General features: G+C 36.2%; 4 protein-coding genes across 6 annotated transcripts in view; all 4 read left to right on the top strand.

Annotated features, from left to right (window-relative positions):
* Positions 1-15,617, top strand: part of LOC148912964 (neurocalcin homolog) — a 15,884-nt gene extending 267 nt beyond the window's left edge. The window contains exons 1-2 of one of the 3 annotated variants that reach the window (XM_031715702.2): positions 9,770-9,912; positions 14,587-15,617. In XM_031715702.2, the coding sequence (XP_031571562.2) occupies positions 14,603-15,184 (582 nt within the window). In that variant the 5' untranslated portion in view covers positions 9,770-9,912; positions 14,587-14,602 and the 3' untranslated portion in view covers positions 15,185-15,617. Of the gene's footprint in view, positions 1-9,769; positions 9,913-10,340; positions 10,482-14,586 lie in introns of those variants that run through there. The other 2 variants (XM_031715701.2, XM_031715699.2) reach the window with 2 other exon arrangements.
* Positions 1-19,893, top strand: part of LOC116305731 (neurocalcin homolog) — a 20,144-nt gene extending 251 nt beyond the window's left edge. The window contains 2 exon segments of the mRNA XM_031715700.2: positions 18,209-18,596; positions 18,598-19,893. Coding sequence (XP_031571560.1) covers positions 18,222-18,596; positions 18,598-18,804 — 582 coding nt within the window. The 5' untranslated portion in view covers positions 18,209-18,221 and the 3' untranslated portion in view covers positions 18,805-19,893.
* Positions 19,894-23,863: 3,970 nt separating this feature from the next.
* On the top strand, positions 23,864-31,963 carry LOC116305742 (mRNA export factor). Its single transcript, XM_031715725.2, has 10 exons — positions 23,864-24,192; positions 25,066-25,158; positions 25,996-26,082; positions 26,335-26,574; positions 26,945-26,971; positions 28,404-28,516; positions 28,797-28,869; positions 29,745-29,849; positions 30,389-30,481; positions 31,112-31,963. The coding sequence occupies exons 1-10, from the start codon at positions 23,977-23,979 to the stop codon at positions 31,196-31,198; spliced, it is 1,134 nt and encodes a 377-aa protein (XP_031571585.2). The 5' UTR covers positions 23,864-23,976; the 3' UTR covers positions 31,199-31,963.
* Positions 31,964-35,272: 3,309 nt separating this feature from the next.
* LOC116305730 (rho-associated protein kinase 2) lies at positions 35,273-61,983 on the top strand. The gene is made up of 47 exons (XM_089026354.1): positions 35,273-35,570; positions 35,654-35,735; positions 35,828-35,928; positions 36,230-36,289; positions 37,546-37,623; positions 38,855-38,912; positions 39,423-39,540; positions 40,023-40,107; positions 40,226-40,282; positions 40,638-40,725; positions 41,427-41,468; positions 41,834-41,930; positions 42,510-42,601; positions 42,792-42,895; positions 44,166-44,221; positions 44,727-44,763; positions 44,835-45,032; positions 45,920-45,958; positions 46,293-46,381; positions 47,045-47,093; positions 47,829-47,909; positions 48,040-48,081; positions 48,423-48,620; positions 49,325-49,393; positions 49,478-49,574; positions 50,053-50,159; positions 50,715-50,786; positions 50,893-50,986; positions 51,114-51,268; positions 51,803-51,922; positions 52,082-52,143; positions 52,693-52,762; positions 53,082-53,185; positions 53,990-54,270; positions 54,768-54,997; positions 55,153-55,215; positions 55,627-55,665; positions 56,174-56,276; positions 56,552-56,625; positions 56,844-56,935; positions 57,574-57,652; positions 57,914-57,985; positions 58,219-58,351; positions 59,167-59,232; positions 59,644-59,773; positions 60,646-60,790; positions 61,587-61,983. The coding sequence occupies exons 1-46, from the start codon at positions 35,487-35,489 to the stop codon at positions 60,776-60,778; spliced, it is 4,380 nt and encodes a 1,459-aa protein (XP_088882480.1). The 5' UTR covers positions 35,273-35,486; the 3' UTR covers positions 60,779-60,790; positions 61,587-61,983.
* Positions 61,984-72,089: the final 10,106 nt, after the last annotated feature.

Below are 72,089 nucleotides of genomic sequence, written 5' to 3'. Positions count from 1 at the left end.
CTGCCTCCAATTTTTCTCATTTTTGTGCCTCAGCTCTGTTCAAATTGCGCCCCTCATTGTACCAAAGGTAATGTCCGTAAGCAGTTCTGAACGGAAACATATCAATTATGTGAAGCAACTCTTTTTGGCTCGCTCTTTGAATGTTTAGCTAAGATGAATCGATAGGGTTTTGAATAAGTTGGAGAGGTATTGCCTTCTTGTAAAGCCAGCTTGAAAGGCCGTAAAACAACGCTTAAACTATTTACCAGATTTTACAGCAGTTCTTAGGGCTGTAACCATGTTCAACAAATGGCACCACACGAAGAAATACGAGAAAAATCTATCGTGTTCGTCCGTCAAATCGTCTTATCCGTATTAATTTTGCTAAGGTTTCTATATGAACGCGAGCCTGTTGTTCGCTTGACTCAGCTATTCGTTGGCTGTTCACGTCGCAAAAGCCTAATAAACGTTACTCCTAGAAGGTGGCAATTAATTCTCCTTTTCATATACAAATACACAAGGTCGAGACCGAGTCACTCGTCGAATTTTCTGGTTTTAATGAAACAGAAGTGAAGGAGATTACAAAAGGCTAGCTAGCTAACCCCATGACTTAGTTGAACGTCGAACGCTTGTAATAAACTGCCACAGTTGTTGGCTTTGCTTTCCCTCACTGATAGCCTATCTAGAATTTTATGACTCACCGTCGCCTTTATTCGCTTATTCTACAATTAAACAGCTCAGCAAAGTCAACTATTTCCGAAATTCAATTCAGAGATTCGTATTTTAACAGCGTAACCTCAAACTTGTGTCCTTGAAGTGTGCACAAAGCGACTATTGCAAATTCATTGTTGTTGTACACAGTGCTAGTGGCGATTGAATTGAAATTATATAAAATTGGAGTTGTTTGGCTGGATGTGTTTGCTTGAGATTCGTTATTGGGTTTTGTTGAATTCCCTCGTTGACGTTTAGGCTACTCAGGATAGTTCAAATGAACAGTTAAACATTGTATCGAAGGTCTTTTTTGGCTTGGTTTTAATGCTATAGAAGCAGTGGCTTCTTACACATTTTTGAGCTTAGCTAATACACATCTTATTTTTGATGTGTGCCGTATCTAAATATTGACTTCTTGCGGCATAAATAATCTGTAGATTGTATTCATTTGCCGAACAAAGAGAGCTTTTCGCCTTACGAGAAATCTAAGCCAATTTTTTCATAAATTTACGATTTCGTTTTAGATAGACTACATATTAGTAAATCCTTGAAATTTTGCATTCACGCTTCCAATTTCCGTTTTGAAATGTTTATTATGCTAACAAAGTAATGTTGTAGTAATATTTATAGATTAGAAAACTAATGTCAGGCATGCAAAGATGTTCTTTGAAAGTTTGCAGGTAGTAGATCTATTCAGAAGTAAATTAATTTGAAAATTTGTTTTTTTTTTGGATGGTATTCTTTGATGATTTTATATACAAGGTGTCTTTATCGACTCAAACGATTGTACTGTAATCGGTATTGTGTATAAGATATAATCAGTCTCATGGCTGGTGATGTTGTTTAATATTTTTGGAGGAAATAATAAGTTTAGTTGGCTAAATCATAGCATTTTATGCTAACTGACATTTAACCTTTTTGGCTAGGTAGGCTTGGCAACCATAGTTATTGCTAAATTTCAGGTTACTTTACTTCACTGAAATTGTTCTATGCTCAAATCATATTTTGGGATATCCTCTCTACATAAAAGCTTATTCTTGATCTCAGCTGTTTTACCAAAACCATCTTAAGTATTAATATAAAGTGAATTATTTAAGTAAAATTCTAGTGTTCCTAAGTTTAGCTTAGTAAGGGTAGCCATGTGAGGCCAAGAGACAGATAATTTGTTCATTTTTTATTTCTTTTTATGACTTCCAAGTACAACATGATAAGTACTATCCTCATATGTAAATATTGCTTAGATGACTTACATGAAGAGGAGTTCATCAATTCCAGAATATGAAACCAGAGAAAGTAACTATGACTACCTCTGTCTACATAAATATTTCAGTGATTTACAGGCAAATAATCCCTAGTCTGTGTAACTGGTGGACCTTCCTCGTGGGGTCAGGCAAGATTGGGGTGGAGAAAGAGGAACAGGCATCAGAACCCAAACAGCAAAGCCACCTCCCCTCCCCTAATCCACCCAACAAATCAATAATTCACACAAGAACACTGTAATAACACTCATTTACTTACAAATTCATACAAAACCAATTCAAGAGAGAGAAGTTTTTAAAAGCCATATATTTCTTATAATAAAATGAAAGGTTCTTATATTGATTCAAGGATGTTAGAAGTAATAGATACAGTATTCAAGGAAGTGGAAAAAGACCTGGATTTCTTGTGCATATGATTATTTCATCAACCCACTTGTTTTTGGATTAAAAGATTTAGAATGTCAAGTGTCATCAAAAAGAAGAGATTTCATGACATTTTAAAATGATATCTTTTATTTTTGTACTTATATTGATATTTAATATTTTTTATAAGCAAAAGAATGAATTCTATGTACTACACATGTAAATAATTAGTTTATTTATAGAGGAAGTGTAGTTGTTTTGTCAGCTGCCAGATTGGACTTTTTCAATATGGATTTTACTTTATAATCATAAATTCCATTCTTGAAGTATTTTGTTATTTTGTTTTACTCCCCTTGCTAGCATCTTGTTTTAAACATGGAAGAGATTAGTAAGACTGTTGTAATATCATTTTACGTCAGTTGTAATATACCTTGCCATACCTCTTAAGCCACTTTTTGACTCAAGGACTGTACTCATATTTTTTTATATATAATGCTTTTTGATTGGCTGAAAGAAGCTATTTCTAAGCTGCCATATGGTTTGTTTTTTACTTAATATGTAAATTTTTATTTATTGTTGAGCTCTTGCTTGTGAATTTAATTCAAAAAAGCTATGGAAATCCTTTCCACTTCCTTTTATAATTCCTAAGCTATTTCAATTATTGCATAAGGAAATGAATACTCATCTTAACAAGCGTAGGTGAATTTAGTCACGAAATATTTGTACTTTATTAGTGGTTTCTAGATGTGAATATATCATAAAAACTAGTCTCTACATGTTGGGCATATTTTACAATTTAAGGACCAAAAAATAATTAGTTTTGGCAACCAACCAGTTATCTATTCAACCACAGACCTTTAACTGATTAAGATATTACCTGTCTCTCTGAAATCTGATATTCAAATACAGAGAATGGAATTTTTATTCCTTTTGAGTTACTAATTTCTGTACACTGAATTCCATAAAGGTTAAGCATAGATTTATCTGCAATATTTTATACTGTTAATGTCACAAAGGATTTGTTCCTAATGAAGTGTTTATCCTAAAGTTGCAGGTGTAGCATATTGTAATCCCTTTATTATTGGCTTTTGGTTCTTTCTTTTTTTATGTTTCACAGTAGTGTGATAACATGTTACTTGAATAAAGTTTATTTGTTTTTGTAACTTTTTTCAACATTTCTTGTTGCTTTGTAGAATGCAAATATATCAAAAAGCTTGAGGGTTTATTATGTTGTGATTTAAAATGCTGCTACTGTACATATGTTGCCAATGAATAAGTAATCACTTCAAAAGTATTTTGCATATCTTTTAAGAAACCTTTGACATCCAATTATTACCCTAAAGTCATTATCCAACCTTTGAAATTTTATTTATTTTTATTGCCTTGAAAAAAAATTATGAATTTCTTGATAAGGGAATTGTTTCTCAAAAATTGTGATTTTGAGAGGATTTTGATATCAAAAAAAAGCTAAGATTCAAAATATGTAAACAACCACAATGCTAGATACTTATTAATTACTTGGTTACCAATTCATTTGATGAGCCCTCGCCTTCATTTAAGCACGTATTATCACATATATGCTGGATAATATCTCGTCCCAGTCTTGGTTTATCAACAACACATCTATCTTGGCTAATACCTTGGAGCTTAAGGCATTTTAACGATAATTATAAGTGAGTATAAGATCTGTTTTGATAGACATTTGTGCTATCAAGTATAATATCACTTTAGAAACTATATAAATCTAGTGTAATACTAATATCCTTCTCTAATAGTACTTATTGAACCATACAAAGGTAAATAAAGAAAATGTTGTTTTTGACATTGTATAGTCTATGACCTAAAGTTAACCAACTTGTGATGCACGTACAATTTGTTCAATTAAAAAAGTTTTAAATTTTGTTGACTATCATCATTTGTTTACTTTGTATCATTATTTAAGACTGTATTTCAGCTTTTGTCAACTATTAAATTTCATTGCAAGTCATGTTTTATGCTTTGAAAAAGCTTTTTGTGGTTAAACATTAATTTGTTTAGACCAGAAATTATGCAAACAGCATGTCAAAGGATAATCCTTCGCCTGATTAGCTTTCACTTGTTTTGCAAATTGAGTTCAAGTTTCCAATAATTGTCCTGAATGATTTTTTTCTGGGTCTCAAGTTCATGTACTGTTTATATATGTTTTTGTCTTCACCAGGCTTTCCTTGTTTTTACGAGAATAAGTTCTTTGAAATTTTAAGTTCAAAAAGTTTAGTTCTCTAATTGTTACTCCTCTCACATTCATGCAATTCAATGTTATAGTTATGTATACTGGTAGACAAATTAGAAAAGTTCTCTGCCCTTTGTGTGGTATATGTTTATTTTATAGGGTAAAATTGCTTTTTATCTCAAACTAAAAACTATGATCCATAGATTAATCATCCATAGATAAGTAAACACTTGTATAACACCTAAGACATCAAACAAAGTAAAAACAGTTTTCATTGATAATAATTTTATGCAAAGACAACAGTCTATAGCACTCGACAGTTAAATCAAGTGTAGAATTTTGTTCATGATCTTCATGATAGCATCTATATTTTTTGACAATTTTTTTGCTAGTTTTTTTATCTATTATAATGAAATGAAGGATTTTTTTCTTTAGTTTCTTGAATTAAAGACCACTAATAAAAAATTAGAGAATTTGTAATATATGTATGGAACATTATTATAGAATCAGTATTAATTGGCTGCAATTAGATCTCTGTAATGGGATGCTGAATTACACCAGAAGCTACAGAAGCACTTTGAGCACTCAGACTCTTGATTCTCTCTACCTCTAGCAATTTACAGCTTGTTTACATCATGGTAAAGAGTCAAGTACATGCATTTTAACTTGCTTTAATACAAATCCCAAATATGTTTACCAAGTTTTAAGGCACTTTGATACTCTTGTGTATAAATTATTGTTTATGCAATTTTTTCTTGAATTAAACAAAATAATAAAATAATAATAATAATAACAGGCACTGTGGAGGTGGGGGATAGGGAGGCAGGGAGTCCATGTTTTTAGCCAAAAATGATTTTCTGTTATGAGTTAACCTAGAGCTTTGACATGACTTTAATGCAATAAATATGTTGCAATTGCACCTCAAAACAGCAGCACTGAAAATCACTATTCCAAAAGCCTCAGTTTCAAGATTTTCAGGGGGTTTGGGCATCCCCTTGGACGCCATAGATTAGCCCCCACTTCACACTATGCTCTGTGGTCCCTGAATAGAGGGATTTTGATATGAAATATGGCATGCAAAAAAATTGAAATGTCTTCCCATTGTCTACCAGCAATTCATCCAATCGTCACAACATGTAGTTATGATCATTTTAAGATATGGTACATCTACAGTATGGAATCAAATTTGCCGTATCGTTTCTCTGCTCTTAGGTACACTGTGGAAAGGCTATTTAATGATTAGACATTCTTTGGTCAATCTTGCAATGATGTGTTTATGCCACAATGTTTTTAGTTGTCAATAGTATCCTAATTAATGTACTCTAATAACCCACAAACACCTGAGTGGGATTTTGGCATTATAGTGACACATGAAATGATTATGAAGACAAGATTTAGGAATTCCAAATAAGTGTATAAATGAGAGACAAAAACATGCAATGTCATTTCAATATGGTTATTCCTCTGTTTTAAGATAAAAAAGTAGTACTTTGTTTATGATATGAAAAGTAGGAAACTTGTACTATTATAAACGTCAATGTGTCTGCTAGACACTGACTATATCTTGATTACATTTTTGGTCATTCCATAGCATATTATACTATATAGACAGACAGGGGTTCTTCTATCTCTTGGTGGTGTAAATTGCCTTGTCTTGGTAGACGCATAGATAAGACTGTTTAGTTATTAAACATTCTGGATATTTTGCTAATAACAATCTAGTAGTCCTAAGGAGAGAATGTATAGAATGCCCTGCATTATTTTATAGAAGAATCAAACAGTTTGAAATCAGAAATTCATTGTCCCCAATATTATGAGTTAGTAAATTCCCCTAGGCCTGAGATCAGTCAGTACTAAATGGCCAAGAAAGTATTGAATAGCACTCTTAATCAGATTCAGAATTCAATGTTGATATAAAAATATACTGAATAGCATATGGATTCCATATCCCTAGGCCTGAGATCAGTCAGTACTAAATGGCCAAGAAAGTATTGAATAGCACTCCTAATCAGATTCAGAATTCAATGTTGATATAAAAATATACTGAATAGCATATGGATTCCATATCCCTAGGCCTGAGATCAGTCAGTACTAAATGGCCAAGAAAGTATTGAATAGCACTCCTAATCAGATTCAGAATTCAATGTTGATATAAAAATATACTGAATAGCATATGGATTCCATATCCCTAGGCCTGAGATCAGTCAGTACTAAATGGCCAAGAAAGTATTGAATAGCACATTTAATCAGATTCAGAATTCATTGTTGATATAAAAATATACTGAATAGCATATGGATTCCATATCCCTACGCTTGAGGACAATATACAAAGTTCAAGATTGTTAATTGATTGATAATAATGCTGTATAGTATGAATATAAATTTATACCCAGTAAGGACAGTGTGGGGATTAAGTCCTTAAATATAAAAAGAGATAAACAATATTGAAATATGTTATTAGATCTGGTTGCGAGTATCAGAGTATCTGCTAGTTTTAGTTACGAGGGCGGAGGCATGGTGGCGTTTTAGAATTTTAGACTTTGATGTACAAAATTAGATTTGCTCTTGTACATTATCAACCAAGGGTGTCTACATAAACTCTACTCCACATTTAATGCTAAATTCTTAATCATTCTAAATCTTATTAAGAGATAAAAGGCGTTTTTTGAAATGATCACAAATGATTAAGAAGTAGATAACTTAATATCAATAAGATCATAAACAAGTAAAGTAATTAGCAATCTAGTCTGTCTAGTCTGATTGATTGGAATAAAAATTGTATGAATCTATAATACCAATAGGATAATGGTTAAAGTGCAGCAAGCAAATGAAAAAAGAGATAGTTACGATAGTGATAGGGCTAAGAGGAGCTATCAGAAAAGGTATTATTATGATGAGATAAGTAGCTAAAAACTAGTGTGAGTTGCGTTGGTGTTTCTAATGAAACAGTAATGACAAAAGGGTAAATTATACACCGTGAAAAGATAAAGTAAGGACTAGCATCCAAAACGTCAGTTTTTTCATCTTTTCACGATGTATAATTTACCCCTTTATCATCATTAACATTATTATGATGTTATTAATAATGCCGAAAGTGATTGGAGTAGTGATGCTAATGATAATAAGAGTAATAAGAAATGTTGATGATGATGCATCACTATTCACTTCTATAGACCCCTTGCATTTGACGTCAAAGCAGCTCAATTTGAAAGACAAAACAAAAGAATTCCAGTCTCATGAGAATTGAAAACCTATTGAGCTGCATTCCGACATGCTGCAAGGGGTTTATTGCACACCCACTATGGTTGTGTGGTTGTGAGTAGAGTTGTTCATTGGTTTACTCCTGTATTTTTCTCCAGGGTTTTCTGGTTTAATTTTTTTCCCGTTCTTTCATTCTTTGTTGGGTTTTCTCTCTCTTTCTCTCTCTTTTCTTCTCTATCTTCCTTTCTTCATTCCTTAATGAGTTGAACATATATTTCAAGAAAACGAGACATAATATTATGCCTTGTAACTTTAATTGTTATTAATCTTGTTATAGATCGTTTATAAATAGATAGCCATTAAGATAATGCCATACAAAATTCCTTATTTTTTCTGGTCTTTTTCTTGTAATTGGTAAAATTTTCTAGAAAATTATGGTCATCTTGTGAACCAAATTCAGTTAAAATATCTATTTTTTTCTTATGTTCTTAAGAATATATAGACTTAGGTCTGTTTTGGAATGAATTGATCCAGATTTTAAGGTTCAACCCAGCTTCCTTTTTCATTTCATCATCATCGTCGTCGTCGTCATCATCATTAATACTATGATCTACATCCACTGCTGCAGTAGGTTAAGTGCTCGGGATCATTTCTAACATGAGCAGGAAGTATTTTATCTTGCATTTCCTTTTGTAAATGTACTTTAGACAGTCTTCTGTTCATATTTTTTGCAGTGGTCTCGGGTTTAGGGTACCTTATTGGTACAAAAAACAACTTCTTTTAAACCAATTACCTGCTTTGTTTGTAATAAAATAAATAGTCATCGAGGTTTAGTGGATTTTATAAAGTAGCTCTTAAAGTAGAATTACAGAGAATAACATTTCAGTGGACTTTAGGAACGTCATAATTACGAGGGCAAGAAAACACCAGAGCATTCCATCTCGAAAAAGACGCCTCATATCCGGATGATAAAATTTACTCGAGATTATTTCAAAGCAGATTTTGAAAGACAGCAGATGGTTGCACCCACTGCAATGTTATTAAAGGACGTTCAAACTCATTAACAATTGATCGAGTCAACGACCTTCTTATTCTATAGTTTCCTATTTTTAAAACGTCAAAATTGCCAAAGACTACGCATACGCCAAACACAGGAGATGTGTCGGTACCTCTTTTTTGGAATATTTTTCAATCACCTCCAAAATAGCCTTGTTAAACATTAGACTTGTATATATATTTTTTCAATCTTTCTTCTCAAAAAAGATTCTGTCGTATATTAATTAATTGATTCCACGGTTTCTGAAAGTAATTAAGAGAATTGACATCCCAGCAAACCAATAGAAGAATTTCTGTTGAAATTGATTATTGAGAATTTTTGTAAAACGATCAAGGTTAATTTCCGTCTGTGACAGGTGCCTTAGAAGTGAATTTCCCTAGTATTTGATTATCATTATCGAAAAATCATATGACATGCCCTGATGCCCCTTTATACGAAACAGCAGATTTTGTGCAAATGAAAAATATTGAATAATTCTGAAAAAATAACAATAACAAAGAACAAATCAACCCAATTAGTCGAAATACAAAACAATAACAAGAACAGTGGGAAAAAATAACATGTCAGTGTCATGGAAACCATTTCAATGTCATGGAAACCATTTCAGTGTGGCGTTAATCCCACGGAAAGCCATGCTTCAGCTTCTTGGAACATCCACCCATGAGAGGATGCTGATGATTTCTGTATGCTATAAATTAAATGATTATGTACTTTTATAAAAAGACTATATATAAATAGAAATATAATATAGGTATACTGCAACTATAGTACCTAGCATGCCAGGGCATCTATTCCTGTATCTGTAAGGACCATGTTTTTCTAATTCGTAATTCAGGCATTTCAGCTGAGTAGTTCATTTGATGCATTTTGAGTTGTGCTTTCGTGATGCCTCATTGGGCTAGAGATTCTCCCCGGCGTTTTGGTTGTCGCCCTATTAGGTGTAGTCTCCCACGTAGTGCCTGCCTGCCTGTTGTGTGTAGCTATCTTATATATACAAACACAGCCTTTCTCTCAACACCTGTTAACATCAATTGCCCTTCTGTAAAAAACAGCAATGTCTTTATGATCAAAAAATATCCAGATTCATTTCGTTCTGCCTCCGTTGGAGCTGAAAGGCCTCCAGCTTAATACAGGTGAGTTTGAATTGAGAACTAGCCACTATTCCTTCCTCCATTTGTGTCAAAAACAGAGGTTTTTCGGCTTGTTTGTTTATTATTGGTTTTAATTCAAAATTTCAATGGAGTTTACTTGGTGTTTTCGTATGGCAGCTAAAAGCTTTTCTTGTAAACAAATATTGCAAAGATGTCAATCGTTGAGCAGGTAAATTACATCAAATTGGCTACGATTTTTTTACATCTACTTGACTATCGAATTCTACGTCTTATGTGAGACGATCTCTAAAGACGTCCTCCAGACTTGCCTCTTCGTATTTTTAAAGGTTCAAAAAGAAATTCATTCAAAATTCATGCGCATTCGAAACTGAAGGGTAAACAATAGCGTTTTCCGATTGGTTGGCGAGTTCTTATCCCATAGCTCTACCTCACTCATGATCGTTTCGTATTTCGTTTGTGATAAAAGCCACCGCCACACGTGTTGTTGACGGAAATCAAGAAATGAAAACTCCTATTCTACATAATAATTGATTATTGAGGTCGCCGCGAAAAATCCTTCCACGCCGACGAAATTCGTTTACAGAAATAAGGTAAAAGAGTACTTTATTTTCGTTTGATTCTATTCTCTTCTTTTCATGTTTTGTTTTCGTGTGGGATTTCATCTTTAGTTCAAGACGCTAAAGAAAACCTCACCGATGACAGCCGTTGGAAATCCTGAAATTAACGGGGAATTTCCGATTCAACTTCGATTCCTCTCCTTTCAAAGTGATTACACTAACAACATCGATTCCTAACAGGTTTTATTTTTTCCAACTATTTCATGATATTTTCTCCTTTTTTCGGCCATCAGAGGCCAGCTGATCGTTTGTCTTAAATTTGTTAATCTAATTCTTCATGTAACACAACAATTGGAGTTTATTATTGCATTAATCTATTCAACATGTCTTTACACCCCAACTTAATATTCATTCAGCCTTTGAATAAATATTCTTAGCTCCTCTAGATTTATTATCCCAAACACTTAGGGTTTTTTATTCTCATAGTAAGATTAATGAATGTAGCTCCACTCAACCCTATTAGCTGCTTTGATCTTAAAGTCTGATAACATGACAGATTCTAAATGTAAAATGCAAAAATCTATATGGATTTTATTGGATAGTTTGTGAAGCCGGTTGTTCTATGAATGTTTTCAAATCCTTTTCATCTAAAAAACACATTAACTAAAAAAATCCATATTTCTTCATTGCCATTTCTTAATTTCAATTATATTCTTTTTTTCCTTTCTTCTTCGTTCTATTCCTGTGATATTTCCATTATGTAAAGCCGGTCAGTTTTCTGCGTCTCCCTACATCGCCAGAGGTCAAATAGTTGTTATCTCTGTCAGTCTGTGGTGTTGCCATGTCGTCATTTTCTCTTCTCCTTAAGTACATTTCCATATCCATTTCTTCTCTCTCGCTCTTCTCGACAGCTGTGCGTTCTAGCATCGTGGTTTCAAGCAAATCTTTTCTCTAGGTTACTAATTATAGTATTTGATTAAAAACTGCTATGATATAAGAAGCTAAGTCTTTCGCACCTTTTGACTGGTAATTCCGTAACATTGTCTTCATTTCATAAACCAGAAAAGGTTACGAGACATGAAAACGCAACAACGGTCATCCCAAATAAGCTGATACGTTCCCAAAGAGAGCCAATTTTTTTTTTGTTTTCAATTTTGTGCAAGAAAATTATTTTTGCTGGTTAAGGTTGAATGGTCGCTTATAGCTATGTCTACTTATATTAGTTTGTGACTTCTTAGAATACCCTTTGATCTCGGCCCAGTTTCCTGGTCGTGTATCGTCTTTGTTCCGTCTTCCAACTCATTTTTCATTTTTCAACATTAAAAGTATAAATTATGCTTGATGAAATCATAGTTTCCACCTAGTCTGGTTGGATTCTGGGATATTTTGCTTTTTAAAATATTTCTCTTCTTCATTCTTGACCTTCCTGATTGAAGAAAATCTTTCACTTCGAACATCGATTCTTGGATCCAGATTTCTTTTGTTCGTTCATGGCTCATTTCCGTATTTGAAAGTTGATTGATTTTTTGCACAAAACCCTGACAAGACAAGACAAGACCTGGCCATGTTATCCATTTGAATCAGCCATAATCACACCACAACCGTACTTATTAGCACGTAAAGCATCCAAGACTACGTCATCACGCCTATGGCCATGAGCACATAGCCACCAACCAAAGACGTTGAATAAATGGTTCATATCAGACATACTAAGGTGAGCGAGTTGCTTGTGTAGTTCATGCTGACGTCCTTGCTTTTCGTTTGTGTCAGTCATGCAGTGTTCTTTTGAGTTGAATTCAATGCTAATCACGACTGGTCCCCAGTCCTGCTCACTGTAGTATCTGTTATGTTTCATAGTTTGAAGGCACAGAACCTGCTTGACCGGTTTGGATGAGAGATGTCCCGGATGTTGAGATTTAGTGAGGGAATGTAACATGCATGTTCGTCTGGTGTAATCGTAGCGCAATCGTAATATTCATGATATTCATAAACGTTATGCATTTGACTTACTTATTATTAACTCGTCTTTTCGTGTTTGAAGTATTGATTTTGACTTTATCTTTGTATAGTTTTGTTCATACATTAGTGACAATGTTTTCAACGTAACCACTTTGTAATTATTCATTATGTATTTGTCATTTCATATTATCAATAAATTTTGAAAAACCACCGCAAGACCCTGTCATTGCTTGTTTTTGGTTTGTTTTTCTTCTTTGACTCTAGATTTTGATCACAACTCAGAAATAAATTCCTGGAACATGGAAAAGCCTTTCTAAAAATACCTCCGATTCGCGATGAAAGTCTCTCGATTTTCTTAAAAAGATCGATACAAAATCAACGCCCTTACGAATAAAAGGGCAGTTCTCGGCGAAAACATATTGAATGAATGAAACATAACTTTTAATTTTTAATTCATGTTTTCGTGTTGTTGGACTCCAAGAAAGATTAGTCAATGTGCATAATTGTTTCCTTGTGAGTTGATCATATTTTTAAATCGGGTTTCACTTAGTTGTTTTCCTGCTGTTTTGATAAAAACACGATATGAGTGCAACATGCCCATGGATTTTAATGCCTTGTTTTTACTCCCATGAAAGCAAACCTAACATTTCTGGTTTATATATCAAGTCTGGATAACATTTTCACGGAGATGTTCACGATTCCTAACTGAAAAGTTTGATGCTTACCAGATCCTCATAATTCCCTCAGTATTACTTCAGTCTCCCTATAGTTTCCAAAACAAACTTCTAAAATCCAATTTGATCCTTGGGCTTTCACCTAGTTGGAGCCTAGCTCTGTTGTGATTGTCTCACGCTGTGATTCAACCGCTAAAACTTAATATATTTTTTCAGTTGTTTTTATCTTATTTTTGTTGCTTTTTTCCCGCCGCTTTTCTGAGCATACGGAAACATTTCTTTAGGTTTCGCGCCATTTTAATATCAGGACTTTTGGTGGGAAATATATATGTCAATTTGTTGATTTACTGCTACTAACTTGCTAACCTGTTAATTAATTTTGTCATTTGTTTATTCATTTAATGTTCGGGCCTTTTGTTTCTACTGCTGAATATATTCAAAACCTTGCCTATTGTAGCTCATGTTTATCTCATTTATCGATGTTATTTTTACCAACCCGACAAGTATCATCCTCATGCATGGACAAGTATTTGCTTCACGTAATTTGAAAACATGGAGGCCATGTTGACGCTATTTTTGCGTCCCGTTATCAAAAGCTTTGCATTTAGTGTCATCATGGTCGTATATCGTTTCTTCTTTCCCACACAAACGTCAAAAACCAAGAACTGTTCAAATTATTCATCAAGGAATTGTATAATTTCTCATGTTCTATAACTACCCATCTACTTTGATGCTTCTCCCCTATAGATTGGTCACCGTTGCATTTAGAAATCGCCGCTATCCTCACTATCTCTTTATTGGTCGATATTTATTGATAACTTGTGGTCAGTCGTGCGTAATGAGCACGAATATTAATATTTGGTTTTCACTGAAAAACTCCGCTTGTTGATATGGAATCTTATGTGAACAAGCTTTGTAGTTAATCTTCCATCGTCAAATCAGGTCAAGTACTCCATACTTTGAAAACTATTTGTCTATTGGTGGCTAGATTGACAGTACTTTTGAAATTCTAAAATTGCCATCTTTCGATTATAAGCACTTTTGTAACCGCATGCGGTGGAAATGCCTCCAATTGTGTCTTAACGGATTTTAAAATGAACTTTTAATTGTGTACGTTATCGTGACTGTATATCATGCTAAACGAATAATGCTTTCGTGTGTCTGGATTGGCTGTTTAGTGTATGTCTGCGTTCTTGAAGCTGATAATCTCGTAGGAGTGGGAAATCCACGGTACCCGACCTTTAAATGGCTTCCGATCAGACAGCCACTGTGATTGGATGGTTTACATGTCAGAGGATTTTTCGATGTTCATTGGTTAATGGAGGAAGCCATTTGAAGGTCGTGGTGGCGTTATGTTTTTTTAACCGCTCGAAACCTGCTTTTCAATCTCGTGACGCACGCACACACAAAAATTCTTGTGTATTTTCCTTATTTTAATCAGTGTCAACAGTCGCTTTCGCCGTTTTGCCAGTGGTCTTACGTTAAGTACCTTTTTGTCTTTGTAGGTAAACTGTCTTAGCAATGGGTAAACAAAATAGCAAACTTAAACCCGAAGAATTGGCTGACCTTAGAAACGCTACTCAGTTTAATGAGCAGGAACTACAGGAATGGTACAAGGGATTCCTTAAAGACTGCCCATCAGGAAACCTGTCAGTAGAAGAATTTAAGAAGATCTATGGCAATTTTTTCCCTTACGGAGATGCGTCGAAGTTTGCCGAGCACGTCTTCCGCACCTTCGACACAAATGGCGACGGCACGATAGATTTCCGAGAGTTCATCTGTGCTCTTTCAGTCACATCTCGTGGTAAATTAGAGCAGAAGCTGAAGTGGGCATTTAATATGTACGACCTGGACGGCAATGGATACATCTCACGACAAGAGATGCTGGAGATCGTCAAAGCTATCTACAAAATGGTAGGATCTGTCATGAAGATGCCTGAAGATGAGAGTACACCAGAAAAACGAACCGACAAGATCTTCCGACAGATGGATAAAAATGTTGACGGTAAACTCTCGCTGGCCGAGTTCATCGAAGGAGCCAAGAGCGACCCTTCCATCGTCCGACTTCTCCAGTGCGATCAGTCTGCAGGAGCAGCCCAATAGATATAATATTCTTAATTTGCTGTAACAAGATGGCTACCACGTATTAGTTAACTTAGCAAACTTAGAGACAGATATATGTTATGAAGCATCTCGTCGTGTTTAACACTGACCGTATTCTCGAGTATTTACACTTAAGCCCAACTTATGCCTGCCTACCTTACAAGTTCAGAGTCCTTTGTATCTCGACAAATCATTGCTTCATTTGAGAAACAGTAGCGTAGAGTTTCTTTTTACAACCAAAAATAACCAAAATAAAAACCATTTTTTTCTCTTTTTAACACGAGATTATTTGCATTGTTTTGTAAGAAGTTTTATTGCATGGATGGATTATTACCATATGTGTCGTTTTCTGGACGTTCAATCTTTTGCTTACAGCTATTTGAAATCTTATTGTCTTTATATTAGGAAATAAATGTCGATATAAGTTATTTTATTGGTGCGTGCTGTGTTTGATTGGAAGGGAAACGTGTTGCCTTTGATGACATTAACCTGGTTGCAGTACTAAGAGAGGGCACTGATTGGTTCAACCAGGTTGCCTTCCTATAGGGTGGAAGGCACTGATTGGGCTAACCAGGTTGCACTACTGGGAGAGAGGGCACTGATTGGTCTAACCAGGTTGCATTGCTAGGATAGAGGGCACTGATTGGTTCAACCAGGTTGCCTTCCTATAGGGTGGAAGGCACTGATTGGGCTAACCAGGTTGCACTACTGGGAGAGAGGGCACTGATTGGTCTAACCAGGTTGCATTGCTAGGATAGAGGGCACTGATTGGTCTAACCAGGTTGCATTGCTAGGATAGAGGGCACTGATTGGTCTAACCAGGTTGCATTGCTAGGAAAGAGGGCACTGATTGTTCTAACCAGGTTGCATTGCTAGGATAGAGGGCACTGATTGGTCTAACCAGGTTGCATTGCTAGGATAGAGGGCACTGATTGGTCTAACCAGGTTGCATTGCTAGGATAGAGGGCACTGATTGGTCTAACCAGGTTGCATTGCTAGGATAGAGGGCACTGATTGATCTAACCAGGTTGCATTGCTAGGATAGAGGGCACTGATTGGTCCAACCAGGTTGCATTGTTAGGATAAAGGGGACGGATTCATATGATTATGAAATATTGAATTCGAATCTTTTGCACAAAGAATTGAAGAAAAAGATAAGAAATGAGACTTAAAATAATTCAGCATTGTCTAAAACCATAAATTGTCGTTTTTCGATGTTATTATTGAGTTTATCTGCCGCTAGGTGGTTTGACAGTGCTCGGCTCTGGCTAAATGGTCTAAATACCTCTCCAGGTCATTGCCAACAGTTTAACAATCAGATTATATTGCAAAAATCTTGTACTTTGTCAATCAACGCCATCTTGAAACCGCTAATCACGTGACATGCCAACTTTTTGTCAGTTAATATGCATTTGTCATGTGCATGAATTCGTAAAGTCATTTGTTTTCATTCTCTCAAGAGATGATATTAGGCTTTTTAACCATTACTACTGACATTAACGTTGACCATTCTTAATCTAAGGTTCATCCTGTTTTTTTCTTGTTCTAAAATTGTGTCTGGTAGCGTGACTTAGACCGCACACTGAGCTTTTGACGCGTCTTGCGGCAAGCGATATCACTTCTATAAATAACGAGGAGCTCATTTGAAGATTACAATGTCATACAGGTGTGTTTCAAATTGGTTTGGTTTAGATCTTGGTTTAAATCTGGAATCTTTGGAAGCCAGATGTGTCATGAGTACGAGTGGTTTTACGGGAGGTCCGTATATCAATGATCACTTGTTTGTGCATACTTGATGGAGGTAGTTCGAAACATTAAGAATAATATAACTTATAATACGCAGAGAAGTTACCACAAACCTCACACTGAAATAGTGTGCGCGCACGAATTAAATTTTATAGTTTTGGAAATATTTTTTCGATTTTGAATTTTCTTTATATATAAGCTTTGAATCTTGAAGTTCAAGGGCACTCGAAAATTAGGTCAGACAAGCACTCCGCATAGCGTTTTATTATTAGTGATTTTGTGTCGTTCGTCAATGATTTAATAACGTGGGGTCGGTCGTTTTATCTTACTTTATTGCACAATATTCTACTGACGATAGCAGAGTTAGTTTTATCAATTGAGCATGCAATAGTTGTTTTACTCCGGTATCTCTTCAGATTTGAAACATTCTATGTAAAACAAGTTGCGCGCACGATTATCCGTTGATTCGACGATGGTGCGCGTAACTTGCTTCGCTGAGGAACTTAGAGGTAGAGTTAGTGCGCAGTGTTGTTGTATTTAATGATAGCATTATTGCTACGAACGAGTTTTTTTTGGGGGGGGGGGGGGGTATAATTTCCAGTGTTTATACAGGTGGACTCTTTAAACGTGTAAAACAAGTTGCGCGCACTCTGTGCTATGAGAATATATAACTGGTTTGAATTTTTCAGTTTAATCAATAGTCTTTATTCGGTCGTTTAACACTTATCTATTTTAGTCGTCATTTTCAGTGAAATAAAGATGAAGAGCTTAATTCAATAGTGTGAAGCTACCTCGCGGTCAGAAGTATGGAAAAACTTATTCAATTGGATACCACTTCAACTAGGTCAATGCTAGTAATTTTGAGAATGTTTAACACCACCACCTAGCAGTCCTTATCGCATAGAACAAATATACGTGCTCCAATTTAAGTCAGCACTCAAAGTGACAGACTAGGACGTAGAGAACGGGTGCCAGCTAGAGGCAGCAATATTTCAAATTGTGCGTAATTCTCATTTTCATGGCCATGCCTTGGTGACGCGACAAAACTCTTCGTCCGATATTTTTCGGTTTATCAATTCAAAAGTGGTTTAAACTTGTGCACTTGGATAACATTTTCCTTATATCGGCACATCCTTAACCTCTTTTAAAGAATATGGATTTTTTTCGTAGTCACTACGAAAAGTAAGGCGTGTGCTGCAGAATTAACGAAAGCTGCCGCAAATTAATTGCTCATATATAATTTCATGTTTTTTTTTCTCATTTTTTATCGTCTTTCAGGAAAATACTATAAATGGGTAAACAGAACAGCAAACTTAAACCTGAAGTCCTTCAGGATCTGCGAGCCAATACTGAGTTTAATGAGCAAGAACTTCAGGAATGGTATAAAGGATTCCTTAAAGACTGCCCGTCCGGACACCTTACTGTAGAAGAATTTAAGAAGATCTATGGCAATTTTTTCCCTTACGGAGATGCGTCGAAGTTTGCCGAGCACGTCTTCCGCACCTTCGACAAGAACGGCGACGGCACGATCGATTTCCGAGAATTCATCTGCGCTCTTTCAGTCACATCTCGTGGTAAATTAGAGCAGAAGCTGAAGTGGGCATTTAATATGTACGACCTGGACGGCAATGGATACATCTCACGACAAGAGATGCTGGAGATCGTTCAAAGCTATCTACAAAATGGTAGGATCTGTCATGAAGATGCCTGAAGATGAGAGTACACCAGAAAAACGAACCGACAAGATCTTCCGACAGATGGATAAAAACTTGGATGGTAAATTGTCAATGGACGAGTTCATCGAAGGAGCCAAGAGCGACCCCTCTATTGTACGATTACTGCAATGCGACCCATCCAGCGGTTCGGCTTCTTAGCTTTCATGGCTTCATTTTTCTTGACAATTTATTTTTTATGATAGGGAAACGCTCAGTGGTTCTGTCAGTATTGTTACATACTATGGATTCATTGCTTGTTATTCTAGTTAGGTCAGCTCTAACCATTACCATGTTAGTATATTCTTGAGGTACTTACGTATAGTTAATTTGTTGTTATTGCCCCTGTCATTTTGATTCCATATAATATTATTGCGAGTCTTTCAGTTGTTAGGAGAGTGATTAGAATTATCTACTTCGAGCAAGTTGATCTTGCTCCAATCGCGCTGCATTATTCTGCTCCTCAGTTTTTAGTAATACTGAATTGTTGCATATTATAAAATAGTTCTAGAACATGTATAGGAATATAGGTTTTTGAATGGTCCGCGGTCTATAGAGTGTATCTTTTACTTGAAGAGTTGTACTTCCACTTACTCGAGTCGAGTCAGCCTGACTTGTTATACTGACATCATCACGATGCTTAGGTCTTGAATCAGTTATAATTCGCCTTGATTTAGACTTTTTTCCGGATTCTCTTATACTAATAGTAGTGTTTCCCCCTCGTAAAGATCACTGGCGAATGCAGCACTCGCACGCATGTGCGCACGCTTCTCGAATTGAAATTCTGTTGGAGCCGAAGCCATTGGCTCTAGTTCCAAGCTTTTCCACGCCCTGTATACAGGAAGAATCGCCAGTACGCACACACGCTGGTCACACCTGAAAAGTATCGAACACTTAGAGACAATCATGCAACGTATTTCTGCTTTGGTTTGGACAAGAATGAATTTGGGACCCAAATGAGTGTAAAATTTCTTACTTCCTAGTCCCACATGGATTATATCTTCAAAGAAGCTTAAATATAGTCCAGCATACGTGGGAGGGCGAGTCCTTCCATGTTCAACTTCTCGCGTGTGTTGATGGATTCTATCGAATAACTAATTCTGTGCGTATGATGATCGAACATAGGGCAGGTTCAATATGTTCTGTACAAAATCAGTAAAATACTTCATCTGTCATCTAGAGTTAGATTATTAATTCAGCTGTTAGTGAAATATTTAACACAATTGTCCAATAAAAGTACGAATAGACCCATTCTTGCCTCCAAGTGTCGTTCATTACTCGAGCACAAAAACAGTCCTATTTAGTCGCGCATCAGAGTATTACTAAGGGGCATATGCAAGGTCCGGGATGTAGAACGCCAGGGTTCATCGTACAACGCCAAGTTTTTTGTCCCGCTTTCTTCTGAGGTTTAAAGATTTTGTTTTTCGCAATGAATGAATATTTATTATATATAAGCACACCCTTTCTTTGGACTTGCATACCTCACCCATATACCTATGGCAAGGGTGCAAATATTTACCTCACAATATTGCTTCATCATGAGTTTGTTGGAAAGGCTGACGATTCTATACACATGCCTTACCCCGTTATGGTAACCTGCTAACTAACTAACTTCCTGATAACTATAACCAACCGTCGCTCAAATAAACAAACCTCGCATTACCACGCAATGCCGTGCTAGTTCAAATGAGTAAACTATTTGTGACAGCTTTCATTTGGTCTTTCTAACAGTGGAATGAAAGTATAGCTCACCCATTATTGGATTTTTTTGCCTTTGCTTCTGCAAATTGTAGGTTGGTTATTGCATCGATCATTCACCTTTATTTTCTTTATTCATTTTGGTTCTGCAAGTCCTTGGAATGCTATATCACTTCTCAAGAGGGCTGTATGTTATTTCAGACGTAGTTCATTTCCATTCCCTGTGTACCCAGTGCTGCAAGTCCCCTGGCAACAGCCCTGAATTGATCTCTTAAAGTTCACCTGCTATGGAAAAATTATTTTAGGATTTTTACTTTTTGATTTATTAAAGTAGGACCATACTTCCAGACATCGAGTGCTGAACCGTCGTTTGGCAGCGCGAAGCATTTACGGCTACGCCGGAGATTTCGGCCCCGACACCGCTATTCGAAGATTTACAGACTGATCAGGAAGCTCGGCCGCAGCCTAAGGGAGAGGTTAGTCGGCCCCTAGACCTTAGATGATTAACCCCTTGCTATGACCAGCAAACTCAACATTTTGATTGTGACGCTGATGGTTTTGAACGCATACTCATTCCTTTCCATGTGGGATGCGTTTAGTAAAACTAAACGGAACGTCATCATAGTAAATTTGTTCTGATTGATTTCATCTGACTTTTTCATATGCATGAATTCACTCGGGAACTATTTATTGTGAAACGAGCGGATATCAATTTGTATGAAAATTCGTTTAGAAATGTTATTCAACTGGTCTTCATGATGTTTAAGACTCAGGGGCAGACTCGTACCCAGTTGCTTCTCTTATCTTATTGATCTCACGTTGTGGTTGATGGGAAGGATTTAGTGAGTTCCCGGTGCATCAAGCCGAAAGCCACCGCGCGCAAAAAAAACGCGAAACAAATGACGATTGGGCACGAGTCTGACTCATGGGTGTAACCAAGGGGTGCATTGGTTCATGTGTACCGCCCCCCTCCACCCACCTCCCGCACAAAAGTTGAAGGTCCGCTGACTCATTCATATTTTTTGAACCCTCTTTCCATCTGCATATGGTAGCATTTTTAACTATCGCTCACCCATTATTTGATTATTGTTTTGGTTCTGCAAATCATTGGAATACTCCTTCTCAAGACGGCTGTTAGTTTCGACATAGTTCCATTTCCATTCCCCGTGTACTCACCCTGCAAGATCCCTGGTTACGCCCCTGACAAAAGCCCTTCAAGAGAAAAAATCCGGTAATACGTTCATGTTCTATATACACTGAACTGCCAATTCGGACTATGTATTTTCTTGCAATTGTGTAATTTGACATCATTCGCTGTCATTAGATATCATTCACCGTCATTCATCGCCATTCAACATCATTGACCATAATTCAACGTCAGTCACCGTCATTAGACATCATTCACCATCACTGCCCGTCATTGCCCATCATTAGACGTCATTGACCGTCATTAGACATCATTCACCATCATTGACCATCATTAGACATCATTGACCATCATTAGACATCATTGACCATCATTAGACATCATTGACCATCATCATGTCTACTGATGGTCAATGATGGTGAATGATGTCTAATGATGGTCAGTGATGGTGAATGATGTCTAATGATGGTCAATGATGGTGAATGATGCCTAATAATGGTCAGTAATGGTGAATGATGTCTAATGATGGTGAATGATGTCTAATGATGGTGAATGATGTCTAATGATGGTGAATGATGTCTAATGATGGTCAATGATATCTAATGATGGTCAATGATGTCTAATGATGGTCAATGATGTCTAATGATGGTCAATGATGTCTAATGATGGTGAATGATGGTGAATGATGGTCAATGATGGTCAATGATGGTCAATGATGGTCAATGACGGTGAATGATGGTGAATGATGTCTAATGATGGTGAATGATATCTAATGATGGTCAATGATGGTCAATGATGTCTAATGATGGTCAATGATATCTAATGATGGTCAATGATGGTCAATGATGTCTAATGATGGTCAATGATGGTGAATGATGTCTAATGACGGTCAATGACGTCTAATGATGTTCAATGACGGGCAGTGATGGTGAATGATGTCTAATGACGGTGACTGACGTTGAATTATGGTCAATGATGTATAATGATGGTCAATCATGGCCAATGATGGCCAACGACGTTCAACGATGTTGAATCACAGGCTAACCACTCTAATAAATGAAGGAAATACTAAATGGTGTCTTGTCTTTGTCTTTTTATGCGCGCGCTATCGATTTTTTGTCATCTCACCTACCCCCCTTGGTAACAACTTTGTTTTTCTACTATACAATATACTAACAAGGTAGGCAACTTCACGGGCTTCCTGTGGAAAATTCAAACTTTGACGAGAGAAAGCCACGAATTTATCTAGATATTTTGACTTCGAAAACAAAAAAAGTATACAGAACGTCGTACTTACATCTAATCTTCAATAATTTAAAGGATTTTTGATAATAAATTTTCTATAAGGAGGGTTTTTTGGGCTTTTTTAGCGAAAACTTATGTGCCGTCAGTTATGCTTGCATCCGAGCGGGCCTGAACACTAGAAAAGGGATCCAAAACAAGTCCTCTCCCTCCCTCTCCAAGTGTTTTTGGTTCGTTACCACATGCTTCCCAACCCCACATCCCGTGAGTCTTGCATTTTACTTCCGGTTGTTTTTTAAACCAATCAAGAAGCGTCGCCTATTTTTGGCTTCGCGAAACTTTTTGTAAAACTTTTTTATCGTAGAGTTGTCAGATCTATCTTGAAAAACGTCTTATAGAAAAAAATAGAAATAAGATATATTGTATCAGGGTGAAAAAGGACAGAAAAAAACATTTTAAACTATTTTTCATTCACCTAAAGTGCAATGAAGTAAGTATTCTTTTATTTTTTTCTTGTAGTAAACTTACGTAGTACACGGCTCCACAAACTTGGTGTGAACAAAGTTTATTAAAAAATACATATTTATCAAACCAATGATAACCAATTTATAACTAATAATATTTTCCTACTTGCATTAAAAATGCGTATTTTCTCTGCATGAATCTTCTTAGGAAGGCATGGCAGTTTTTTGGCTTTGAAGACGTCGCAAGCCATTCCAGTGGAACACACTAGGTTAACGTTTTTGCCGTTACACTTTCAAATAAATTAATCATCTCAGTTGTAAGAAAAGATTTATCAGTGCCCGCTTTGCCTTGTATAAGAAAATTATGCCCTGCTAGTGCTTGGTCTAAGCAATACTTTTGCTCTAGCGTCAACCTAAACGGCAGAGAAAATACACGTTTTTAATAAACTTTGTTCACACCAAGTTTGTGGAGCCGTGTACTACGTAAGTTTACTACGAGACTACTTGACGATTCCTTCCTAAGACGATTCATGCAGAGAAAATACGCAAATCCGGTAATAAGTTCATTTATTACCGGATTTGGTACAAAAATCCAGCCTCTTCTGCTCTTCTGATTTGAGGATATTTTACCGACTGGTGCCAGCAATAGTTAGCATTGTTAGTCCAGCGGTTTCCCCCGTTTGTTCTTGCCGCCATTTTGTTCAAAGGTGCATGAAAAACAGGAAGAAGCAGGCTCTGAACAAAAATACGACCAAATCTACATTCATACTGACCTAACTGAAAATGTTTTCATCTGGCACAACTGCCTTTGGAGCCGGCACGACTAATTTCAGTGGGTTTGGCGGTGGCGTCAGTACGACTAGTAATACTTTAGGGTTAGGTACATTGGACAATCCAATGAAGGACATCGCGGTACAGTCGCCTCCAGATGACACAATCAGTGCTATTCGCTTCAGTCCTATAGCTGATTTTCTCATTGCTTCATCTTGGGCTAACGATGTAAGTATACTCCTATCATCTTCTAGTTATCTGTCCTCTTTTAAAGAAACTCGCGCTTTACATATGAAAAGGAAGACGAACTGGTTGAAGTGAAAATTATTGAGGCTTACCAAAAAAGTTTTCAAACATTGAGAATATTTCAAGTTTATCATAAACTAACATAAGATTAACGCTATTCGAACATAACTACGAAAGTTCAAGGAAAGAATGCTGGAAATATATGATATATATATTTATTTTGCATATCCAAACTTTTTCATTTAAAATCTTTAAAACTTGCTAACTATGCACAATTTTATATAGTCTTTATTCTCTACTTTCACATCCCCATAATGCCTTGCATCTTTGGGGGCAACCAATCAAAAAACTGTCCCAAATTGAAAGGTTTCTTAATTTAATTTATACTATACCTGCTTTTATCTGTACAATACGATTATCAGTTTATTCCAAGTTATTTTTGCATGTACAGATCATCAAGAGTTTTGGTCTTACAGAAAATGTATTGATTTACAAAAAAATGGTTAAAATTTACCTTAAATGTCTTCAAGCTTCTATCAGTTTTCTGTTTTTTACTTTTTCATTTTATTTTTGGTTACCAAACAAGGTATTTTAATAAAAATAATAATAATAGTGCATTTATATAGCGTATATCCAGATGAATGCTCTTTTCCCTATAATAATAACAATAATAATCAAAAACTAATGATAACTAAAAATCAAAATAGTTTTTAAACAGATGAGTTTTAAGTTGCGACTTGAATTCAAGGACAGTTTGATCTGGTTACCCCCAAAGACACAAAGTATTATGGGGATGAAAGTAGAGAATAGTTTGTATCTAATGACTTTGTATAATATCTCTGATTGTTGTGATAGGTTCGTTGTTGGGAAGTCAAAGAAAATGGCCAAACCATCCCTAAAGCACAAAAGACTCACTCAGGACCAATATTAGACTGTGCTTGGCATAATGTAAGAAAAGTTTAGAGGGAATGTCATAACCCACCTCATAATTTATGAATGCTCCCTAACAAATACCTTCCCTAACAAATACCCTCCTAATAATTTCTTTCCCTGTGGATAGGGTGGTTCATGTGGTAATCATATTAGTATGATCATACTGTGCCATTACTTTCTCAGCATTCTGATTGGTTGTTCAGAAATAACACTTGACCCAGCTTGTTCAATAGAAGTAATAAGATTTTTACTAGGGACCTTAATATCCATGACAGGAGCAAAGACAGAACTGCTAGACAATGACTCAAGCATGTTTTTAATTAAAAATACTTTTCGTATGTTTAGCACTTGTTCACATAGACCTTTGAGTGTCAAAGGATTGACCAAATCTATTTTGTTATTGCCTCGTTTTATTCTTTTGTAATCCAATAGGACCTTTCAGCGAATGTGAACGAATGCTAACCTTTTCATACATGCTGTACTGTGCTTGCCATTGCATGTCTCCTTGCTAGAACTTCAGTTGGTGCTTTTTTATGACCTAGTGAGGATGGCAAAGGCAAGATTATGGCATGCACATGAAAATGTGCTGTCGTCATTTTTCAGCATCGCAGTCCTCTCTTCCCTCAGGATCTTAAGGTCACTATAGACACCTTGCATGTGACGTCAAAGCAGCTCAATTTGGAGGACAAAACAAAACAATTTAAATCTTATGAGAATCGGGAACCTATTGTTATGTCCTCCACATTGAGCTACATTCCCACATGCTGCAAGGGGTCTATATCACAGTCAGTGATGCATACACCTTTTTATGAATCACTGTAAACATAACCTTATTTCTTGTGTTTTAATTAGGATGGCACCAAAGTATTTACAGCTTCAACAGATAAACAGTGTAAAATGTGGGACCTTAACTCTAACCAAGACATCCAAGTTGCACAGGTATTGGGGATTACTATTTACTTCTCATCTTATGAAGAGGTTTTTTTAATACAATACAGTACAATACAATACAATGCAAATTGTTTTCTTTATACCATACATTACAATAAGGAGAAAATATAAATATAAGTATATTTACAAAAGAATGGTAGGGGCTACCTAGAATAACCATAAGAGCTAAAAGAGCTAGGTAACACTGTTTAACAAATAAGTTACAACATTTCACCTGTGTCTTTTTCTTTGACGATATAGCATGATGGCCCAGTCAGAACGTGCCACTGGATACAAGCATCAAACTATAACTGCCTCATGACAGGAAGCTGGGATAAAACCCTAAAGTTCTGGGATCTAAGGTCGCCAAACCCCATGCTAACTCTACAGTTGCCCGAGAGGTGTTACTGTGCAGATGTTGTATACCCAATGGCTATTGTCGGCACTGCACAAAGAGGAATAATCTGTTATCAGCTAGAAAACCAACCATCTGAGTACAGGGTACGTGTAGATCTTAATCACAGTTTAATAGAGATTTTAAGTGTGATGTCAATACTCCATTTTACAGTTCTGTTCCAAGCTAAGGCTGGAGTTTCCGCGCATGATAAAAAGTATAGTTTTGCTATTCGGGAAACTGCAGCCTCGCCTTGCAACTATTATTCATGGTCACTTGAACAGAACTGTAAAATGGAGTATTGTATTGAAAAACCACTTCTAGTAATCTTAAAGTTTTGAAGTCTTTCAGTCATTCTGTTTTTTTTTAGCCCTTGTATATTCTATTCAAAGCATGTTTGTTAAATTGATTGGTCTATTGAAAAATGATTAAACTCTACAGATTGAATTCACTGCGTTGACCTTTTTTATTTTTTAGAGAATTGAATCCCCCTTAAAGTATCAGGTTGGTTATAGCATTTATTATTTATTTATTATTTATTTATTATATATTTATTATTTATTTATTATTTATTTATTATTTATTTATTATTTATGTACTGTTTAATAAACGAGTAGGAGTGTTTTATACCTGATAAAACACGATCTACGAGTTTTTTGAACTGCTTAAAACACTCATGAACAATTTATAAGATTTTGGTTCAACTGGAGCCACCATACACGTCACGAACATGGATTTTTATACTTCGATAGAGATTTGACGTCACGGGCATGCGCAACCAGATTCAATAGAAGCTCCCACACGTTGGATATTGCGTGCCAAGGCAAAGACAGGCACGTTAGTCAAAGATCATTAGGGTTGACTATGACCTTGATGAAGCTCTATGTCTTCATCTAAACTTGGATGAATACTTCATCCCTGATGAAGTCATCCTCATAGTATTCGAGTGGTCTTTATATAAAGATCACATGTGTCTTTATATAAAGACACATGTGTCTTTATATAAAATCACTTGAATACTAATGAAGAGGACTTTATCGGGTATAAAGGTTCATGCACGTGACGTGTATGGTTGCTCCAATTGGACCATAAGCTTATGAATTATTAATGAGTGTTTTAATTATTATTTATTTATTATTTATTTATTATTTATTTATTATTTATTTATTATTTATTTATTATTTATTATTATTTATTATTTATTTATTATTTATTTATTATTTATATATTTATTATTTATTAATTATATATTTATTATATATTTATTATATATTTATTATATATTTATTATATATTTATTATATATTTATTATTTATTTATTATTTATTTATTATATATTTATTATATATTTATTATTTATTTATTATTTATTTATTATTTATTTATTTTTTATTTATTTATTATTTATTTATTTTTTATTATAATTTAAAAGGATGTGTATAATGTTTTTAGAAAGCAAGCACCAGAAGAGCGTATTAGTATGAAGCATGCCCTCTAGACTGCATTATTCAGTTCATTACAAGATTTTTCAAATCATTCTTTATTATCAATCTTCCATCAATGTATCAAAAAAACTCAATTCTCAAACTGTGTGGCACCTTTAAGACAATTAAAAATGAATAATGAATTGCCAAACAGCAAAATTAGCCAATCAATAACCTTGACTACATTCCGAAAAGCTGCAGCCAACTGATAAATACGTAGTCATACGTGTTGGTTGTTGAAATTTAAATTTCATCGATTGATTTTATTGACAGAAGATTGAAATGACCAACAATCCAATAATGAACTGAACAATGCAGACCTAGGGGACACACTTCATGTTTTTGCCTGTAACTGTTTAATTATTTTGTGTAACTTTCTAATTTTTTAGTTCCTTAAGATAATATGATCAAACATAATAGAATAATTACTTATAAATTTATACTTCCAAAGAATCGGTGTGTGAGTATCTTCAAAGATCCTAAGAAAAATAACCAGCCAGTTGGATTTGCCTTGGGATCAGTTGAGGGAAGAGTTGCCATCCACTTTATTCAGCCACAAAACCCGTAAGTCAGTCGTTTGGTTGTTCGTTAGTTCGTTCATTGTTCATAATTTTGTTTGTTCATTTGTTTGTTTGTTTGTTTGTTTGTCGGTTCTTCTGTCTGTTCGTTTGTTTGCTTGCTGTTTGTTCGTTTGCTCGATTGCTCGCTCGCTCGTTGGTTCATTTGTTTTTGTTTGTTAATGTGCTGTGGGAAGGCAGATGAGGATTACGATAGAAGACTGTCATCACTGAAAGCAACCTATTGCTAGATTAATAGACTTGACATATTTCTTAATATTTTTTAGGAAAGATAACTTCACATTTAAGTGTCACAGATCAAATGGAACAGGTGCAAGCAATGTCCAAGATATCTATGCAGTAAGCAAAAGTTCTTTGTTTTTTTCCATGCATGATATTTAGATTCAGATACTATACTCACTATTGAAGTTCCTACACTATTACTCCTATCTTCACTGTAACAGCCAGTCATGTGTCCCAGTTACAGTGTGACATACCGTACCATGGCCATCCAACAAATGCTTTTACCTTTCCAACCAAGTGTTTCCATTGTCAATAAAAAGACTTTTTATGAAAGTGTCCAGCGTTAGACCAAAATAGGTATCACCTAGGGAAATTACTAGCCATTTTTAAAAATTTTTGTTGCAAAGAGTACAATATAATTTGAAATATTGGCAGTCACGCTGAGGGAGTTTGGGTGCAAATGCACAAATTCTCACTGTCTGATTGGCTAACTAGTAAAAAAATAAGTTAGGTGGCCATCGTAAGACACATCACATTGTAAATTCATTATCTTTATGATGATGGCAACAATTATTGTGATTTAGTGGTGATTGTCATCATGATAATGATAGTAATGGCGAAGGTGAATGACGATGATGAGGAGAGCGATTGTGATGGTGATGATGAATAATGATGAGGTAAAGGAGTAGAAGGAGCGCATGCAGTAAACCCATGAAATAAAACCAAGTTGATACTGACAAATAGTACAAATAGTACTAATAGTGACTAATAGTTGCTATCACTCAACCAGAACATTCATTACACAAACAAAAATACACAAGAGACCATTTGTGTCTTTTATTTAATGAATGTTCTGGTTGAGTGACAGCAACTATAAGTCACTAAATAGCTACTATTTGTCAGTATCAACTTTGTTGTTATTTCATGGTTTTACATTACTGCATGCACTCTACAGTAATAAATATCTAAAATCTAACTTGCCTTTTTCATAGGTAAATGACATAGCTTTCCATCCTGTACATTTTTGCCTTCTTGCCACTGTTGGCTCTGATGGAAAATTTAGTTTCTGGGACAAAGTTGCTCGCACTAAACTTAAGGTACTTTTTTATCAACAACAGCTTAGATTTGCTATCATAGATCCTGTAAACAATTAAGAAACAGGCAACTAGCCCAGAGAGTGGGTTGAGGGAGTTGCAAGCCAAACACCTTATCAATTGAAATTTTGTTTATCCCCAAGTTTAAAGTACACCTAACTCCTGATACAATACTTTCAGTATTGATTCTACATAACGTGAATAGTTGAATGCTGAAACATAATAAAATCTGGCTAGCCTTTGTTTTATTTCACTCTTTATAGGTGGGCATATGATGATGAAATTTGTATCAAGATTGATTTATTGATATTTAAATTGCCAAACAGAAATCTTTTAGATAATCCAACAAAGCAAAGTGAAAAAACCTATTGATAAAATTGTTAGCAAATTAAAATCACAACAGTAATGTTTGTAACATATATTACGTCAACCTATATGTTCTGAAGATCATGTGGCTAGCCACCCAATCTACTATCCCCCAGATTTAACCTTTCAAATTTCAAACATATTGAATGTTTTTTTTAAATCTTTGTGTGTTATAGACCTCAGAACAGCTCAATCTTCCCATTACCAGCTGTTGCTTTAATTCAAAGGGAAACATATTTGCCTATGCATCTGGATATGACTGGTCAAAGGTAAGATATCAATTATAGACCTCTGCAGATCAAGCATACAGCAATGCTCTCCTGATTCAGACCACCTACCATTCCCTTGAGTATTTTTTCTTTATTTTCTGGTAACACTTGAGATACTATCCGTCAGCTGATTGTGGACTGAAGGTGTTAGCTGGTCATAAGTACATGATTATCATGATTAGTAGATAAACATGCCAAACCTGGAAGGGTCTTCTTGCTGTACGGTAGTTGCTTGGTATCAACAATCTGAATGAATCTCATGACCATTCTTTGTTATGACAGAGCCACAATATAACATAAGCTCTGATTGAATGGCTTTGAAGAAGAAACTCTTTCACTTATTTTATGCATAGCGACCTCCTATGTGCATCCAGAATAGGATATATACTTGCTAAGCGTCGACCGTTCCTTTATTGAAGGTCATGAAAACAGTGCTATTACTGCTCAATTATCCATGTACTGTTCTGTTCTATCTGCCATACAGCTGGTAAAACTTCCTCCTAAGACCAGAAATTATTTCTATTTAAGGAACCAGAACAGCAATTTCTATTTGGAAGACAGTAGAATAGAATTCTAAGATGTATTACTGATGACATTAATAGTTTATTAACATGTTTTCTATTTTACCAGGGACACGAGTGCTATAATCCTCAAGTCAAACCAAAAATATTTCTGCGAAGTTGTGCAGAAGAGCTCAAGCCAAGGAAATCAAAATAAGGAATGACAAACGCAAATCATCACCTTATTTAATCTTGTCATCATAATAAAACCTTGGTGTTGCCTAGCATCTGCCTTATGTAGCAAAAGACATTCACCACAGATAGCCTAACAATACTGTTTGGCCAGGAAGTTGGACAGATGTGCTTATTTAAAGCCCCAAAACACAAAGCAAAAGAGTTGTTAAGAAGTAATGTATCGATGTTGAGCCAGTAGTATGATGACTGCACTCACATAACGTTCTCTCGATTTAGAACTGGGCTTGATTCTCAGGCTTAAATCCTTACACTTAGCTGGGCATGTTAGAAATCAGCCAAACAAAACAGGGAAAATAGCACTTGTGCTACAAGCTCTGTGGTCTAAAATGAGAAAGGATAAAGGAGAGAAAAACTAATCAAAAAGGGAAAGAGGGAAAAAAATGTTTTTCTGTATCTTTGACATCTAATATATGAGAATTATATGTGTTAATACTCTGTAGGAAAAGCTCAATTCCATATATAAATTCAATTTTTTTTTGACAAAAAATCCTGTATAGTTTTTTAACTGACGATGTACAGATGAAATCAACATATTTAAACTTTGTTATTCTATTTTCATTTCTCGTTGCATTGACAAAAAGAGAAGAAAAAAGATGGAAAAAACCATTGCATAATGAAGATTCTATATTTTGATTTCTGTGCTGATTAGAGAGGGCGGCCGGCTTGTTGTATGTATCCTGCATGTAATAAATATGTAATTGCACGAATAATATACATGAAGAATTTACTCGATTCTGGTTGGCTGAGAGCAGTGCTGTTAACCAATAACACAGCAGGAAAAAAGTTATCGTAGAATGATAAGTTATACACCGTAGTGAAAATAGTAACTGACGTTTCGGACGTTAGTCCTTCGTCGGAGTCAATAGAAAGTAAGAGTAAGAGAGATGTTTATATAGTAGAGGAGAGAGAAAACAAACCAATAAGAAAAAAGCAAGCCATTTAACAAAGGAAAACAAAAGGATCGAAAACAACAATAGGTGGGAAATAACTTAATTATAAGCGAAGCGTTCGTTCATCCCGTGGGGATTAACGGTGCCAAGTGAATGAATTAAGCGCATTTCTTTTGTTTTACGATGATTGTTACTGCAGTGGGTTAAACACAGACCAAAAACAATAGCATTAAGCTCAGAGTGATTAGCCGAGCAACTGGTTTAGATAAATCTTTCTTGCGAATGTCGTAAAGGTGGTCTCTAAAACGATCACCTAATCGGCGGCCAGTTTCTCCAACATAGAGCATGTTACAGCGTGAACATTGAATGCAGTAGATGACGTTAGAAGAAGTACAATCAAAATGATCTGTAATATTAAAGGTGGATTTGGGACCTTTAATAGAAGTATGTGAAGCAACAAAGGGGCAAGTGTAGCAACGTTTGCGAGAACAGCGAAAAGTACCGGGTTCTTTATTAGAAGGAAGTACACCTTAACTAAGAAAGAGCGTAAATTACGGTCCCTTTTGAACGATAAAAGAGGGCGTTCTTTGAAAATGTTGGACGTGGTGGGATCAGAGTTGAGTAAATTGAAGTTACGATTAATGACAGGTTTGATAGAGTTGTTAATGGGATGGTAAGTGATAGTGAATGGAATGCGGTTAAGGTTAGAATTGCGTGATTTAGGGGTGAGAGCAGTGTTACGATCTATGGAAGAAGCTTTAAGCATAGCACGGTCGATGATGGTAATAGGGTAACCACGATTAAGAAAAAAGGAACGCATTTCTTGACATTTGTGAGAAAAATCAGTACTTGGCACTGCAGTGCAAATTAAAAATTTGTTGGTAAATATTTCATGTATATTATAAATAAGTAATCATATGGTTTCGCGGTCAATTTGGGATTAATTTTCACTCGGGTTATTTTTCAGAAGAGCTTCAATAGCACTCGCCCTACTCGGGCTCGTGCTATTTTGAAGCTATTTCAAAAGTCCACTCGCATAAATTAATTCCAACTTGCACTCGAAAGCAGATAAATACCTTTACAAACTCCAGGAAATTACTTTTCTTTCACTTATCGCTTATTTCAAATAAAAAAAGCTACTTATCTTTTATACCATAACTCAATTTCCCACCATCGTAATGTAAGTTTGACGACTTCAAGAGCGTAAACGTCTTAGTTTTGGTGGATGAACAACCTGTGTCTAAAAGGGTTGAAAAGCTTCAATCAAGCTATAAAAAGGATCGTATTCATAGAACTAACTAAACATTAACCAAGTAAATAGTTCATTTAAAGTCGGAATATTTGTACGGAAATTCGAGAACAATGTCCGAACTTTTTGGTGACCATCACACAACCTAAAACAATTTATACCCCGTGACAGCTAGCATCGAAAAGGTGAATTGTCGTAGACGAGGGGAATAACGATAGTAAATAAAGATGGTCGGAATATAGTTATTTCAGAGGAACTTGATCTCCCTGTACTTACTTTGGTCGAAGGTGATCGATTTTAAGGGGTGGTCAAAGGGGAGAAGAAGTAATGTTAGCAAAGAGGTCGTTAGAGGTCGTCTTAGTGAGCTGAAAACAAATTCCTAAACTTTTATAATGACTATTCGGTTGCACATATCCTCAATAATTCATTTTTTCAGATTTTTTAAAGAAAAATATAATTCAGAGTTTAAAGTTACACGGCAGAATGCGGGGGGGGGAGGGGGGGATCTGGAAAATCCGGCGAATACCGCGCACCCACGAAAAATTATCCGGGGTGTTGGCCGGGTGAAAACGTCTGCATTTCACTTTCTAAACTTCGACTATAGAATAAAACTTTCACTGCTGTCATATTTAGGGGGGTGTCAATGGGAGTACCCCCTTATCAGTTAACCACTAATTTTATGGCCGAATGTCAGTTAACTGTAAAATTTTTTACAGCGGTGGCCATAATATTAGCCAAAATAATGAAATGTCTGTTGACTGTTAATTACTAATTTTAGGTTATTCGTCAGTTAACTACTTGTTTGTGGACGATTCTCAGTTCACTATTAACCTTACTGACAACCTCCATCATCAGTCCGGCAATGTGCATTCTCTATTTTAGGCGTATTTAATTTCAATTCGTCTGGGCTCTGGGCTATACAATTCTATCCGCTGCCTGCCTAAGCCTGTATGTGTGCCGTGGAGCCAAGGGGGGGAATCTCACATACCCAGAGAAGAGTCTTATGTAAATTCAGTATTAAATCCATTCCTTTGATGATTTTTTTGTGCGGGTTATCAAGATCAATCAGTGTCTGTCCGTCCAAATGGGTTCCTAACCTCTCTGTCTGTCCGTCTATATGGGTGTCAAGCTCAGCGTATACTGCTCCTCGTCCATATCGGTGCCTAGATCTCCGTCGTTGTCTGCCAATCCGTCTGGCGTTGGATGTGTAGATCTGTCTGTCTATTTGCACATTCGTCTGTCTGTCCGTCCATATGGTATCCTAGATTGTCACTCACTCATTTACTACTAAGAAAACCGTAGGATTTGAGGGTTATGAGATCAACAATAAAAACATTTTGCCGGACCGAGAGAGTGAGCGCCGTTAATCTGGAGCACGAGAGCCGGAAACAATTAATAGCTAAGAGAGCTCTTCTATACTTTTATATTAAATGTCGAAAAATAAAAGTAACTACGAACAATACTAGCCCCACCCTCTTCGTTCTTCTATAAATCATTCTATTCTTTTTCATGCTATCTTGAACCTAACTTTAATTTGGTTCAGACTGATAATTCTACTTTATCTGAGCTTTGCAATTCATATCGATACCAATTAGACAATGGAGTCACTTCAGAAGAATGGGCTATATACGCGACCGGAAAGGTTTTGTGTATTTCATCATGGCTTCAGTTGAGGTCAAAAATACAAAGAAAATCAGAAAAATAAAATAAAATGCCGAAGGCTGTTCACCTTAAAGTCTATTCATTAAAAGAGACCAGGCTATTGAGTTTTTAATATTAATGTGTTTTTTTTTTTTAATCAGAAGCTAATTATTTTAGGAGGGGTATACCTATCTAATACCAGTCATGGTCGCCATCTTTAGGATCGGGGCATGATAGATCACGTGATTTCCGAGTACCTCCTATCCGACTCTCAGCCATGTTTGTAAGTAATGTCAACATCACTCGTAGTTGAACAGTTCATTAGCAAAAGAAGCCCTGAAATTCTCCTTGGGAGCTCCTGATGTCTTTACTTCAGGACATTTGGCTGGTGGGAGAGTGATATTTTACGCTAGCGAGGTGCCTTTTTGCAGGAGTTGGCTGAGAAGTGCTGTGGCATTGGACAAGCCAACATGGAACTCGAGAGAAAGAGGATGGAAACACTGGAGAAAAACGTTAGAAATCCAAGGAGTGCGCTCTACATTGACGGACTTTTGGTTAGTTTTAGGACTCGTTGGTTATGTGGCTTCATCACAGTACCTAGGAACTCAAAATTAACTTTGAATTATTGGTCTTTTAGGATGGAATTGAAGCGCTCGTCAACGATTGCAACTTCCCCCAGATACGACGCAACAAGAATGTAGAGAACTTTTTACAAAGATGTAAGCGCTGTCTCCTCGGTCGTTGTTTGTTTGTTATCTGTATTAATGGTACTTGCTAACACTGCTCTGATGGTGTTTTGTTGTATCTGTAGACGAAGGGCCGACTAAAACTATCCAAGATAACAGATTACGGTCCAGCGATTTCAATATTCTCAAAGTCATAGGCCGAGGAGCTTTTGGAGAAGTGCAACTGGTACGTTTGATAGCCGTTACATTTATTTGCTATCTGGCCTAAATCCTTTCTTTACTATTATTTACTTGTTATTTAAGGCTTAGACCTCTCGGTAACCCTCTAATTGAGGCGATATTTCTATACTTTGCTTTAATTTCCTTGTTCATAGTTTAGTTGTTGTGACTTTGAGACATGATAACGAAACGACACGACTATAATCATTACTGATACACGTATTTCAAGTTTTATTGCTTATCTATTCTTTATCCACTTTTGTTCTATGACATCCAATAACTATATATTTTCAATCTCATCAATCTAGGTACGCCTTAAACACTCTGACAAAGTCTACGCCATGAAACTTTTGAGCAAGTTCGAAATGGTAAGGACTTGGTTGAAGCCTTGTGTCACATCACCCAAACTCGCTAAAAAGCAAAGGTCACTCTAATCTATCCTGCAGTCATTACCAAATGAACGACAAATTCACAGCTTATAGACGTCCTTAGTGCTTGTTTATTTGAATTATGATTTCATATTTCCTCTTTAATTAGTTAAAAAAATCGTGTGTATCGTATCTCGGAGTTATTCTCAGGTCATGATAGCCAGATTTTTTTATCTCATATCTTTTAACTTGCTATTCAGAATCACTAGGTGTTCACATCAGGTATCTAAAACCCTTCAAAAGAAGATTCTTTTGTGTTTAAATTTCAATTATTTAGATCAAATGAATTGATAGTTTTGTTTTTCATCGGTTGCTATTTACTTCTTGGGAGCAATTTAGTACCTTTTTTTGTACTTTTTACTTTAGTCATACTTTTCAAAGAATATCTCATCTTTCCTACGAGTTTAATCACCATTGATAATCACGCTTTGTAGAACAGGTCAAAGACAACCAAAAATGCCCCATACCTATGAAGCATTCAATTCATTTGCTTCTCTAAGTGTCAATGTTCTTGATATTTTCAAGGTTTTAGAGATGTATACTTGTCTTGGCATGAAATATAACGAGCTTTTGAGATTCTATCTAAGAAGCTATCCATTCAATATGTCTAACATGTCTGTATGAAAAAGGACAAGTCTTTACTAAAAACAACATATATGACACTACTGATCATGATCACTAGACAGCGTGATGTCTGGCATCTTCGACAAAACAAACTGATCATCTTTTAATGTCGAATGTCTTTAAATAACCTGTGCCACAAAGTTCCTACCCTGATGCTCCATTGATTATATAATACAATACAATAATCTTTATTTCACAAGGGCTTCTGAAGGAACTGTTTCATTTTGTTGTTTATTAATTGCCAATGCCTTCAGTTTTGGGATTTCCCTGTTTGAATAAATATCTGAAATACATATGTTCATGTATAGTGTCAGTGTAAAATTATCAATAAGTTTGTTATTAAATTTTGGTTTCTGTTGTTTTAATGGGATATTAATGTTAATCAGTTATAGTTAGAAGTCTCTCAAGTGATAATAGGTGTTTTACCATTACTTCCATTATAAAGAATAATGCTGCATTAAAAGGATTATGAATACCAGGTGTACAAGCTTGTATTGGCCTTTGCAAGACACCAGAAATCATCCAGACATGTTTACAAGAATTAACACGTTATGATATGTTCTTCTTTTAAGATTAAGAGATCTGATTCCGCTTTCTTTTGGGAAGAGCGAGAGATTATGGCGCATTCAAACAGTCCCTGGATTGTCAAGGTATTTATGATTTTACGTTTTGCCTTTATTATTTTACAACCACAATATCTGGACAAGGTAGTGAAACAATAACAGCCTGAAGAGATAAGGAAGGTCAATTCAAATAACTAACATATCAAACAAGTTATTACAAGAGCCAAGAAGATGTAAATCTTTATGTCCATTTATATATATGACTAAGCAATTTAGAACCACAAATTAGAACCACGACCTTGAGAGCTAGTTTACAATTTCAAACTGCTATTTCTCATCTCATTGTGTAATAGTTTAAGCAGTCAAAATCAAGTTGACTTATATTGAGACAGAAGCTACTTGGCTCACTTCCTAACAAAAATGTGATATGTTTTCAAGAATTCAACAGTTGCATGCATAAGAAGAGATAACTAGCTAAAAACTAGTGTAAAAATTAAAAATTAGTTGTATGCATAGAATATTTAATGTAGGTGTATGGTGTGTAAGTAAAAGTGGGTCAAATTTGAATCCAGCATTCATATCAATTTTTTTGCCCACTCTGATAAAAGATTAAGGATTATCCTTGAGGGGTTTGGGGAATTATCAGCACTAAGAATCTGTAAAGTAGGGTCTTCTACAGAATAGACTTCAGTTGAAACATAAGGGTGTTCTAGAATGTTTTTAACTATGAAACAAAAGCAAAATGTAAAAATGATAAATTTGCAATTGTGTTTGCATAACAACTATAATGTGGGAATTGAATTTGGGTTACCAGGTGATAATAAAGACATTAACCCTACCCCCCTCAGGGGGCTTTTAATGGAGGGCAAGAGCTAAAGAATTATATAGTTTTTAACCTCCTCTCTATTTGAAGTGAGGTTCTGGGAGGGATCCTTGAGAATTCCTCCCCCCCCCCCCCCCCCCACCCATGTTGTGTACATGATTGCTCCATTGTATATAAAGCCAAAGTTACATGAATGGGAATGCATCAAAACAAGAGTTAGCATGCATATGTACTCATCTCATAGTAGAAGCACAGGTGTCACAGTGAGCTCACCTCTAATCAATGTAACTAGGATCAGTTCCCCAACTCAGTGTTTTATACTGTCTAGTAGAATTGTTTGCCAATTCTCTCCTGTGTTTCCAGAGCTTTTCTCCAGCTAGGCCTTTCTTAATTCCAATTGCATGAAGAACCCTTGAAATACCACTGCTAATTCCTATTTGATGAATCTTGATCCACTGAAGAACATATTTATTTAGTGTGTATTTTGATTCATAGCTCCATTATGCCTTCCAAGATGAAAAATACTTATACATGGTTATGGACTACATGGCAGGTATGTATCTATTAGGTTAACCTGTGGCCTGATGCTAGTGTTGTTTCGGTCCAAATCATATTGGATCACATAGGCCGATCTTTGTTTACGTTTTTTCCTCATTAGCATTAAAGAAATTTCAAGCTACTAGCAAACCGACTCCAGAAATCGAAAGAGAATGTCTTATTTAGTAACTACTGAAAATTTGAGAGTAATATGTTCAGTATTTTGGGAGTAAATTTTTTTTGAAAACGGTATGATTTACAAAGAAATGTATGGTCGTGTGGCCCAAGACTTGCCACACAACCATACATTTCTTTGTAATTTATAGTGTTTTCGAAAAAAAAAAGTTAATGCTAATGAGGAAAAAACGTAAACAAAGATCGGCCTATACATCAAGAGTCATTTATATTGCTCTCACAATGTCTAGTATGTGTTTGCCTTGAGGGACAATGAAGCAGTTAATTCCACCTCTGGTATGTGAGTGCATGTATATTTGTTGATACTCATTTTAAGATTATTTCATTTTAGGTGGCGATCTTGTTAACCTGATGAGTAACTATGAAATCCCTGAAAAGTGGGCAAAGTTCTACTGTGCAGAAGTTGTGTTGGCTCTTGATGCCATTCATTCCATGGGATTTATTCACAGGTATTTCTGGGGTATTGTACAATATATTGGGTTGATTCCAGTTAGAAAAAAAAGACCTCATTTATATTATTAATGTATTTTCCCAAGTGCTACCATCCAGAAAGAAAACAATAGTCAAGAAAATGATGTGATTTGAAATGGGAAAATATTAGCCCTCATAATAAAGAAGGTATATTAGACCTCATTTCCGCATGTGCTACTTCAATGTAATTAAGTTAAATAGCCAATAAATGGCTGTTGAATTTTAGCTACAGTTCTGGTTCGGTTGTACAAAGGGTGGATAGCCCTATCCGATGGATAAATCCTCCTCCAGTGGATAAGTCGGTGATGTTATCCAATACATTTATCCACTGGATAAGATATTCACAACTGGATTTAAGACTGGGTAGCGCTATTCACCTTTGTACTGCAACCAGGCCCTGAATTTTTATCTGAGTGTTAAAAGAATCTGACTCTTTATTTGAATTTTTTTCATTTATCAGAGATGTCAAACCAGATAACATGTTACTTGACCAGGAAGGGCACTTGAAATTAGCTGACTTTGGAACTTGTATGCGAATGGAAAAGGTATGCTCTTAATAAAGTCTAAGGAATCTATAAAGATTGTAAATAGCATGTAGAAACCATATCGAATTGGTTTTCAATATGGTAGCATTTGATAACCAATGGTATGTATGTGGTTTAGGATGGCATGGTAAGATCTGATACAGCTGTTGGTACTCCAGATTACATATCACCTGAGGTAAGTATGTTGTTATTTGTATTAGTAGTAGCCTACAGTTGAATCGTTTTATAGCCATGACTTTTCATGGCCATTCAAAATTGGTTATAACTGCTATATACTGCAGTAGATTTCTCATTTTTTTGTACAGGTAAAATTGGAAAACTTTTAAATTGTCCTTTTACAATTAATGTCAAAAAAAAAAAAAAGAAATTCTGGCTGGACTTAAAACCTAGAAATTTAAACCTCAGACAAAGGGAAGACAATATTGTTAGCTTATTTCATTAGTAGGAAATATTTCCTATAATACATATATTGTCAGTGTTGTTAGAGCTCAACTAAATTCATAGTCTTACTCTGCACTGAATTTGTACAGGTATTGAAATCCCAGGGAGGTGAAGGACACTATGGAAGAGAGTGTGACTGGTGGAGTGTTGGTGTCTTTTTGTATGAAATGCTTGTTGGTAAGTACATGTGTTAGTAACTTATTCTTTCGTTTTAATGCCATTTTCATAGACATGCAAACTTGTTAGAAATTTGGTTTTTCACTGCCGTCAATCAAATTTAATCAGCCAGTACCTTTCATATTTTTGACTGGCGGCAGTGAAAAACCAAATTTCAGCATGCTGCTCATAGCTACCAAGTTTGCATGTTTATAGAAATGGCAGTAATAATAATATTATGGCTTTCATTTTCAAGTTTTTGTTCTGAAAATTGTTGAGATTGATCCAGACTTTAGTTCCTTGTTGGCTCCCTTCCACAAGGATTAGTAACTCTTGAATGCTGTCATAATATTTAAATAAGCTGATCTCCTTATGTAGGCTGTGTAATCATTGAGTGTACAAATCTGTGGTATAGTCTCTGCTGTCACAAAATTAAGGACAAAATTAATACATGCATTTACATGTACATAGGATTTATTAAGAAGTACAGTGTTTACAAAATTAAGAACAAAATTAATACATGCATTTACAGCTATACATGTACATAGATTTTATTATGAAGTATTTACATATGTACAATACTATCAAATACAGGAAGATAAAAACAAAAATCCCTGGTTTCAGTTTCCAATTTCTCACTACAGTGTAAATTGACTTTCCATACTTGTAATGTTCAGAAGAGAATTTTTGTATATTAAATACAAATTTCTTTTTCATTTTAGGTGATACGCCATTTTATGCAGATTCCCTGGTTGGAACATATGGTAAGGATTTTGCCATAAAAACTATCTATTTTTCTTTTGTTACAGAATGTTTAAAGCAAAATTTGTTGACATTAGGGGAAGGGTAGGGGTGTGTGTGTGTGGAGGGGAAGGGGGGGGGGGGGGTTTCCAGGAAATGGGAAGTTCTAAAGTGGAGATATTTTAGTTCTTCTTTCACCTAACTTAGTTTTTTTTATTCAAATTGTTATTTTTATTTATTTAAAAATAATAATATTGTATTGATTTTGTCATAACATAACTCCAAGAGTAAACTGCTCATTGAGGGTGTATATTCTACTAAATATAAGTTAAACTAGCTATCAAATCAAATTAAAGTGTCTCAAAACTCAATGATTCTCACATTTCAGGAAAAATTATGGATCACAAGAATTCACTACAGTTTCCTGAAGATATTGAAATGTCAGCCCAGGCCAAGAGTCTCATCAAGGCATTCCTTACAGACAGGTATCTATAGATTCTTTGCACTATCACAAGTGGTGGGCATGACAGGAGGCACAACAATAGAGTCTTTTTCACCTGGGAAAACTGAAGAATTCTTGTGTAACACATATCAGACCAGATTCAATAGATCCTGCCTCCTGTCATGGCTGCCATCATGTGATGGTGTGGTGCGATGGTGCAAAGCCTCTTTATATATAGGTGGTTTGCACTCCTACACAGTGGCATGAATGTAAAAAGATATTGCTGAATCATTAACTGAAGTGACAAAAGAAACCAATGCAGCATTTACATTTGAGATGGGGAAAGGGCCATCAAAAATGCAGCAAAAAAGTAGGGGTTGTCATTTCCACTGAGAGAGACTGACAGAACAATAGGAAGGTCACATATTTGATCAAGGGTTGTCAACTCCTTTTGTACAATCAGCCAGTGGATGTATATCCAGTCATTTTCCATTTATCTCACTAACAAATATTTTTGTTCAGTCCAGCAAGCATGGCAGTAAGCAGACTGAAGAATTATGATTATAGAATCTTTGACTCCCATGACATAATTAATGATGTTTTCCCCCCCCTCTTTTTTCAGGGCACAGAGGCTTGGTATGACTGGTATACATGAAATTAAAGCCCATAAATTCTTTAACAATAATGACTGGGAGTGGGACTCCATAAGAGAAGGTAGGTTGGTGCTTCAAACAAAATGGTTGATACTATTGGTTATCATATCATTAGAGTATAAAGTATACGATAATGTGTTAGCCATCATGCGTGAAAACTGTAAAGTCTGTGCAAAGTGTGTCTGAATCCAGCACTTAAAACCATAAACTACCAAGATTAATAATGGCTTATCTGTTTTTGCATTCATTAGCTATCCCTCCTGTTGTCCCTGAACTTAGAGGTGATGACGATACTTCAAATTTTGATGACATCCCTGATCCAGATGCAGGAGAAGAGTTTTTTCCTGTCCCTAAGGTTTGTAGCTTGATTATATCTATCAAGTAAATTGATACAAGCTGGCAGATCCAGGAAGTTTTGAAAGGGGGTTACAATTGCATTTACTAGACAAAAGAAAATCAAATTTATTTCAATGAAATGACAATTGAAATTTAATAAATAGACATCAGTTTTTCATGTGTCTGTCCTCTCATTGACAATACATTTCACCATCACATTGTCAAAGTAGTATGCAGATCCACTCGGCATTAATAAGAAGACAGACACATAAAAAACTTATGTCTATTTGTTTTTTACAATAACAAAAACGATAAAAACTTCTCATTTTTAGTGACCAATGGAAAGAGCGCACGCTCGTTGATGTTAGCTTTATCTGTCTGTCCTCTTTTTGATGATAAAAAATGACCAATCAGCGCACTAAAAATTTGTTAAAAAGTTATTGTAAAGCTTTTGTTTTACCTTTGAACCTTTAATCATTCATGAAAAATTACTTCAAGTCAAACTAAATTCTAGGACAAAACATTTAATTAATCCTCAGGTATGAAAGGGGGGTTTGGACCTCCAGACTTCTCCCCCACCCCCCATCTGTAGATCTGCCACGTATATACTGACACTGCTATGATAATTTGTGAGGAGATTGGCTATTCCTTGGCATTAGATTTATTGTAGTCAGGTTTGAGAGATGAACAGTTATCTCATGTAGTAGTGTGAGGTTAGGAGTGATCGTGTCATTAGAATAAGAAAAGAGAGTAAATTATTAAGGCAAGTCAAACTCATCAGTTCCTAATTAAGATTTTTTTTATTCTGTACCATTTGGGTCAGGTTGGTTCAGTTTATAGCTGCTTTTTTTTCTTTCTTGCTTGCTTGGTTCTACTATCGTCTTTCTTACAAACATTTTTCAAATGTAAATTTTAAAGTACTCCATGTTATGCATGCGACTTAACAGGGAGGAAGTTGGCTATGTCAATAATAATTATTAAGGAGGAAAGAGTTTTCGTAGGGAAATGGGGGGGGGGGGGGGGGGCAGTTTGGAGTAGTGGTTCAGTCAAGAAGTGAAAAGGGATGGTCGTTATTGAAAAAGGAAAAATTGGGTCAAGTTAGAAAAAGAGGAGTGGTTTGCAAAGATTAAGAGAGGAGTAGTTAAAGGATGAGGATCTGAGATGTTTGGATTATCTCAAGGTACTGGGAAGAATTTGTGATCAGTTTTACCGCATGTAACAATTCTTGCTTTGTTATATTGGAAAGCAATGTTTGTACTGACTATTATTAACTGTTTTGCTTTTAACAGGCTTTTGCTGGAAACCATTTACCATTTATTGGATTCACCTATTCTAAAGAAAAAAGGTAAATTTTTTTGGTACATTTCTTACATTTTTAGCTCTCTCTCAAGGCTTTGATTGGTTCAAACGACATCCTAAATTTGCTGATGTGACTATTCGTCTGTCCATCCGTCCGTCCATCTGTTCTTTCGTTCATTTGTTCATTCATTTATAGACTTTGTTACATGGGTAGGGAAACCCCACAGAGCAAAACCTTTACTATGGGGACCCAGTGAAATGTGCCTTGCTGTTTTACAGTCAAAAATATGAAATCTACTTCATTTTGTGCCCCACACCATTTTTGAGCCTGAGAAATAAAATTTGTTGTGATCTACACTAACTTGGGTCCAAACCCTACCCTTAATAAAATATGTGATATCTTAGAACTAAAAGTGTGCAACTTAAATAGTACTAAATAGTGCTAAATTATATGCTTATTTTATTGATGTTTGATTAGTGCTAAATAGTGCAAAAAAATTGCACACTTTTAGTGTTTGTACTTTAACATTCTTCTTTTTATTCATTTTAAGATGGGCAACCAGGTCAGACATGCCCAGTGATGTCTTGGTAAGTGGGGTGCGTATATATATTTTACCTTCTCTTTTAACTAACACTTAATGGATTCTCTTGATATTCAGACTGAAAGTACAGAACAGTACACCTTCTTTTTAGTGAAACCCCTTAATCTTGGGGGACTTTCGGCATGTACATTTTCTCAATACAAAAAGAAAGAAGATTTTGAATTCTCGATTTTCTACTTGGAAGTACTCTCACTTGAAAAACTACTCCAAGATCCATCAGTGTACTGCATGTGTTCTACAAATGATGCAGGTTTTTAGATCAGTGAGAGAGAGTTGAATCAAATTGACTTTATCATGGATTCACCTGAACACAATAAACACAGTCATGTAATAAATCCACAGCTCTTGCTATGCTTTTTGTGTTAGTGACACTCATTTATTGGCACAGATCAAGTCTTAATGTAAAGAAATCATTATATCATTAAAACCTCTTGCACTTATAAATACTATCCTATGCATATCAAAACCTTGTGTGACTGACAGCATAATGTTATTTTGCAGTATATGTAACTCCTCCACATATACGACTGTATTGATATGTAATGTCATGCATGGAAACCATGTATAATGTTATGGTGTTATTTCCCAGTGTATGTAACTGCTCCATAGATATAACTGTACCAGTATGTAATGCAATCAATTGTAATGCAATCAATTGTCATGCATGTTTTGCCTTAATTTGTTGCCATATTAATAATCACTATAGTATCCATATTTTCGTACAACTATCCTACAATGTAACTGCTTGCTGTTCAAAGATATGGCTCAAAATAGACCTTATTTGTGGTGTGACAATGTTTTCCCAATTCAGCGTGACAAACCTGAGGATTCATTTTCTTTTGCTTTTATTCTTTAAAAAATTCATGAGTATCCCAAAGGATATGAAAAAAATAACTGTTATCCTGACGAGTTCAAAACAATAGCTGTTCATTTCCCTAGAGGTTTGTCACATTCAATTGGGAAAACATTGCCACACCATGAATATGGTCGTTGCTAACTTAAGCATGCAGTATACATAAGTGTATCCAGATTGACACTGATACCACCTTCAGCAGCATCATGGCAAAAACAGTTATTGAATTCTGTAAAAAAAATCAAGCTTTCTAGTTCTTCTCTTATTTATTTTTTATTGGTTTCTCCAGGATGGTAGTAACTTTGTAAATAAAACTTCTAATGAAACGGTTAGTACTGCATGTTTGTACTATATCCATCAGTGTAGGTTTCCTTGCAATTATTGATGCTCGAACAGCTGATTAAATCATGGGGGTAAATTTCAACAGACTCAGAGAAGGGGTGCCTGTGAAATGCCAATCACCCTTCATGAATCAATTTTACTTTCATTGGCCATAAAAAAGAATTCTATCATAAATTGCATAAAAATTAATCTGACTTTCCGAACTCATAAAGGTAAAACACCTTTGATTATATCCTTTTAAGAAAGGGTGCTATATAAATCAGAAATCATTATCATTATCTCATTTTACTTGAATTTATGGCTTAAATTATTATTTTTAGATTGAATTGGTAAACCAAAAAAATGTCAAGCTGGAAAAAGAACTTAACAATGCTATGCAAGAGAAAGCAGAAATAGAGCTTAACTTCAGGTATTATCATTGTAAAGCATCTTTTTTTTCAACAATGCTTCTGCATGGTGACAGCTGTCAACGAACTTTATACAGTAAGGTGTTGGTAAGTAGTTTGCTGACCAATTATTACTGACACTTTACCATACTTGCAGGGCGGTAGCAACTATGAGGTAAGCAAGGCAGTTGCCTTGATAAAATTTTGCAAATGTACCTCGCAATGCTGAAAATCATTTCCAAGGGTCTGAATTCAAAATTTTGGACCCCTCTAGTTGCTTGATTGCCTTGGTAAACATTTCAGTCTGGATATGGCCCTGACATGTATGTTACCAAACACTCAGCCAATGCATGGCCAATACACAAGCCAAACATCTGGTGATTGTTGACTGACACCTGTTTGCTGTTTAATAAAATACACAATTACCAGTGACCACTTAAACCAAAACCTTACCAACCACTTACTGACATCTTACTGTATGGTGTGGGTTGATCACAATAGTGCACTGTCACCATTATTTTTGTCATAGTTGTTACAATTTAAGTTTTTTCAAATTGCTGCTCAGTTTTATATTATACTTGCTGAGCACATTAGTACTCCATGTTTGGCACTAACGCAATCTTAAGTAATTTTTAACATTATTACAATAGCTATTATCTGATTGTTGAATTTGCTTGTCTTTCTAGAAATGCTAGTTCAAAGCTTGAAAAAGTTTTAAGAGAATTCGAAAAAGAGGTAAGTGGGGATTTTTTTTCTTTAAGGTGTTTCAATAATTAGTGATTTATGGCTAGTATACATTAAGCTCAGAAATTATAGTTGACACTGATTAATAAGAATTATTATTGATCATATTAATTTATTATTGATAATTATCATTAATCAGTATCAACTATAATTTTCTGATTTCATATACTATGCCTTATGTTACAAAATCTTCAATAATATATTAAGCTCCTTCAAGTGCTACTACTTGAAATCCTTGAAAAGTCCTTTAATTAAAAACTCGTTTTCAAGGGCACTTGAAAAACCCTTGAAAATAGGGGAAAACGCCAAAACTCCTGGAATACTCCTTGAATTTAGTACAAACTTAATGTTATTTCTAACTTTCCTTTTAAAATAAATAACGATTAAAACTGATAGAAGAGTTTCTGGTTGCTTGTTTAGTGGTTGGTTGCATGTCATGCTCGTTTTTTATCTAAGCTTGTGGCCCCGGCTGAATTAGCTGCACTTTAACAATGAAACAATGTTTAAAACCACATTCTAATACAAAAAACTTTGTCCTTTGAAAATTGAATTTTTGTGCTTGAACAGTGCTTAAAAAGTCCTTGAATTTCGTAATGAGAAAGTAGCACGAACCCTGTCCTTCACCAAGATGGTTGTCGCTCTGTGCTCCAACCTGCTGTAATTTTTGTGCACCTTCCTTATGGTTGTAAATAAGAGCTTACTAGTGTTTTATTTCAATTATATCAGGCTGAGGCCAGAAGAATTACAGAGGCAAAGAACAGAGACATGGAAAGAGATGCGGCACAGTTTAAATACAATTTAAGAGAGGTTAGTATCATCAGTCTTATGCTTATTCTTATTGCTTACTCTCTGATAGTTATACATTATTCCCCCAGAAAAATTATCAACACAACAAACATTAATGATACCTGGAATAACTGTTTTCTATTTGTAATAGGCTCAGCGTAAAGTTGAATATGAAACAGACAATAAGAGAAAAGTAAGTCAAGTGTTGTCAATTCATAAACATATTTAAATTATAATTATATAATATTGGACCTTTGAGGACTGTTAAATTATGTATATTAGACCTTTGATGGCTGATGAATGCTGTAGGATGGGTAAATGAAGCATGATTCCCAGTTTAGCCAAAGATTGCAAAAGATTGCTATGAGTGACAAATATTGCTTCCAAAACGCAAAAGATGTTTCTGCAGCATTGGAGGGATATCCTTTTTTGATTGGACAATTGCAACTGCATGAATCTACATTGTCATATTAAATGGCTTCTAAACAACTAAAGTAATATACAATTTATAATGGGTATCTCGTGGACTTGCAGTTGGAAAATAAAGTGCAAGAGTTGCAAAGTCGCCTGGATGCAGAATTATCACAGAGGGATAAGATATCTCAATCATCACAAAATGTCCAGTCAAGAATTACATTCCTAGAGAAACAGTTAGCAGAACACCAAGCTCAGATGAAGACTGAGGCTGAGGCATATGCTAAGACTAAGAAATTACATGGAGATCTGCAAAAGGTAAGCGTTAGTCTTGCACTGGTTATTAGTGGCCAACAACGAGTGTGAGAACAGTACGAGAACAGTACAAAGACAAGTTTTAAAATTGGTCCTGTTTATGTGGTTAACAATGAATCAATTTCCGATTTTTTCAATCTAAAGTTTCGATCTACGTACACAACCAAGACTATGAAATGATAGTGACAAAGACTTTAAATAAAAGTTCAAAACTTGTACTCGTTGTCGGATCTAAGAGTCCTTGTTTTTTCACAGCCCAGGTAACATTCAACAGATTTTGCACTGCTGCTATTGTTACTACAACTAAGGACATTGGAATATGTGAAAGACTAATATGCAAAAGTCTAAAAGTTGGGTGAGAGCGGGGGGCCTTAGTTTGGAAAATTTAGTGGGATTTACAGGAAGAGGTTGAGTTCTATAGCCCTCCAGCTCCTCCTGTTCTACAGTCTCTGACAAGTTTTCACCATTTGTTGGCTATGGCCACCCATTGTTCTATAGCTCAAAAATAGTCAGACACAGCAATTTTCATATACTGCAGTAAAAAGTGTCTTGCATTCAGGAGTTTTTTCATTTTCCTCGAGTTGTAAAAGAACCTGCAGGTTATGTAATCTTCCCTGGTTTTGGCCCGTATCCTTCACCCCTTAGAGGTTTCTTTCAATGTTTTTGCAAAAGTGGATAAAACATTGCTATCTTTTTTTACCTTGTAGTCATATGCAGTTCTGGAGAGGTCTTATGGTGATCTACAGGAAAAGAACAGAGTTATTAGTGATCAGAAGGTGGGTGACCTACATAATATTTCCTGTGAACTGTTATGTGTGACTCCATTTGTCTTACTGATTTTACTATGATTTTCCTGACAGCTTTCACTGGAACGAGAGCTGATCAAGGTCCAAGCAAGTCTAGAAGCAGAAGTTAACATGAGGGTGCAAGCAAATAGTGCTAAAGCAGCAATAGAGTGTAAGTTTGCAATAGACCAATGTTTGTCCGGACATCAAATACAGGTTTTCTGCCGGACTCTCTACCACCACCACCACCAACACCACCAACACCAATACCAACATCATCACCATCCTTGTCATCATCCTCATCCATCATATTCAACCACAACTACATCATCATTGTTGTTGACATCATCCTTGTTATCCATAATCTTGAACTATAGCATCACCATCATCATAACCATAAAATATGACAACATGTATTATCACATCAGTTGACATCATCCTCGATCTACAACTACAACATCAGCAGCATCGTAAATGCATTTAATTTACAGCATCATAGGAGCATCTTCACACTTGGTTCTTGAGGGTACAATTTTTGCAGGATACTAATTGTGAAATACCCACACCAAAATCCATGGATGGGTATAAAGTATTCGAGTGCTATAGGTTGGAACGGCATGCTCTAATACTTTTATGATTCACATTTTTAGCCCAGTTTCAATCATTACGAGATGAACATGATCAGCTTAAATCAAGAACTTCCTCTGATGCACGGGTACAGCAGAAACTGCAGCAAGACTTGATAAACCTTGAAAAAGTAGGTTCCCTTTAAATATGTAGTCTTATAAATTACACTCAACAAAATTACTTGGTTCTGATTGCACAATAGGAGTAAAATACAATTAAATCCCAAATTGTACTCTGTACTCTGAGTCTCAATTAAGTTGCTCAATTTTGTTGAGTGTGTCATACACAAATCTTCACACAATCTTCTCAAAGGCTTGTCCAATTTTCGATAACTTTCAAAACATCACTCATACCTATAAATTCCATATAGTATTCGAGGTCAGTGCGAGTTCCCATGGAGCTGTTAAGTGTGACCTAATTCGACCGAAAAATGACTTCAAGGTCCAAATTAATAATTACTTCTACAGACATTTTTCTGTGTTTTTTCTTCATAGCAGGATTTTCTGTTCATGTATCTAATTATTGTTGAAGATAGAGAATAAATCCTGGGAATAAGTTGTGGCAAGATTTTAGCAATTTTTTTGTGTGATTGGGCCCGGAAATACATCACAACTTAAGAGACCTATACAAATACAAATCACACCACAACAATTTTTCTCATCATTTTTTTCCTTGTTTCCCACAGGAGAAAGCCAACACAGAATATGTTCTAAAATCTTTACAACAAAAGTTTGAACAAGCAACATTAGATTACAAGGTACAATTAGAGAATTCTTATGTCTCATTTCAGTGTTTTATTATTTATTGTTTGAGAACTTTAAATTATTAAGTGTGAATATTGACTTGCGTTCTCTCGTCTTTAGACTCAGATATCATCATTTATGACAGAGAAGAAACGTCTGTCGCTTACTTTGGAAGAGCAACATGTCCAGGAAAGGGTTGAACAAACGAAAACAAGTATGTGAAATATCATGATATGTACTTAAACCCCTTAAAGATTGGCATTTAATGAGGCTATAAGCACAAGACCTGGGTATGCTTGTAATTATCCACTGTGATATGTATTTATTTTTACTTGTTTCAGTGGAAAGGCTCAAGCTCGAACAAGAAGCAAGAGCCAAAGCTGAGGCTGCTGCCGCTGAAGCTGAGAGAGCAAGGACTGTTATGGCTGCTGACTACAAGGATGTTTCTCAGAAACTACAGAGAGTCACTGAAGAGCTGAATGCTTTACAGGAAAAGGTAGGATAGGATGGGCTCATGGGAGGATCTAGGATTATGAGAGGGGGGGAGGGGGTCACAAAATTAGGAACATACACATTTTTAGCAATATTGGCATTTTACAGTTCTGATCACCAATCATGAATAATAGTTCCAAGCCAAGGTTGGAGTTTCCATGCATAGCAAAACTATAGCTTATGTTGCACAGTAACTTCAACCTCAACTTGGAACTATTATTCATGGTCACTGAAAGGAACTATAAAAGGGAGTATTAACAATATTGATGTTTATAATAACCAAGTAATATGGGCACCCGCTGAACATGCCACTGGGGCCAATGGCATTTTCAATGATGATGACAATGCAGATACATGACTAGATTTTCTTTTAACCTAAATAACGGTGAACTTGCTTTTTATGTTTAATTTATTTCAATAGAATAAGAATGTTCTTAAGATTGACATGAATCATAAATCCTGATTTCTTTTCGTTCTGGCCTGTGAAGAAGTTTGTGATGTGGTATTTTGTGTTTTTGTGTCCAATAATTACAGAAAGGGAAACGACAATGCTAAACTGAATGCAGAATCCCAGAAGAGAGCACAACTGGAGGGGGAGCTAGAATCCAAGACCAAGGAACTAGCTGCCATAAAAAGTACAGAGAAACAACTGCAAAAGGTAATTACAAGGTCTTTTTAAGAATTTATTGTACAAAAACGTGTACGAAAACGTACAAAAAGATACCTGACATATTCAAACACACCAAAGCAGGTGTCGTTGGATAGAGAAATTGTCCGCCCAATTGTTGTAATTTTTTTACCTTGTAATTAATGATAGCGAATGGATGACATTCTGGAAGAGAAGCATCAACTCGAAGAAGGATACTCCAAACTAAAAAGGTATTGAGATCATTTATTATGCCACCTTCATGCATGCATCCTTCCGTCTCTTCCCATTCATCCATGCTTCCCATTCGTCCATGCTTCCCATTCGTCCATGCTTCCCATTCGTCCATGCTTCCCATTCCAATTTCGTTCTTCTCGTCCTTTCTCTTTCCTAGTTATTTTACTTCACCCTTCCTATTTTATTTCCTATTCCATTCTTCCTTATGCATTTCCTGGTTGAACCTTTGAAAAACGGAAAAATTCGCTTTAGATGTGTGCTAAGGTCATAGCGCACAAATTTTGTGCTCGAGATGTTCCGAACAATTATTGACACAGTCTGACAGCCTAAACAATACGATTGTGAGCAGCTGTTTTAAAAAAATTGTTCATTATTGATAGCTTCTCTAGCTTTCGATTTGATTTAATTTGCATTTGCTACGCACTGATTTAATACCAGGATGAAAATTCTACCGTATAACACGGTAAAAAAATATATTTAAAAGTAGGACTTTCATGATGACGCTAGGATCACGTTTATTTCTTTATTTCTTTCTTTTATTCCAGTGCAAGCGCCATGGATGATTTACAGATGAAAGAACTACAAGACCAGTTAGAAGCAGAGCAGTACTTCTCGGTAAGATGTCCGGTCCAGATGGTTTGACTTTACTTTACCTGTTTCTTTAACCATAGTTAATAGCTCCTCCTTCTTAATTCATGGTTCCTGAGTTATGATTTTTTAAATAAACATTTTTCATGGCATACCAAGGGTTCTGATGTTGTCATAGCAACGTCTTACGTCATTTTTTCATGTTCATTGTTATCTTTGGTTTATGGTCTTTGGCTTTCTGGGTTTACTTGCTGTAATATTATAGCCATAATAATTTTTTTAGTTCATAATGTGAAGGCACAAAACACTTTCCAGCCTCCTTAATGGTAAACTGCAATCTTCACAGACATTGTACAAGACTCAGGTGAAAGAACTAAGAGAAGAAATGGATGAGAAAAACAAACAGATCCAAGATATTCAGAGCGAAGTTAAACATTTACGAGAAGAAAGGTAGGAGTTCCTGTGTACGTTACTTGATCGATTTCGTTAGCGTTACTTTGTGCTTAACATTTACACTGCGTCGACAAGCACAGTACAGTACATACCATATATTCGTGAAAAACTGTAAGAAAATTGCACAAATTAGTAAGTTCAGTAGACCTTAGTTACCGTAGACCTACAAAACTTTGCACTAATTTGCACAATTTTATTAGTTAACTTTTTCAAGGACATATGGTATGCAATGTAGCTGACCACTTTTACATTTTCCCTCCGTGTGAGATTTGTGCACCGATACAAAAGGAACAGATTGCATTGTTCCTCAAGAAGGACAAAAGCCCACGGCAAGGCACATAAGAATTTTAAGCTCGATCTATCTTTGGTAGAAACAATACCTTATGAAGTATGATGGACAAAATATGTTTGTATTCCAACTAGACCACGGTGCATCATATTCGGTATCTTAGAAAAGGTCTCTTATACATATGTTAGAGTGTGATACCTTGATCGATGCAAATATTGTTGTGTTTTATGTTACTTTGTACGTGACATTCTCATTGCCCCGGTCATTATACATTTATTAGAGACTTTAAGCTGAAGGACGAAAGCGCAGGCAAAATTAATGCGTTTCAACAATGTATTTCTTGTATTTTACTCAATGAGTACTCCTAGGGACGTCTTTTGGGAGCGCTTGATTTTAATCGAAAATCGTCAAAATTCAGCTATTGTTTAAATTTTTACATTGTGTTTAGTTACACCGTGCTTGCTGATGCTTTCCATTGTAAGTTGATTGACGTAATGTATGGTGTATTTCAGGGAATCACTGTCTGCCCAACTAGAACTGACGCTAACTAAAGCAGACTCTGAGCAGTTGGCGCGCTCGATCGCCGAAGAACAGTACTCAGACCTGGAGAAAGAAAAGACAATGATAGAACTAGAAGTGAAAGAACTGATAGCTCGACACAAGAGTGACATGTCTGACAAAGCTGCTCAGATAACCCAACTAGAAGAATTGAACCAACAGTTGACTTCTAGTTTGGATCAGAAAGTACACGAAAAAGAGGAATTGAATAGTCAGATAAATCAAATCAAAGCTGGTAGGTTTGCAACACCGGCATGATAAGCATGAACGACATTAGGTGATTCAATTGTGGCGGCGCCGTCTCTTCTATTAGAAAAGAGCTACATAGTAAACTGAATAGATAAAAAAGAGTTCGTTCCCTCCCTTCCATTTTGTTGGGCTACCTGTGGATTAGGCTGGAATTTTCGCGCCAAAACGCGCGTGGAGGCCCTTCCAACTCTGGTATTCCCGCTACGCCAGAGAAACGCCTGAGTCTACGAATTTCTTAATGTTTATGCTTTTATATTTACAACTAAAAACAGCTTGTCACAAGCCGGTAGAGGGTATCTACAGTATTCTACAGTATCAACTTTGTTTTCTTGTCTTCTGTAGCAAGTTCTCTTTAATAGTAATAAAATTCATGCATACACTACGAGTGGAATCCCCTTGCTTAGTAGTTTATTGAACTTGAATATTATTTGTACAGTTTTTTAAATCAAGTGCGCTTATTTGTGTTCTTCATATTATCTACAGAGCTTGAGAAAGCCAATGATAGCAACAAGGATATTGAAACTGCTACTGAGCAAATCAAGAAACAGTTGCGCATCGAACAGACATTGAAAATCCAAGCTGTGAACAAACTCGCTGAGATCATGAACAGAAAAGATTGGAGTAAAGATAGCCAAAAACGGAATAAAGTGTCGTCGGCTGACTTGAGAAAGAAAGAAAAAGAATGTAAAAAACTTCACCAAGAATTAGCTGCGGTAAGATAACTTGTACACTAATCTTGCTGTCTCAGGACCCAATATCCTTGCACAATACAGCGCATACGCAGCAATTAACGTAATGACGGGCAGTCTGTGCGCAGCTGTAGTTAGCCACGATCTAAATTGTTTTGTCAATTACTTATTACATACAGGAGCGTGAAAAGTATGCTCAGATGACATCCAAGTACCAGACTCAGTCGGCAGAAGTTACTGTTGTAAGTTTACCCTCTATAGTATAATGTGTGATGTAGGCCTTAGTTTTCTTTGGGTGTATGTGACGTCATAGCCGCCATTTTGGTTGACTTTGACTTCGTGTGTTTTGTCATGTCAACCAACATTGCGGCCACATTTTTCGTCCTTTTATTCTCATGGGAATGAATGCTCAACACCAATTCACTTTATACTCATAGTCCCGGCTGTTAACTAGAACTCTCCAGGCGGGTTATCACGCGACTAGTAGCCTCAATAAATTATCTCTCTCCTCCTACAAAACACATGCCGCTTTTATTCGTACCCACAGAGGGAGACTGAAGATAAACAGCCACCCTAGCAACCTACCCTCCTGTCTAGCCTCTCCTAGGGTTATTTATTTCAAGAAAGATAATGGTTTGTATTCTTGATTTTAGAATCTACAGATGGAAATTGAACAGAGACAGAAAATGCAGGTAATCCTCCTGTTCCGGCGAGTCTTGTTTTCCAATCACGACATAAAACATTAACGTATTGTCGTATTACATCGATATATGTTGTCAAATGCTAAGGCCCCGTCCGGTCCACACGCGTATCAGGCTATTTTTGAAAAGGAATTTTCTGCGTGGATTGGTCTTGAAGACGCAACTTTTCGAAAACAAATACTTGTGGACGGCGAAAACAATTCGAAAAACGCTACGTGTGGGCGAAAACCTTTTTTGAAAGCGTAATAAAGAATTCCGTTTTCAAAAATATTAGGATAGGTGTAAACGGGCCGTTGTCTCCCCCCCCCCCCCCCCCCCCCCCCTTCAGTTTTGTTATTTTTGGTGTTTTCTTTTTTTTGTTTTTTGTTTGGAACAGTGGCAACAGAGACCATGACAACAGCAGTGACCATAGCAATATTTTACTTTGGCCTTGGCGACATTTTAACATTTGATTTATTCTAATTTGAAATGCTTAATTGTTTTTGATTGTGTTTTTAAGATGGAGTTGGAATCGAAAGATTTGATGATCGAACAACTTACGAACAAACTAAAGAATGCAGCTGCAAATATCAGTGTTAATGAAGAAAAACCATCAATCTCAGGTACAAATCACAGCCATCTATTAGATAAGTATGCATGTGCGCAGAAATGTTCAGTTACATTGCGCGTCATTTACTTTAGAAATAGCACGTCCTAATCAATAAGCACGAAATTTACAAATGGCGTCATGAATAACGTTTCTAGTCGATCTCCAGCGACTTTCTATGTACCCTTAGAAAGAACCTTTATTTCTCATACACACTTGCAAGCGCCATATTAATATGGACGGGTGAGAAAAACATGAAGGTTGATTTTATATTTTATTTGTTTCCTTCAGCGAGTATGAACAAAGAAGGGTGGATATCGGTACCCAACAAGCAAAATATTAAAAAATATGGGTGGAGAAACCAGGTATGTATATTAGCACTGACTCTACTCTCTTGACATCAATGTAAATCCAAGCCCAGTGGCGGTTTTTGTGTATGCTATTTATAATGACAATCCAACATTTATCTATGAACTCAATCCACCTGGCATAATATTTTCTCATGTTAGGTCACGTGTTACTCTTGATAATGAGATCCTCTGTTTAAGTCGTAATGTGTGTTTTTTCTTTCTTTTTGTTTTAGTATCTTGTCGTTAGTAGTCGTAGACTGTTTTTCTATAATTCCGACAATGATCACAAGAATGGTTCTACTCCAGTCATGATTCTAGATATTGGGTAAGTTATTCGTGCGGTTCGTGCTGTGGATACATGGGCGGGTGCTCCGGCGAGTAGTGATACATTTCTATTTCCAGATTTTTATGTAACGTCCGTTAATACATTTTTTATTTTAGCTTAGTGCGTTTACCACCCTAGGTGGACGGCTGGATGCCTTACGGCCCAATTGATAAGGCAGCCGGTTAGCACGGGCACTGAAGGTCGTCTTCAGTGGATCTTTAACGTCCGCCTTATACAGGGTTACATAGTGAAGACAGACGGGGCCTACGGTTTTAAGTCCTTGTCCGAGAAGACCTGAAGGTCTAACCATTTGCAGATATAATTACAAAGGCAGCACCTTCTACTCAGTTAATTTAAGACCCTGAGTGTTGGTTCGGCCAAGGCTTGAACCACGACCTCCCGCACAACAGACCTTACCAACTGAGCTAACCGGGTGGCGGTTTGATAAAGCCCGTTCATTTCTTTTGTCATTACAACCTCTTGTTATGATGGTAGCAAACCAAGAGTGGGCTTTCGTATTCACGCCCTGTCTGGGAAGATTGTTCAGGAACGGATACCATTCATAGCCGCGTGCCCCTCCCCCTTGGTTTGTCAGTTTATTTCGTTAGTAACGTTGTACGGTATCTTTTTCATGACAGTAAATTATTCCATGTGCGATCCGTGACACAAGGTGACGTAATTCGTGCAGATGCAAAGGATATTCCTAGAATATTTCAGGTAACATGCATGACAGATATCCGCTTATTGCGCGTAACGTTGGCATTTTCTGGTTTTGAAGTGCGGATGGAAATTGAGGGATGGAGAGAAGAGAGGCGTTTTTCCTCTCTTCTCTTCCCTTCCCTTCCCTTCTCTCATCTTTTCTCTTCTCTTCTCTTCTCTTCGTCATTCATTTATTTCCTCCCTCCTGATCTATAAGAGATTATCTTGGTTTGTGTTTCTGTCTTGACTTTGGCTAACGTTAATGTTATTTATCGTCAGATTCTTTACGCAAACGAAGCAGAAAGTATAAACCCCGTAGAAAAAGAAAAAGAAGAGCAACAATCACCCGAGGTGAGCGCACTCAAAACCGTTCTTGACCACGAAGTTTATAATGATGTTAATGTATTCTGTCTTGCGTCATTAGATATTTCATAACGTTATTATTACCCATTTCAAGGTTGAGGGAAAAACTGGGTCGAATCAGCATTGCAGTGCATTGTGGGACTATTTAAAATAGACACCATCTTGGAAATGTTCCTCAAACTCAGAATGGCTTTCAAGTTTTCTATTTTTGTTTTGCACAGGAAAAAATGGCCACCATTAATTACATGCGCCATCAGTTCATCCCAATGCATTTTCACATGCCGACTAATTGTGAATCGTGTAGTAAACCACTGTGGCATATGTTCAAACCTCCTCCTGCTCTAGAATGTAGACGTAAGTTATTCGTTTAGTGATATACCCTTGATACCACCATATGAGATTTATTTTATTTACAGATGATAAGCAATGGGCCTTATTCACGCGGCAGCCATGTGGGATTGAACGATAGATTCCACCACGCGTAGCCTCAAATTCAAGCGCTTGAGAATTAAGTTATGCTGGGGAAACAAAGGTTTTTATTCTCATGAGAATCAACATGGCCGCCGTGTGATATAGGCCCATAAACCTTTTTACCTTGGACGTAAGGTTTTTCCATTTCAGATTACGTGTCATTCTCTAGAGTACCATTTCATTATTTAATGGTTGCGCTTGAGACGACACGTGAATATGGATACAACTCAAACAAAGAAAAAACATCATACAAAAGCATTACGCCCAAGCTGAAAGGGTCTTTTACAGCATGTAATGCGCCATACGTGCTTCATATATGCACTACCCTTGCTGTTCTTTTCAAGGCAACCGTATTACATACAACTTTTCTTCTCAGGTCTCATTCCCATTAGGATAATTCCAAAGTGCAGTTTTCTTGCTATCCACTCTTGTATTCATTTACTCTACCCCAGTACTCTACCCCAGCACTCTACCCCAGTCAGATCTAAGACGATAACGGGTTTCTAGTTTCTCAATATATTAGAGAGTTTTAGATTTACGTTTACGTCAGTTGAACAGTGAAAAAATTCCTTTGAATTACGGAAAAGGAATTGCAAAAAAAACAAAAAACAAGTAGTAGAAAAACAGAATAATATTAATATGATATTGATATTGACTTGATATTGATATTGACTTGACACTTTGTTCGTTTGTAATAGGCTGCCACGTAAAATGTCACAAGGACCATGTAGACAGAGAAGAGGCATGTATTCAGCCTTGTAATGGTGAGTTGAAAAAGCACAATAAAAGGATTGACGACCTAGTGGCTCTGCTTCACCAAATACTCAGTCAAAGGTCTGAGGGTATGATCGCTGTGCTATGGGTTCAAGGACTTAGGTTTTCAAGGTTTCACCCTTTATTCGTCTTTCCGCCTCCTTTTTCTCCAAACCCAAACAACTTGGGCCGCACAGGCTATAAGCGATCCAAGTTTTTGGGGTCTCTTTTCCAAATCCAAACAGCTTGGGCCGCTCAGGATAGTGGTCCAGGCTATGGTGTATCATTGGAGGTCTTTTGGTGAGTTACGCCTTCAAACCCAAACAGCTTGGGCTGTACAGGCTAAGCGACCAGGGCTTAGGGGTCTATTTTATCCATATTCACTGGGAACTCATCTCTTTCTTTTTTTTCTTTCTAACTAGTAAATGCAGACATGATCTCTGCTAAGGACCTTCTGGTCTTGGCTGCATCGCCGGATGAGCAAAAGGAATGGGTCTTGTATCTCAGCAAAAAAATAGTTAAAAAACCACCAAAATCAAAAAGTTCAGTTAGGTAAGCCTGTTCATCTGTTATGATCTGCCAACATTGATCTAGATAACTTGTAAGGCACTGATCTAGATCACTCGTTATGATGTACCAACACTGATCTAGATCACATGTTATGATGTACCAACACTGATCTAGATCACATGTTATGATGTACCAACACTGATCTAGATCACATGTTATGATGTACCAACACTGATCTAGATCACATGTTATGATGTACCTGATCTAGATCACATGTTATGATGTACCAACACTGATCTAGATCACTCGTTATGATGTACCAACACTGATCTAGATCACATGTTATGATGTACCAACACTGATCTAGATCACATGTTATGATGTGCCAACACTGATCTAGATCACATGTTATGATGTACCTGATCTAGATCACATGTTATGATGTGCCAACACTGATCTATATCACACATTATGATGTACCAACACTGATCTAGATCACATGCTATGATGTGCCAACACTGATCTAGATCACATGTTATGATGTACCAACACTGATCTAGATCACATGTTATGATGTACCAACACTGATCTAGATCACATGTTATGATGTACCAACACTGATCTAGATCACATGTTATGATGTGCCAACACTGATCTAGATCACTCGTTATGATGTACCAACACTGATCTAGATCACTCTTAAGGCAGATCGAATGCCGATCACATACTAGATGTTCGTTGACATGCTTTTTGGATTTTCACACCTACTTGAACTTCTCTTCCACCTCCTCTTCATCGTCGCCTTCGTCTCCTACTCTTCCTTCTCTTCCTCCGCCCTCTTTACCCTCGCATCCTTCCCCTACTTTTCTTTTTTGCTTCAACTTTTGACCTTCCATTGATTCGTTACTCATCAGGCATCCATCAGATGAACAAAATATGAGAAGACACATCAGCGAGCGATCCATGTCTACACAACAGCAGCGTGTACAGCCTTCTCAACCACAACGATCGACATCCATGTCTTCACAAGCAAGACACAAGACATAAAGATAATCATAGGTCATTAGACTTCTTACTTACATATCGTTCCCAAATTATCATTATTCATGGTGCTATGATAATACAGCATATCGCGAAACATTTTTTGCTTTCTAAGTGGCAGAACGCTAACGTTGCTTGTTTGCGCAATGATGATATGCAAAGCTAAAGTCGTAGTGCAAGTAACTGCGCTATTTGACTTATGGCCTAGTGGCTTTATTACGCGACAAGTTTCACGATTCTATTAATTTTGATTTCTAGGCGTTGACGGTAGTACTCGTGAGAAACGCTAGGATCTGTAACTTTCAGGGATTTTATTTTGTTGTTTTGTTTTTTGTTTTGTTTTTGTTTTGTTTTGTTTTGTTTTGTTTTTGTTTTTGTTTTTTTGTTTTTTTGTGTGTGTTTTTTTTGTTTTTTGTTTTGTTTTGTTTTGTTTTGTTTTTTGGTTTTGTCTCCTTCATTTCAATTTTGCGTTGGGAGTATTCGCGCTTTTCGAAAGACTCACAGCGGAAGGAGCCAGTCACTCAGGATACAGTATTAATCGAATCCACTCAGTATCCACGATCTTACCTTGTCATGGAATTCCTGGAGTTTGTTTGGCACCAACGCGCGCCGCGACCTCGTACATAACCATAAACACCTGTCATTTTCTGACGTACTTACAGCCTGTCGGGTAACTCTTTTCTTAAGGTCTTCATGCAGCGCCTTTGTAGGACGGAACATGCGTGACTGGATTCTCTAGTGCGCTTACTAAAGTTTTCCTTCCACTATGTCATGTAGCTTGCGCACTTCAAATAAACGTCTGTTTTTGTTTCAGGATCGACATCGTGTAGAGTTGTACTTTATATGTTTACAAGACTAAAGAAGGAGATGACTGTTGATCCAACACACAGACACCTAGAATCTCTGTCATTAATCATCACCTTTTACTGTTACTAACAATAACCTCAAAGGAACTCGATCTTTTTGCGCATTTGATGCAGCCTTAGATATTTCTTAATACCTTCGAATTACAGCACACTTCGTCGTGCTAAGAAAATGAAAAGTTCATATAATAGTTACATAGGGCACAGCGCTGTCGAAGCATAGATTACACCATTCGAACCTAGCTCTAGGAATGATTGTATTCAAAGAAAAAGCTTTATTATACATCTGAAGAAAATTGTACGAATGATTTTGTAAGGACACAAATAGGAAATCCTATCTACTGATAACTTTGAATGTATGGTGTTTTTCGCGTTGTCGCAAACCAAGTACAGATGAGCTCTCCTTAGCTGGCTCTACCGGACGTTGAGGGTCAACCCCCCCTCCCCCCCTACCTTCCATCTTCCTTTCCCATCTTTCTCTTGGAAACGACTTCAAAAGTAATGCATGAATGGTCTGTAAGTAATCGCACCATGTAAGGATCTAATTTAGTTGGGATCATGGTAAAAGGATGTTTTAGATCCTTGAAAAAGATGCCAAAGTTGGGGCAAAATAATACAACGCGACGACGGTATCGCAAAGAAGGAAAGAATAAATCAGATATTCATTTGTCTCGCAATGGAAAGTCATTTGTAGAGGAACCGCGACGTCGATTGCACGTTTCGTCATCGCGGCCATGTTGGTGCAATTTAACAAACGATTTCTCATTAGCATTCGTTAACGGCACTACAGTGGCCGCCATCTTTTTAACTCTCTTCGGAATGCTTGCAATCCATCATCAATACTGTATAACGTTGCAGAAACCGGAAATGGGAATAATCATATAGAATTGCTTGTTCTCAGTAATACGAGAAAAAATGCAGTGCAAGTGGTTTCATATCGCTCTTTGTTGTAGCAGGCCATTACAGAAACCCGATATCATTTTGACTGAATTGAATTACGGAAAGCAGGGGCCGTAGCGAGGGCATTTTGGCAAGTACGCACGTGACAGGACAGCAAGCTCCTAAAAATTCCCAACATTTAGGTTGCCCCTAACAAAACATAAGTCTCAAAACTTTTTCGTTTCCCACTCAACTGAGAACCTTTTTTTTTTTTTTTTTGTCTCGTCGAAGAAAAATAAAGCTATTGGGCTATTTTTAAGATATTCAAAGCACTTTATTTATTAGAGAAAGAGTAAATTTAGAACACTGGTGAAATTCTCAACCACGCACCTGCGTATATGCGTAAAGGACGCTACGCCCCCGGAAAGAATAATAAAAAGGAAAAATCTTGAGAACTATCATTTTAAACCTTTTAGACTGTTTGGGCTGCCTGTAGACGGGTTGGCCTGGGTGCTAATCAATATTTATTATCAGAAAAATGGCGGCAGTTTTGAGGAGGTGTTTTGGTTCGCAACGAAGGAATGAACGTTTTTCTTCTTCAAATTTCATCTTTATTTTATTATACACACTGCATACGATGTCTTGGAGACTTTTCATTTCTAATGCTGTGTCAAAACTGTACAAAACAACTGAAAGAATTTTAAAAAGATGGTCTTTTTGATAGAGCTTCGTGGCTTCGTGGTGGCTTTGCTTCACGTACCTCAGTTCAGAGGTCGACAACTTCTTTCTGCTCAAGGTAAAAACTTAAAATATTGCTTTACAAAAAGTCAACATTTCATATTGAGCGCTATTTTGTGAAAGTATGTCACCCAGATTAAGTTAAATTATCGTTCATTTTGTGGCATTGGTCTTCGTTGTCGTTTTGTATTTCAAATAAGCCAACTAAAAAAAAAAAAAAAAGAAAAAAAAAAAAAAAAAAGATAATAATAATAATAACCTGCATGAGCGGGGCTGATTTGCTCATTATAAATGCGAGGTCAATATATAATTATTCCCTTTGTAAATTCCCTTCCTAAACCACCTTCTGCATCAGAATCAAACATGTAACCAATCATATGCTTCATACAATTGCTTGGCATAGACTTCATGTATGACATTAAAGAAGAAATAGAAAACATGTGCATGTGTTGTGTGTATTTATAAAGCACACTACTGGGATTGGCAGCACACAAGAGAAGTTTTAGGACAAGTATGAGGCATAGCGGAGTGCTTCTCAACACTTCTCAAGTGTTCTGTTATTCCCCAAGTGCTTTATAACTACACACAGCACGTGCGCATGTTTTCTATTTCTTTAATAAAATACAAATTAGAGTAACTGTTATTTTGGACTGATAAATAACAAAATAGAAAGTGTGCATGCATGCTTTGTGCTCTCATAATACATGCACTCCCAACCAATCAGAATGCTTGATTCATAACAGGAATTTTATAAAGGTATTTATACCAGGTAGATGCATGTCAGATGAAGTAAGCATAGATGTCAGTACCATAGAACCTCTATATGAACTTTAATTGTACCCTGAAAAAAATTACAGCAAAAGAACATTAATTTGATGAATAATTGTAACTGCCAGTGGCATAGTAGTAGTGCACTTATCTCCAACCTCTGGGGTTCAAGTTAATTGCTGGACTAGGCATCACGGTAGTTAGGTATCCCCCTTGATGAGAGGGTCTTTTCTCTGGGTTTACCAGCTTTCTCTATCTACAAAATCTAAGTGAGTAAGCTATAATCTGACTTTGATCAACCTAGCCCTAAAGTTGCTTTAGGGCTGTTGATGAAATTTGAAGGTTTTTTTAATTTGAAGTAGTGGCATTAATGGTAAAATTTGATTGATTGATTGATTGATTGAAAACCTAATATCCTTCACAACCATCATAAGTGTCAGTCCTAGATCCTCCTGGGCCCTAACCTTGTTTTTTTTATCTGTAAAGTCAAAAAACCTTGGATTTTTTTTAATAATTCCTTTAGCAAGCCTTATTTGATAGCTGTTTTGCTATGTGTAGTTCCAAAAATTATCCATACCCCCATCATGGAGGAATTTTTTAAGACACCCCCCTACCCCCTGGAAATTCCAATTTTCTTCCATACAAACTCTGTAATTGTTGTTCTTTCTCTGACCCCCCTACTCTTCAGAAATTCCAAATTCCTCTTTGGGGTGGGTATGGATGATTTCTGGAACTGCAAAATGGTCTTTTCCTGCATAGATCCCCTCTTTATCTCAAGTAATTATTTTTCATGAATAGGATAACAAGATAGGAAATTGAGTGATGAGGTCAAATATAATGTCTGTAACCTGTACTCAATTAAACCAAATGAAAAGTAATTGAAATTCATTGTAAATATAGAATCATATCAGAATGTACCTTGCCTAATACACATATAGTAACCTGATTTCTATGAGCCACACATTACTAACCATAATGATGAGGAAACCATTAACGCTCTTACTAATTAAAGTCTTATTGTTCTGCTGATTAAACACAAACTAAATACTAAACCAAAGGAAAAAAACCTCTTAGTTTTCCTAACCAATCAGAAATATAAATAAATAACCTTTCATTAAAATCGTGCAAAAAAAATCATCGGGTTTTTAATTATAAACTCGCAGCGCCAACATGGCCTGACTTCTTCCTTTTGCAGTTTTTTATTCTTTATTTTCTCTTGAAATATTTTTGACAACGACAACGGATAGGTAAATAAAGCACTGAATGGTTAAGCAGATGATTTAGGTGTCAACAACCATTCTTTAAAGTAAATTATGTAATTGTATTTTGTAATGTTTGTTTTTAATTTGTTTCTTAATTAGAACACTTTGTGTTTCGTCGTATTCACTGTCATTTCACTTAGATTTTGAATAAATTTGAATTTCTAAATTAAAAAAGTCTTTGGGAGGAAAAATAAATTTGATAAATTGATACCGGGGCGTTATGACATAGACATCGATTTAACTCCACTTTTGCCCTGAATCTATTTCTTGTCTAATTCTGGGAAAAAGTCGGTTATGATCAGAAGTTGCGATGTTTCCTGGGTTTTTTTGTTTTTTGTTTTTTGTTTTTGTTTTTTTTTTTCGTTTTTTGTTTTGTTTTGTTTTGTTTATCTGTTGAACACAGTAATTTTCCTCATTCACAGTTCTCTTTCATATCTTTTTTAATGGCGCAATCAAGCGTGTCATATTTTAAAATATATCTATACGTCAAATCTTCATATTTTGTATTTAGATAGGTTGTAAAGGCGTTCTGCTTACCACCGACGCCTTTCCCACCGTTAATTTACAATCTTATTGGTAACTAGTAATCTAGTAACTGTTAGGGAAGGTATACGTTTTTATTGGGAGAATGAGGGGGGGGGGGGGGGGGGGGGCTTCAAAGGGAAGGGCCATCAGTAAAATATTAAATTTTTGGCGGGTCAAACGTCAAACATTTTTATTTTCACGAAAGCTTTTCTTTGTTGACTTTATAAGAGTGTCATGAATTTCTTAATGAATAAAAGGGATGTCTGTCTTAGAATAAATCCATTCTAGAGTTAAATTAAGAAAAAAGTCGATAACTAATCAAAAATCTTATGATTTCGAGTTCGTTGGTCGGAAAGAGTCGAACTTTTTGTATTCCATTGGGAAGACATTCCAGCATAGCGGGAATCGGCCTATTATTTTTTAAAAGTTTACTGTGAATCCCCCCCCCAAAAATTTACCTCCATCGCCTTAGGGACATCCATAAAATTTGAAAAAGGAATAACACTTGTCGCCTATAAACTAACGTGAAATATAACATACCGGTACATGGACTCTACAGCTTCTCTCAGAGGCGCCTTCACATGCTTTCAGTTCGATCCCCTTGGGCTGCGCCACTGCTGTACGTACGGTGGTGATAAGCGATGACAAATTATTTTTTATTTTGGATTTTTTGTCCCTATCTTCTTGGTGTCTGGCGCATGTCTAAGTCGCTTCTTTACCTTTTTTCCCCAGTAAAAAGATTCATTTTTTGGAGCATGGCTAGAGCGCGTGAGCCAACCAACTCGTGTTGGATGTGTGGTCACACGAGATTCATGGCAGGTAAACATTACTGTGAATCATCATAATCATTTGTTATGTTATGAATTGTGGATATTCTGCAAGCAGTCGATATTAATAGACCTGTGTTCCTTGATTAGACTCATTTGCACAGGGTTAGCCTCGAGTTTGTGCAGAATATTCACGTTTTCCAGTGAAGGTCCGTCGAGTTTCAAAGTGTAAATTGTTGAAGCTGTGAATTCTTTATTTTACCGTTGGTATTTGTAAATATTTAAACACTGATACGAGGCTAACCCCCTGTGTAAATGAGTCTGTAATCAAGGAACACAGCGTTAATTTGGAGTGAGTAAGTTCCACAGGGTTCCCGCGCACAACGCCCCTTTTTCACGTCCCGGAACGTGCAACCAGCAAGTTGAAAGCATAGAAAGATTTCAGCGCTCCCCTATGCGACCTGGGTTCGATTCCCGGTCTCGTCGTATGTGAGTAGAGTTGCCTGTTGGTTCTCTCCTGTGCTTTAAGGTTTTTTTCCTCCGAGTGCTTCGGCTTTCCCTCCTTCCAGAAAAATCAGCTTTTAAATTCTAATTCGATCTTTCGATGGCCTTATCAAGTGGGTTGCAAAACTTGTTAGGCTTTTCGTCCACCATGTGGATCCGATTAGATTTTTTCAGTGTTTTCTAAGACATGAAATCTGACAATTTTTCACGGTGCTTGACCAGAATGCACCATGCTTGTCTACCGACATTTGGGGGAGTGGAGACGTTGAAGGGATTGGGGACGTTGAGGGGAGGGAGACGTTGAGGGGAGTGTGGGGGGACATATCTAACGTCCCTTGCCTAAAACCTGAATTTGACCGATGCACTCTTAAGCTTACAATTTGTTCACACAGTCCATTTTGTTGCGTGTGCTTGCGTCATAACTATCTGGCTGTTATATATTTTTCGTTTAAGTTTGAATCAATTAGGATCAAAAACACCGACGTCTTAATTCGGTAGATAACAAATTCTATTAAATATCTCATTCGAGTTTTATCTTTTACTGGAACCTGTTTTCTAATAGTGCTTTTATTAACTAGTTTTTCACTTTGTACGGATAATTGTATGAGATGTGTCGAAAAATAAAAGTATCACACTCGAAATACAGAAACACTGTTCGCAAAGACCTTGAATCGGCAACTATCAGAAAACAGAAACTAAAACATATCTTTTATAGAACGGAAATGTCGTTTTTGCGAAATTAACGCAAATTGAAAATCCACGTTAATGAGCTTTTTTCAGGTATTTTTCAATTAGATATTAAAACAAAAAATAATTGCCATAGCTGGGTAGAAAAAATTATGTTAAAATCAGTAAAACCGTGAAGTTTAAACTGGAAATAGGTTCAAAACTCGCGAAGATGATTTTTCAAAAGTGCGAATATTTTAAGAAAATTAATCCCTGCGATGTTTTTTTCATACAAAATTTCGTTTTTGAAACTGCATATGTTCGCGAATTCTGAACTTACTTCCTTCGAACTGCATAGTTTCACTAATTTTAACATATTTTTTCAGCTATGGTATTTATACTTCTGTCCTGTGAGTTTAGGAACTATATGATAAAAGCTCATTGTATGTTCGATACTTACATGACAAACAAATCGAAAAATTAGCAGACGGCTATATTCCACGTAATGGTATTACTTTAAACTAATGTATACGAAAAACATTAATTTACTTATCTCGGTATTAAGGTAAATTCTCCGACGAAAAATGCTTAATTTTCGTTGTTTTGGTTCTTTTGAAGTCATTGTCGGCGTTCCCCAAGTTTTTAGCGTTGAAAAGCTGGCTAAGTAATGTAAATAGAAAAGATTTTTATACCCACGTCATAACATATATCAAAACACCAAACAACCGACTACTTGTGACATCGAATACTATCGTTAATAGAATGATACGATCTATAGGTACAGCTAAATGTTCTTTTGTCGCCCAAGGTATGCAGCTGCAATGCGTTGACAAAGCCATTTCCCTTCTTTCGAGTGGCCTTTGCTAACATAACTAGTCTTCCTTTTTGAAATGTTTTTCCTTAGAATGTCGTGGTGTGCACCCATCTCCCTTTTGCGGGATTTTTCGTAAATAATTTAATTAGGGGACTTCGCTAAACACTCTTATGTGCAACATGACAAGTCTCCAAATTTTTAAAGATTTTTTCCTAAAGAATGTCGTGGTATTTTTCCTAAATAATCTATTTATTACTGTCTTATTATTTAGATAGCGCAAAATTTTATTAACTTTAATGCGAAATAATCTTATGTGGGAGACAGCTAGCCCATATATTTTTTGGATCCGGTCTTGAGGTTCGTGGGCCGTTTGCAATAAAAATAATCATATGACTGTTACTGGTTGTCAAAACAAATTTGGACTTGCTTTATTTGAAGAACTTTTGCTGGATTACTAATGTCATATCCAAAATCTTTTTCAAAAAACACTCCCCCCACCCTATAAGATACTTTTGATTTCAAGATATTCGAAGCATTATATTATAAAGTTTGTTTGCCATCCAGCAGAGCCTTCCCCAAGGGACCTTTGGCTGAACTGATTCGTTATCAAAGTAATATATCAGCACGTGAATGTTTGTTGTAGACTTGCAGATGACGCAGCAAAGTTAACGTTAAGGACTAGTTATCTAAGGAATGGCGTAATGCGCGAGCGTTGGTTTCATTATCGAGAAACCTTTTCTGGGATAGTGGACATGGTGCGTTGTGGTATAGCCTCGGTACAAACTTCTTTTGAATTATAATACCAGTTATAGACCTTGCAGCATTTTGGAAATCAGCTCAATCTGGGAGACAAAACAATAGGTTCCAATTCTCAGGAGATTAGAATTGTTTTGTTTTGTCCCCCAGATCGAGCTGTTTTGACAAGGGGTCTATATGGTGTCGATTTTACCCAAGCTAGACCACAATTCATCCTGTGTATCAAGCTCAAAATGTTTTTGGGTCTTGCCGTGGGCTTTTGTCCTTCTTGATGGGACGCGTCAATCTGCTCCTTTTGTATCGGTGCGCAAATCTCACACGGAGGGAAAACTGCCATTTAATAGTGGTCGGCTGCTGTGATTGATGATTAAACAGTACGTAACGCTAACCAAATCAACCAAGTAACGTACACTCGTACCTTTCTTCTTGTAAATGTTTAACTTTCGCTCTGAATATCTTGGATCTGTTTGTTTTTCTCATCCACTTCTTCTCTTCTTCTCCTTTCTACCACCTCTTTCTCTTTTACTCCGACGAAGGACTAGCGTCCGAAACGTCAGTTTTTTCATCTTTTCACGGTGTATAATTTACCTTTTCATCTATACTCTTTCATTAGAAACACCGACGCAGCTCACACTAGTTTTTAGCTAGTTATATCCACTTCTTCTCTTAGTTCTTTCACCTGAGTCTTGTACAATGTCTGTGAAGATGGCAGTGGGTGGTAATGTATCTCTTTTTGTATTGCTCCACAATTACCACGCAGAGTCAAAATGTAGAAGTGGTTAGGTACTGTGCCTGTATGTATCTATTACTCTAGCCCCACCCTCCTTTGCAACTCTCTTCATAATACTGACGCACATCGTAGTGACCAAAGAGAGTGTCCCACATTAAGTGAATAAGTTCAAGAGTATATCCTATCAGCAAGGATTAAAAACGGTCGATAGTATATGCTATCCGTAAAGTGGGATAGGGTGTTGTGCATTCAAAATTCGCGCTCACTCTCTCCAATGGCTTGTCAGTAATACTCACTGATATTTGTACGCCCCACCCTTGCGGGATACTATATTTTACACGACCCTTGCTTAAAACATGACAGACATCTCAGGGTAAGATCAATTACAAAATACTTTGCTACTGTTTATTTGTTCAGCTCTGTTAAAAACGTCTGCTTCTAATAACTCAATCTAATTTACCCACCCTACCTCCCAAAGTCCATCAGTTATACAGATGTGTAGCCCACAGCACTTGGGTTCATATCTAGACAACGATATAATACGTATGACTATGATAAATACGATAATATAAACTATATTTTATACCTAATCTATACTCAAATCACCTGGTCGGGTCATCGATGGAAATAATTGTTAGTGGTGTTGACCCTATAAGAGGAAAGATTTACAAGTTATGGCCTAAGCACCTCTTATTCTCGTCTACTAACGCGTGTTTAATTCAATAGTACTAACCATAGATTTATTTTAAAAGATTTGTCACATTGTGTCAATTATGCGCGGCAGTCTAACAGATAATCTCATGACAATATCTGCCTGCGTTATTCAAATACGTCGCATTTTAACATTAATTCGCAATTCTGAATTATCATCTGTTTGTAAATTAGAGCCGTTTGGGTTCTTCATTTACTCTCAGTCAATGCAAAACTTTTTTTCGTCCTCAATAGATGCCTACTAAACAACTGCTTTACCAACTCTGTGGCATTCCACAGACATTGCGACTTCATCCAACAGATACACCATTTTTCAAAACCTTTTAAATATTGGTCGGTTGGCCCTAGGTAGTAATTTTCGGCGACATTTCGCAATCAGTAAGACAACATTAGGCGACACTGAGACCTTTTTCTATCAGCTTTTCCTAATCATTGTGTTCAAACTTTAAGTTTCAAATGGAGTGTTGATGACCTTGGCGGACTTTTATAGCGCTATTAATATTTCATTTGTTTGTTTTCTTATTTTACATTAACTCAAAGTGACTATTTCCTGGATAGCATTCAATATTTGTCAGAGTTTGATGAATTCACTCCAGACCAACCTTGCTTGTAGAGAATAACTCTCCTTTTTCATTTATCTACTGATCATTTTCTCTCGTGGATCTAAAAACATCAAATTTCAGCTATTTAAAATTGTTTTATTCAAACGAATGACCTTTTTGTGAAGTCCAATACTGCAATTATGAAAAATAAGCGGCTTTTAAATCAGCGTATAATATTTGGATATTTATATTTTACGATTAGAAAAGAATTACAGCCTTTTAAAGCGCTTCCCTAATGGCACTGCTCACTCATTTGTTAGAAAAATAACTGCTCGCTGCATAATTATTTTCCCAGTGACCATTTGTTGATCGTAATTAATATATCTTTAATTTCAACCGCCCTAATAATATTGTCCGTGCACAAGAAGATGAAAATAAATTAACTCCTGCCATTTAGGTAAACTAAATATGTTTTTTTTAATGTTTGATTTTCCGATCTTTCTCGTTATACCGGATACGCGCAGGGCAGTATTCCTTTTTTAATCTTGTGTCGTTGAATCAGGAAACAGTTCAAAAGGTGAGAACAGAAACTTCAAGATTGTGCGCGTTATTGCTTCACGCAAATGAGCGTCATTTTGAACAGCGTTTCCTTAGTTTTGAGCCTGTTCTGCTTGACACTGGCTCGGCGCTACGAGAATGTCTTTCACTTTTGGCAGAATTTTCTGGTCGTTCTAAATTTATTGTACCTCCCTATTTCGACCATTTGATTAATTAATGGTAAGTATATCCAAT

Source organism: Actinia tenebrosa, unplaced genomic scaffold (assembly GCF_029948245.1).
Source record: "Actinia tenebrosa isolate PJP-AT-01 unplaced genomic scaffold, QUT_ActTen_1.0 PGA_scaffold10__47_contigs__length_13832649, whole genome shotgun sequence".
NCBI lineage: Eukaryota > Metazoa > Cnidaria > Anthozoa > Actiniaria > Actiniidae > Actinia > Actinia tenebrosa.
Note: the sequence above shows the minus strand (reverse complement) of the source record. Positions and strands in the feature narration are given on the sequence as shown.

Bases quoted from the DNA above. Each gene is read 5' to 3' on its own strand.
- LOC116305742 (XM_031715725.2), top strand. From the start codon at position 23,977: ATGTTTTCATCTGGCACAACTGCCTTTGGAGCCGGCACGACTAATTTC. The intron at 24,193-25,065 runs GTAAGTATACTC...TTGTTGTGATAG, and splicing joins CTTCATCTTGGGCTAACGAT to GTTCGTTGTTGGGAAGTCAA. The intron at 26,575-26,944 runs GTACGTGTAGAT...TTTATTTTTTAG, and splicing joins ACCAACCATCTGAGTACAGG to AGAATTGAATCCCCCTTAAA.
- LOC116305730 (XM_089026354.1), top strand. From the start codon at position 35,487: ATGGAACTCGAGAGAAAGAGGATGGAAACACTGGAGAAAAACGTTAGA. The intron at 45,959-46,292 runs GTTAGTACTGCA...TATTATTTTTAG, and splicing joins ATAAAACTTCTAATGAAACG to ATTGAATTGGTAAACCAAAA. The intron at 52,763-53,081 runs GTAAGATGTCCG...CAATCTTCACAG, and splicing joins AAGCAGAGCAGTACTTCTCG to ACATTGTACAAGACTCAGGT.